The sequence below is a fragment of the Vicia villosa genome, linkage group LG2 (assembly GCF_029867415.1).
Source record: "Vicia villosa cultivar HV-30 ecotype Madison, WI linkage group LG2, Vvil1.0, whole genome shotgun sequence".
NCBI lineage: Eukaryota > Viridiplantae > Streptophyta > Magnoliopsida > Fabales > Fabaceae > Vicia > Vicia villosa.
In genome coordinates, this window is record NC_081181.1 from 128363184 (window position 1) to 128435272 (window position 72089).

At 34.1% G+C, this 72089-nt stretch overlaps 5 protein-coding genes and 1 long non-coding RNA gene across 12 annotated transcripts; 2 read left to right on the top strand and 4 right to left on the bottom strand.

Moving 5' to 3' along the window:
• The first annotated feature begins 3780 nt into the window (after nt 1–3780).
• Nucleotides 3781–9520, top strand: LOC131652057 (beta-galactosidase 3). Its single transcript, XM_058921832.1, has 18 exons — nt 3781–4496; nt 4605–4700; nt 4805–4917; nt 5018–5084; nt 5285–5377; nt 5545–5688; nt 5838–5926; nt 6006–6111; nt 6199–6286; nt 6406–6524; nt 6617–6781; nt 6942–7117; nt 7463–7572; nt 7655–7764; nt 7879–8103; nt 8187–8389; nt 8490–8826; nt 8983–9520. The coding sequence occupies exons 1-18, from the start codon at nt 4329–4331 to the stop codon at nt 9106–9108; spliced, it is 2535 nt and encodes an 844-aa protein (XP_058777815.1). The 5' UTR covers nt 3781–4328; the 3' UTR covers nt 9109–9520.
• A 591-nt stretch (nt 9521–10111) lies between these two features.
• Nucleotides 10112–12173, bottom strand: LOC131652058 (thioredoxin H1). Its single transcript, XM_058921833.1, has 3 exons — nt 11990–12173; nt 10591–10713; nt 10112–10500 (listed from the first exon to the last, which is right to left on the bottom strand). Exons 1-3 carry the CDS (start codon nt 12083–12085, stop codon nt 10357–10359), a joined length of 363 nt encoding a protein of 120 aa, XP_058777816.1. The 5' UTR covers nt 12086–12173; the 3' UTR covers nt 10112–10356.
• A 3014-nt stretch (nt 12174–15187) lies between these two features.
• Nucleotides 15188–17497, bottom strand: LOC131652059 (protein RTE1-HOMOLOG). Of its 2 annotated transcripts, none has more exons than XM_058921835.1 (3): nt 17342–17497; nt 16892–17198; nt 15188–15849 (listed from the first exon to the last, which is right to left on the bottom strand). In XM_058921835.1, the coding sequence occupies exons 2-3, from the start codon at nt 17168–17170 to the stop codon at nt 15427–15429; spliced, it is 702 nt and encodes a 233-aa protein (XP_058777818.1). In that variant the 5' UTR covers nt 17171–17198; nt 17342–17497; the 3' UTR covers nt 15188–15426. The 2 variants fall into 2 exon arrangements, with proteins under 2 accessions (XP_058777818.1, XP_058777817.1); XM_058921834.1 differs by having other exon boundaries at nt 15188–15852.
• Nucleotides 17498–22441: 4944 nt separating this feature from the next.
• Nucleotides 22442–24749, bottom strand: LOC131646768 (protein WALLS ARE THIN 1-like). 2 transcript variants are annotated; one of them, XM_058916733.1, is made up of 6 exons: nt 24432–24749; nt 24273–24335; nt 24060–24176; nt 23551–23959; nt 22941–23092; nt 22442–22849 (listed from the first exon to the last, which is right to left on the bottom strand). In XM_058916733.1, exons 1-6 carry the CDS (start codon nt 24608–24610, stop codon nt 22687–22689), a joined length of 1083 nt encoding a protein of 360 aa, XP_058772716.1. In that variant the 5' UTR covers nt 24611–24749; the 3' UTR covers nt 22442–22686. The 2 variants fall into 2 exon arrangements, with proteins under 2 accessions (XP_058772716.1, XP_058772715.1); XM_058916732.1 differs by having other exon boundaries at nt 24273–24330; nt 24432–24720.
• Nucleotides 24750–30031: 5282 nt separating this feature from the next.
• Nucleotides 30032–38276, top strand: LOC131652060 (uncharacterized). Its single transcript, XM_058921836.1, has 13 exons — nt 30032–30366; nt 30455–30613; nt 30700–30948; nt 31023–31142; nt 31562–31642; nt 32066–32161; nt 32783–32878; nt 33914–33967; nt 34059–34262; nt 36537–36662; nt 36880–36945; nt 37074–37373; nt 37552–38276. The coding sequence occupies exons 1-13, from the start codon at nt 30304–30306 to the stop codon at nt 38026–38028; spliced, it is 2091 nt and encodes a 696-aa protein (XP_058777819.1). The 5' UTR covers nt 30032–30303; the 3' UTR covers nt 38029–38276.
• Nucleotides 38277–63769: 25493 nt separating this feature from the next.
• LOC131646769 (uncharacterized) lies at nt 63770–67151 on the bottom strand. Of its 5 annotated transcripts, none has more exons than XR_009297624.1 (6): nt 66930–67151; nt 66721–66831; nt 65274–66393; nt 65047–65164; nt 64826–64907; nt 63770–64299 (listed from the first exon to the last, which is right to left on the bottom strand). It is a non-coding gene; the product is annotated as an uncharacterized LOC131646769 (long non-coding RNA). The 5 variants fall into 5 exon arrangements; XR_009297625.1 differs by having other exon boundaries at nt 63771–64299; nt 65274–65381; nt 66161–66831; XR_009297627.1 differs by having other exon boundaries at nt 63772–64299; nt 65274–65381.
• Nucleotides 67152–72089: the final 4938 nt, after the last annotated feature.

Below are 72089 nucleotides of genomic sequence, written 5' to 3' on the forward strand. Positions count from 1 at the left end.
TCTTTGAAAAGTGCACGTAGACTTACGCGGGGACGACCGATTCGAAGCACTATAAATCCCCATGTCATCTCTCTACCTTTTACTCTTGCATTTATATTTCGTAGTATATTCCATCCATAAGTTTTTTCATTCGTAAAGTAGTTTATTGTCTATTGCATTGAGTGATTTATTGCTTAAACTTAGGTTTTGTTGGAATTAGAACCTAATCGAGCTTTTGTGGTGATTAAAATCTGATAAACTTGTTGAGTTTAGAACTCACTAACTGAATCATGGCATAATCATCTCTCCTGAATTAAACTAGTGGTATCAATTAAATACCTCGTGTTTCATCATTAATTCAATTTGCAATTGTTGTACATCAATTACGTGTTTACATGTATTAATTTTACTAAAGTATAATTCTCTATATTTTGATTTAAAAACTTTTGCACGCCTGCTCTGATAAACCTCCAATAATTTGTTTCCAAAAAAACGCTTGTCTTCTTTTAAAAAGTCTATTCACCACCCCTTCTAGATCGTGTTTTTACACCATGTTCTCACCCAAATAATTGGCATAAAGAGGTGGTCTTTTGATTAAGTCTAATTGACTCCAAAAGTTTTGAGAATATGGAGGACGATGACGATCCAAAGGGAGCATACATTAGAGCGTCCATTTTCAAATGTGTAAATTATACTTATTAAAAATCAATCATGGATGTACACTTGTTATTAATGGACGAAAATATGTCGTGTATCATCGCCGAGGAACCTTTTATTTCCACAGATGATGATGGAGTTGTAAAACATCCAGAAGATTGGAATGATGATGAAACCAAAAAGGCCTCATATAATTCGAAAGCGAGAAACATACTTATCTCCACTTTAAGCGCATAATTATCCTATGTATATCACATTATGCAAGTGGCAAAGATATGTGGGACGCTCTCCAAACGCTATATGAGAGAACGAATGACATCAAGGATTCTTAAATCAACATGTTTACAGAGGAGTTTGAATTGTTTCGTATGGAACCCAGAGAATATGAGAATTCCATGCAAACTAGATTCCTCCATTTAATCAACAAATTAAACAACTTGGGTAAAACCTATTGCAACAAAGATTATGCTAATTAGATATTAAGATCTATATGCAGGGAGTGGCGATCGAAGGTTACCACAATCAAAGAATCAAACAATTTTGATACTTTGGATATCACAAAACTGTTTGGAAAGTTAGTCGAGCATGAAAATGAACTCAAATGACTCGCCAATAGCGAAGTAAAGTCGAAAAAGAAAGAGAAATTAAAAGAAGAGAAATAGGTGAGTAACTGTTGTTTGATCTGGAGGATGGTGTTGAGACCTCTTCTTTTATTTGAAGTTTTCCCGCATTATTAAGTTTCATTGAAGTTCCAATCCGTAACACTGGAACAAGAATAATTGTTATTTATTTTGCATTTTTAAGTTTTAGTTATTTAATAATATGAAGCACTTTATTTTATTGAGATAATTAAATATGATTAATCTTTGAATTCCGCTTCTATTTCTTATTATGATGTTGTTGATGTATTTTGAGCATGCGTAACACACGTATTTGCGGAATTATCTGTTTATCTTTTATAATAAAGAGTCAGGGTTTTAGGGTGTTACACATTACGCCTCGTGGGATCCTATTTCACAAATAGAATCTATGCCATAGGATTATAGTATTTTTAGGTGTATAACATTTCTTTAGGCAAACAATTTATTTATTTAAATTTTGAATAACCTCAAGAAATTCTTACATTGTGTGTGAATGAGATTGGCATGCGCCCCTTGGACAATCGATAATAGAAGGTCCACAAATGATCGTCTAGTGATCAGTTTTACCTTCGATAGGATATGAATCAACTGACTTTATTTCCCTATATGCTTCTTATATCAACAACGAGTCGTGGGTCTCGACTCCTACATGTTTTCACATCTGGCTTTTTGCTCGGAGTCAGGGGCCAACGTTTCTTCGAATTAGAGTCTCTCCTAATGTCGAGGTAAGTTGGTTGGATTTTTGGGGACACAATCCAACATTTGGTCGAATTACCGACTTTTTTGACGTCAAGGTAAATCGCTTGAATTTTTGGAGTCAGGTTCCATATCAGTCGCCAATGTTGTGTACCGATCGATCTCAAGTTTGCGCCACTATGGCTAAGAGTTATTGTCCGCTTTTGGTGTGAGAAACCTTACAGATTTGTCATTTAGAAAAGGTACCTCGTTAGCCTGAGTTGTTGTGTGTGCCAGTTCGTCAGGCCCGATTGTAAGAGTAAATTCAATCAACATGTCTCCCGTTGTAGCCGATCGACATATTTGTTGTATTTCTGAGGTTTTATTTCTCCACCATTTCGGCTAGTGTGTAGGAGATATACTTCTGTGTTCATCTCGAACTATATTTGATCAATCAAACTTCCATTATAGATTGAGTCTCTCAAGTTGTACGACCCCGTCGCTAGGACAAAGAGGGATTTCAAATTCATGTCATTATTTTGTGTCTTAAATTTGCGATAGCTCTGATCCATGGATTCTTTTAGTTTCTCTTTCAAATAGGGTGAAATCTGGCGATGATGATGATGGAATTGTCTATGTCATAAGGTTTCTTCCTCGATCTTTCTAATTACAATCACCAAAATCGATAGTTGGGTCAAGAAGGTTCAAAAGAAGAGCTATCTAGTACGAGGAAACAAACAAATTTCTTAATTTAGCTACGACTCCATTATGATTTGGCTTTGGATAAAACATGACTTAATTATGGAGTTTCCTGAGATTTTGAAGTCGTTTTCCACAAACGACGCCATTGTTCCGCGCGAGAATAAAAATTGATGTTGATTGATGATGTTGAACTATTGAAGCAATAATGTTGATTTTTAATACGGTGGCAGAGAGTGGACTTTTAAGGTTAGTATTCCAACACCCATATGAGTTATAGAATAAAAAATGAATGAAGTGAAAAATGAAGATTAAAAAATGTCATTTGAATTACGTGTGTCTTAATTATATATACATATATTGAATAATTTTGATTAAACTTTAAATAGTTGAGCTCAATACTTAAATTTCACGTAAATTAAACCTTTGACCAAAACATATCATTTATAAAATACCAATGAGAGTCTTATACTATAAGGTGTTGACGTCATTACACTTTTATCGAGTACAATAATGTTTAGGAAAAATCATATAATTAGAAAAATTATTCTCAATTTTATAACTCTATCACAACAAAAATGACCACTTATTAATTAAAAATAATTTATTATTTCTAAATTTCATTTTATGAACAACCCCACTAACAATACATACACAAATGAGTATTTTGAATAAAATACTTGAAGTTGAACTTTGAATCCAACTAATTTTCAAAAGAATAAAAAACACTTAAAACTCACATATTGACAGACAAATGAGTAGTGGCCAAATTAAAAAACGACAAACTCCCCTTAACTTATGCTTCGCTCTTTGACTCATGAGTGCAAAGTTTAGACAAAAGAAAGCGGCAGGCCTTAGGAGTTTCGTTTTACTCGAAAGGCAAAATAAATTGACAAAAAATAATACAATTTTATTGAATAATCAACATTTATTTAATAATAGTGTATTTTAAAATAATAAAAAAATGTTGGAAAATTGACATTGTGTGGGAATAGAAAACGGGATTAAAGGCTCACCGTTGGTTCACATTATATAAACCATTTTACACCAGAAAGAAGGCAAATTTAATCAGTTTTGTCTATTTTAGGTTCACATGAATGTTCATTGCGTGGGCCATGCCATGGTTGTTACGTTACATTATTCACTCACTCACTCATCAATCTAACCTCTTAAATTTGTAGTAATTAAAATCATAAAAGAGATTCAGTTTCAAGAATTAAAACATATTCTCAAAATTAAAGCCAATCAAATTACACTAATTATCAACATGCTCCCAGACTACTCAATTAGTCTCTTTAAATAAATCAGATGACGTAAATTCGAACTCGCATATCTGTATTTAATGTCGATGCATAATTATGAAGTGAACAGATGACTCCTCAATTAGTGTTCGATATTATTATACAGTTAAAACTAATAACAAATCCGTGTGTTCGCATAGCTGTTACCATTTTAATGACTTTTAATATTACAATAACAAAATAAAATAAATTGTTCAAGTCTGTTACGTTAGAACAAAAAAGAGTGAGTGGAGTTGGAGTGTGTATTGTGTTGTCACCATAAACACAGCCCTTTCACCATTCTCATTCTCACTCATCATAGGATACCCATACACAAACCCTCCTTTTCCTTCTCTCTCTTCCTGCATTTGCCTCTGCCGACACTTCTTAGGAAATTATGGAAACTAACTCAGTTTCCAAATTTCTCTTTCTCTTTACTCTCTCTACATTGTTCTCCTCACTGGTTCACTCTAGTGTAACCTATGACAGAAAAGCCATTATCATCAATGGCCAAAGAAGACTCCTTTTCTCTGGTTCTATACATTATCCCAGAAGTACCCCTGATGTATCTTCCTTCTCTCTTTTTCATTTTTACTTTTTTTTTTCCTTTCTAAATTAAAATAATAATAATAATAAATTCATGAACTTTACTGTTTGTTTCTGAATTTTGCAGATGTGGGAAGATCTGATTTATAAGGCTAAAGAAGGAGGTTTAGATGTAATTGAAACCTATGTCTTCTGGAATGTTCATGAACCTACTCCTGGAAATGTACTTCATTTTCACACTCTCTCTCTCAACTTCTTCATTTTGTTCAATTTTAGTTTTGTTTCAACTTCTGAATACACACACTTGTTGAAATTTATTGAATGCAGTATGATTTTGAAGGAAGAAATGATCTGGTTAGGTTTGTTAAGACAGTGCAGAAAGCAGGACTGTATGCTCATCTTAGAATTGGACCTTATGTTTGTGCAGAATGGAATTTTGGGTACTGTTTATTGTTATTATCCTTAAAATATTGCTGTTTTGGTCTTTTGTGGGTTATGTTTCATTGTTTAATGATTTTTTTTTTACCTTGTCATATGCAGAGGCTTTCCTGTTTGGTTGAAGTATGTTCCAGGCATTAGCTTTAGACAAGACAATGAACCTTTCAAGGTTTCTTTTATATTTTCATATACTTTATTCAAAAACATTTCTTGTTACTATATATATGATATATCAACTAGGAGTACTGAGTTCAAACATGGGTTTAGACCAAAAATATATATAACTAGTGACTACTTGGCAGGAAGTTTGTGAAATTCGTTGTTCTTTTGACTGAAATATTTGTTTTCCTTCAATGAATGGTGTTGCAGAAGGCAATGCAAGGGTTCACTGAGAAGATTGTAGGATTGATGAAGAGTGAGCGTCTCTACGAGTCCCAGGGTGGTCCTATCATCCTCTCTCAGGTTTAACCTCTATTATTAATTGTTAACTTGCTTTTTGTACATTTATAAACTACCAGAATTCCCTTTTATTTTTTAGGAAAGATACTAATTGTGGTTAACTTTTCTTCTGGATCTAGCTTTGTTTGTAACAACAACAGTAATGATAAATAAACTGTATGATGTTTCAGATTGAGAATGAGTATGGGGTACAAAGTAAGTTACTTGGACCTGTTGGCTACAATTATATGAGCTGGGCTGCAAAAATGGCTGTTGAAATGGGAACCGGGGTTCCATGGGTGATGTGCAAGGAAGACGATGCTCCAGATCCAGTGGTAAGTTTTCTCACTCTCTCCCTTAGAGGTTGTTAACATTATGCACTGGTAACATGTAGTCATGTATTAAGTTTTTTCAATATTTTCACTAGAATCTGAATACTCTGGAATGTGGTTGATAAACTAATTTCTTTCCTGTTATGTGACAGATAAACACCTGCAATGGCTTTTACTGTGATAAATTTACTCCCAATAAACCTTACAAGCCTACAATGTGGACAGAGGCTTGGAGTGGCTGGTAATCATTTTTACAGTTACTCCTATATTTTATCATTGTAGAAATGGTCTTGCCTAATGTTTTTGGGTCAAATATGAAGGTTTTCAGAATTCGGTGGTCCAATTCACAAAAGACCTGTTCAGGATTTGGCATTTGCAGTAGCCCGATTCATACAAAAAGGAGGATCTTTTGTAAATTACTACATGGTTGGTTTTCTTATACCGATTTAACAATAATAAAAATTAACAATGCATTGATGCTAACCACTTAAGTAACTTGCCATGTTCGTGTAGTATCATGGAGGAACCAATTTTGGCCGCACAGCTGGAGGCCCTTTTATCACTACCAGCTATGACTATGATGCTCCACTAGATGAATATGGTGGGAGCCGATAATTTATGCAACTGCAGATCATAATAGTTCTTTTTCGTAGTTACTTTTTATGCGTATGAGTCCACAAAATATCGACTCACTACTTTTTGTTACATAAATATTGACAGGTTTGATTAGGCAACCAAAGTATGGTCATCTAAAGGAGCTTCATAAGGCTATCAAAATGTGTGAGCGGGCTTTAGTTTCAACTGACCCGGTTGTTACCTCATTAGGAAACTCCCAACAGGTTTACCTTACTCTCAAATGTTTCTTTTTTTGCTTTAGTTGTCCTGTAAGTTGTTCCTTCATTGACGCTATTGGGCATTCATCCTTTCTCAGGCCTATGTATACTCAACAAAATCTGGAGATTGTGCTGCTTTTCTCTCTAACTATGACTCCAAATCTTCTGCTAGAGTGCTTTTCAACAATATGCACTATAATTTACCTCCTTGGTCTGTCAGTGTCCTCCCGGATTGTAGAAATGCTGTTTTTAATACGGCAAAGGTATGGAACAAAAGTGTCAGATATAAAATCAGCATTGATACTCAAAGATCACAATTATGCTTCCTAGACACAATTTATTCACCTTCAACATCTTCATTTAATGAGATTTAACAACTTTGCATTTTGTAAAACCTCTAATTTCAGATTCTCCTTATATTAGGTTGGAGTGCAAACATCTGAGATGCAAATGTTGCCTACAAATACTCGCATGTTCTCATGGGAGAGTTTCGATGAAGATACTTCTTCTAGTTCTACAAATACAATCACTGCTTCTGGTCTATTGGAACAGATAAATGTAACAAGAGATATAAGTGATTACCTTTGGTATATAACTAGGTAAGATTGATTTTGTAAGTTGTTTACATTTTCTCCTTATGTGTAACTAATTTCCCTAGCTGTTCCTTATTTTCATCCCACATACGTTAACAATGAACATTATTGAATCGTAATGCTTAGCATTTCTCTTGCATCTTTCTAGCATCCTAAAGATCACTTGCTAGTTGCATCAACCATGGAAGCAAATAACTGATATTTCTAGATTCTAGATGCTGTATCGAATATTGACATCTAAAATTGCTCGAATTTGACATTTTGATTGAATCTCTAAGGTTTATGCGGCTAAGAGGAGAATTAATAACCATTTTTGCTGTACTAATTTATTTCATATCGATGTGTCTACAGCGTTGATGTTGCTTCGTCCGAATCCTTTCTCCACGGAGGCAAACTCCCTTCTCTCATTGTTCAGTCCACCGGTCATGCTGTGCATGTTTTTATCAATGGTCGACTTTCTGGTATGTAGTTAGTTTTCTTCTTTAGTAGATCTTGCTTCCATAGAAAAGTGAAAAGGAACATGATATATATGATTTAAAACAGGCTCTGCCTACGGAACAAGGGAGGACAGGAGATTTAGATATATTGGTGATGTAAATCTTCGTGCCGGAACAAACACAATAGCTTTGCTCAGTGTTGCTGTTGGACTTCCAGTAAGTTTTGTTTTCCACCCTTATTTTCAGAAGATCATTCTACTATGGATTTTATTCTTCACCTACTACTTAGTGCTTACTGATATCACTCTTTTCGGTTTTGTGCTGTGAAAGAACGTGGGTGGACATTTCGAGACTTGGAACACAGGAATCCTAGGTCCAGTTGTTATGCATGGACTTGATCAGGGAAAGCTGGACTTGACATGGCAGAAATGGACTTACCAGGTTGGGCTGAAAGGAGAGGCCTTGAATCTTGCATCGCCAGACGGTATCTCATCTGTCGAGTGGATGCAGTCAGCGCTAGTTGTACAAAAAAATCAGCCACTGACATGGCACAAGGTAAAAAAAGTGCCTAAAGTTAACTTAAACAAAAAACATTGGACCTATAAAAGGATGAAGTAACTGACTAGTAAACTTTGCAGACTTTTTTCGATGCTCCAGAAGGAGAAGAGCCATTGGCATTGGACATGGACGGCATGGGCAAAGGTCAAATATGGATTAATGGGATAAGCATTGGAAGATACTGGACTGCTACAGCTGCTGGTAGTTGCAATGACTGCAATTATGCCGGGTCTTATAGACCTCCAAAGTGCCAGATTGGTTGTGGTAAACCAACTCAGCGATGGTAAGTATTGTTATTTGTTAACATTGTAGATTCATGTGATTTACTGCAATACTGTAGTTTATGGTTAAGCGTCCTTACATATGGTTTCTTCATGTTTCAGGTACCATGTACCACGATCATGGTTGAAGCCAAATCATAATCTGTTGGTTGTTTTTGAGGAACTTGGGGGAGACCCTTCAAAAATTTCATTAGTAAAGAGATCAGTGAGCAGTGTATGTGCTGATGTATCAGAGTACCATCCAAATCTTAAGAATTGGCACATTGATAGTTATGGGAAATCAGAAAATTTCCATCCTCCAAAAGTTCACTTGCATTGCAATCCTGGCCAAGCCATCTCTTCCATTAAATTTGCAAGCTTTGGAACTCCTTTGGGAACTTGTGGGAGTTATGAGCAAGGAACTTGTCATTCTTCTGCATCCTATGACATCTTAGAAAAGGTAACTCAACCATCCTCTTCATTTAACAATCAAACCGTGTTACAGAAGTTAAAATTGAGACTAATTTCATTTTTTTCCATTGATGATTTCTTTTTAACAACTATTAACTTGGATGATGACATTGCTAATGCTTATTGTCTTTTCATTTTTATACAGAAATGCATAGGAAAGGCGAGATGCACAGTAACCGTATCAAACAGCAACTTCGGGCATGACCCGTGTCCGAACGTGTTGAAGCGGTTATCAGTTGAAGCTGTTTGTGCTCCGACTATCACCAACTAATAGGCCGATTAGTTAACAAAGCATCGTTTTAAGGGTTATTTTCAATGATTTATTAGCAAGTTGAAAGATTAATAAGAGTAGAATAGGTCAAGTCCCATAGTTTTTTTAGGGCAGTAAGTAGCTTTGTTTTTATATATGTTGTGCCAAAGGCACATGGTTTTTAGTTTTAAGCAGTGTTGGATAGGTGAATCTGAAATCAAGGGTCTAAAAATTGGACCCTTGTGAGTGTGAATTTAGAGGAGTCATAGTTCCCAGCCTATATATATGTTTTAGATGAATATAGGCACTGGTTGCTATGATGTGTTTTCGTTTGTCTTACAGGAGTAAATTAAACTCCAATTTAGGTTTGAAGTTAGGTGCGGATCCTAATGTAACCATGACATTTGTTTGAAGATCATTATTATTCTATGCATTATTCTATGCATTCTGTTTCTTAAATTTTACTGCACCGGCTGGGTGAACCAATTGGACCATGAACTGGACACATATCTGGTGTAGACTTCAAAACCGCTACAGCAAAAACCGGCTAAGAAACTGCAAAACCAGTTGTGAATCGCAATCAATTGGACCATGAACTGGACACTAATCCGGTTTAGACTTCAAAACCAATGTAGCAAAAACCGGCTAAGAAACTGCAAAACTAGTTAAGAGTCGCAGAGTCGCAACCAATTGGACCGCAGACTGGTAACGTATCTGGTTTAGATTTCAAAACCACATTAGCAAAAACTGGCTAAAAAACTGCAAAAACCAGCTAAGAAATGCAACCAATTGTACCATCAACTGGATACATATCCGGTTTAGACTTCAAAACTGCTGCAGCAAAAACCGGCTAAGAAACTGCAAAACCAGTTAAGAATCACAACCAATTGGACCATGAACCGGACACATCCCTAAATGGGATAAACCAGTAAATAACGGAACTTCTGTATCACACTAGTTTGTGGTTTTCTATATGCCCTTGAATTCCTACTTTAAGTCCAAAACAAAAAGTACTAGAAAGATATAAATAAAAACTTTCAATCCAATATAGATTCAAGGAGAAAGAGGAAAGTTCATGTTGTCAATTAGGGAATCCATAGTAATAACATCATCATCCACCATTATTTAAGACCAGAATAAAGCTCAAAGGTGCAACAAAAAGACATAACATCCAATACAAGATACCAACAACAATGAAAACAAAGATAACATCGCAGTAGTTATTATTTAGTCACTGAAGGTGAAGCTGCTACCAACACCACCAACAAATTAAGCATTGGATGAAGCCACATGTCTCTCAATTGTCTGCTGGAGTTCTTCTTTCTTTGCTCCAACCACTTTGCCCAAAATGGTTCCTTCTTTCACAAACACAAATGTTGGCATAGCCTCAACAGCCCAATCTTGAGCAACAGACTGCAATTCAATCAACAGATTATCGTAAGACGTCGACGTAAAACTAATTTACATGGACAATGCATTTTCATTAAACTCTTAATCTGTTACCTTTAATTCATCCACATCCACCTTAAGGAATATGACATTTGTGAACTTCTTAGCTAGCTCAGCAAGGAATGGTGAAATGAAACGGCATGGTCCACACCAAGAAGCAGTAAAGTCCACAACGATCTAACAAAATTAGAACAAGGGTCACCATATTTTCAGAGATGATAGCATAATTTGATGAATATCTGAATCTTATATTTGAAGTTTGCACTAAATTAAATATAGTATGATATACTACTGAGTTACAGTACAACAGACAGAGAAGGTGAATTCATCATGTAGGTCGATAATTACAATCCTTAGATAATAGTAGATATCTTTTCAAACAAACAAAATCATTGCATACCAAAATTATAAAAATAAAAAACATTATCATTATGAAATTGTACAATGCAATATATTGGTACACCAGGTCTACAACACTCACATGCAATTTTATCATCAAGTGGACACTCATTATATCTAGTCAATGATGTTACACAAGAAAAACAAACTAGGTTTTGTTTTTACTCAAAAAACAAACTAGGTTTAGAAGTGCAAAATGTGCAACAACAATCAATGAAGTATTGAAACAAACGCAAACATCAGACATAAGAATGACATCGATACTACTGGGGTTGTGTTTGGAAAAACTGAAAATCATGATGGAAATTCACGGTGGCACAAAAGCTACATATTTAAACTTTTCAAAATCACAGTGAAAAAGACCTTAAACGTGCGGCAGCGGTGACCCACCGTGTTACCAAACATAAACTTAGTGTGTGGTTCTGCAGTGAAAAAATTCAAAATTGATTCTATAAAATTGCAATAACCACCACTAGACAAAGAGGTGGCAATCAAGAAAAAACACCTTTATGACACATTAATGAGGTCCAATAGCAGCATAATAACCAACCGTTCAAAAAAAAAAAAACTATTACAGTAACATTTTTCAAGGAATTCCCTAAAATGATTTAAAGAAAAAACGAATAAAAAAAACACTAAATTTTAAAATGTTTTTATGAAATCAAATTGTGATCCTTTTTCGTTGAAAAAACCGAAACAAACATGAGTAATTGAGTGGTGGCATTTGAAAATTAAGATACATCATCATCATCATAATTCAAAAACAACCAAAAGGGATTTTTTTAACAAAAATAAAACCAAACAAATTCTATAATAATGTTCCAAAACCATATCACAGCATGATAATAATAATTACCAAAGACGATCAAATCAAATCAACGGACAATCTTTGTCACATTAGGATTTTCAAAGCCAGATGCATAATGTACCAAAACAAATTATTTATTACAAACATGTCATATTCAGAAAAAACACAAATAAAAGCCACAAATTGAGATCCATATATTCAAATGGAAAATTAAAAAAAATAAAAACAATTGATATAAATATATACCAGTTTCTTGGATTCATTGCCTCTGTGAAGGACATCGTTCCATGCATCAACGCTGTGACAGCTGATAACTTGTCCCTCTTCTGATGAACCTGCCATTCTCTCTGAATTTTTTTGTTACAGATTTTAATTTTGGTTTTTAAGGAATGAATGTACCTCGTATCAATGTGTTTATATTAGCCGCTGATGACTCTGTCACTGCCTTAAATAAGAAAAACAGGTTAGGAAGGTTTGTAAAAGAGGTTTGGGTTTGTGCTTTTTTACAAGTTTGCCATCGACCATGATAATTTTGCATGCAAGTTTTTGTTAATAAAAAAAATACTTAATAAGTGTATTATTTATCTTTATTCTTTTTTGACAATGATAATAATTCTTCTTATTTTATTCAAAAAAAAAAAAATGTTCTTATGAATATGGAAATTAAGTACAAAATGTGTCGATACATTGAATTCATTCAATATAAAATATTTTCTATTTTGACACAAAAATATAAATTTTTGTATTTTCTATTAAGTCTACAAAAATCTTCTTTTTTACCAAAAATATTGAAATTACTTAAGTTTCTTTTTAGAGATTTTATACTTCTATATTCACCGCTTTATCCCGATACCTCACATATTTCGATAATATTTATATTATTCTTGTTAACATTTTATCAAAAAGTCCATACTAGAAATTTAGTAAAACAGACAAAAAATTCCGTACAAATCAAAATATCGGGTAATGCATATAAAAAATCTGTTATACAGTATATTTCGAAAATTCGATGTGTGGAGTAACATATTAGTTTTTTAAAAGTGAAAAATCTGGTAGTTTAAAATGTAGTAGTTTTTCAAAATCAACCTGCATATTCCGAATTTTTAATGGATCAATAAAAAAATCGATAGTGCAAATTGAAGGGTTGAGATTTTGCCGACACTTTTGTACGGCTGTGAATGCACTGATCATTTTGTATGGTCTATAATGAATCTAAAGTTGTATAAAAAAGGGTCATGTGTTAAGAAAAACATCTTAAAGTGCCTCAGTTTTTGTTTAAGGCAAAAGTGTACTTCAACTGCGTGAAACCTTCTGTAAATTTTCGGTCAGAGAGTGCCACATGTCTCGTCCTTCTGAAATCCAAACTGAATAGCATGTTGTCCGACACCGAGAATAAAAAGGCGAGTAAGATTGAGTTTTGTGCAGACTGAATTGATATTGATGGAAAGGTGAAATACAATCTTATTGAGTTGAAGACCGATGAAGATTTGAAAGTTATGTGGATAACATATCACTGTAGGCTAACTAAAGGATCGATCAAGTTTGATGCGACGATTTTTATATATATCGACAATATAATCAAGATGTTGAAACATCCATAATCAGTTGGTAGTATTTAAGTTTTCTTATTTATTATTGTTTTGTTAAGTTATGTAATCGAATGTCTATGTTAGGTAACTGTTTGTCAAATGCTAAGTTATGTTCATCATGCATTAATGGAAGTGCCAACATATTATCTAATAAAACGTGTTTTGCAATTTTTTGAGTAATATCATACATGATATATAAATAATACAAAAGTGATAATAAGATCTAAATAGGTCTTCCACGGGTTACGAATGTTGCATGCGACGCCAAAGTATAAACCTCATCATCTGGATTCACCAAATCCATGAGGTTATCTATTTGTTAGGGATACTATTTTGGTGGGGTGGGGGAGGGATTGAGGGAGTGAGAAAAACTTTGTGGATCAATTGGGATACTATTTGTTTGAAAAAAAATCTAGGTACGGGGTTAAGAGGTTGAAGGAGTAACATTACTTGATAATTGGTGTTGGAGGATTCTAAATGAGACAAAAAGTTTGTGGTATAGGGCTCTGAGTGCTCAATATGGTAAGGAAGATGGCGATTATGTTTTTGGGGCATCAATGGATCTGTTTGGTGGAGGAATTTGAAAAATATAAAGGAGGGTGTTAGTTTGGTTGATGGAGGGTGAATGCCTGTTAAAATTGATTGGAGAATATGAGATGTATATTCTACTATATTTTAAATAGATTCTTGGTTGAATGATATTCCTTTGAAGGAGAGATTTAGTAAACTGTTTGAATTAGCGGGGAATAAAAGGGCGGCAATAGCAAAAATGAACGATTTAGGGTGGGGGAGAATGGAGAGGCGAGAAAGTGGTGTAGGGGGTTGCTTGCTTGGAAGGAGGAGTTAGTGGGAGAGTATATTGAGCAGTTAACCTCAATTGTTTTGCAGGTGGAAGTAGAGGACAATTGGATGTGTACTTTACATCCCTCTTCTTGCTATACAGTTTTTAGTGCTTATAAATATGTGTCTTAAGTTTACACTAACAACAATCAGGCTAAATTTCCAACTTTTATGTTTGAAGAATGTGCCACTTAAGGTATCTATTTTTGTCTGACGGGTGTTACTGAATCCTATTTCGACCAATGACAATCTGGTTAGGCGGCGAATTCTTGTTACAAATGATCATAGATGCGTGGCAAATGGTGGCATGATTGAAGAGAGAGATAATTTGTTTGTAACATTTGATTTTTTTGTGGGCTATGTATGAACTACTAGTCTTAATTGGTTATGGTTCTCAATGGCATCTCAATGAAAGATTTTAGACCATTGTTTGCAGTTTGGTGGTCTTGGTGGGTTCTCAAAAAATAGTCGGTCGACTTTTAACACTATTTAATTTGCTCTTGTTTGAATTATTTGGAATTGGAAAGAACAAAATAGGTGTACTAATTCCATTTTTAAAACAAAGCAGTTGTAAATGTTATCTGAAAGGATAAAACTTCATTCGTTTTGATGGTTAAAGTAAAAACATGTTTCGCTATTTGCTATTGTTTCAGATTTTTGAATTGTAATCTTGGACTCCTTATTATTTTCAATATATTATACAAAAGTCTATGTAGTGACGTATGGTTGGATCTATCTGTTTTTTTTTTTAATAATTAATAGTGCATACAATACAACCAAAAAATATTAAGTTGACAAAGTTAAAAACAAACTCAATTTTAAAACAAAACAAACGAGAACAAGTCACATTAATGAATGTATATACTCAGCAGCTTCCAAGAGTACAATTTCAACTTTAATTTTCGTCCATTCTTTTTGAAATTCTTCACCATTTGTCTCACGAATATTACTCGTACCATAAGAGTTGGTCATGATGTTCAGCTTTTAAGAGGAAGATACCACATGCTTCATCATCTTGATGAAAAACGGTAAACATTTGGCCCCAAAGAATAGTTCCTTTAGGACCAAGGAACAATCTCTCACAAATGTGAAAGCATTACAGTTTTATACAGAGTAGAACAGGTACTAGTAGGAGAAACAAATAATACAGTCGAATCAGATTCTCGAATCCGAACACAAAAAGTCTAGGGATAAGTTTCACAAGCCTTGAATGTATTGCAATTTTATACAATGTATCCGTGAGAAAAACGGATACTACAACTGAATCAGATTCTTAAAACAATATGTGCCAAGAAGGAACCAACCAATTAGAACCGAGGTGAATAAGAACCAAAATTTTAAGAAAGTGAAGCCTCCCAATGTGACTCCAAGAAAAAATACAACCACAAATGGTAAAATCGTTCGCAGCATAGATGTTTTGTTGACCCACCGTCCGTTGAGTAAAATGAAAATGGCAAGGTTCACCACATTCCATCTGTTGGACAGGTAGCTGAGCCTGTTCAAGTTATGGGCAACAAAGGAGTGGCAGTTGCATGTAAAGAGACTGTAAGATCGGTGTTGGAATTCTTGAGTGCTTTTCAGTAGAGCGTCATCCCAGTTCCTCAACTCGCCTCCGGCTTCGTCCTGCAGGTAGTGTTCCTCACCCTTGTATGCAGACTGGCCTAAAGGGATGCAACACTGCTAGCAATTATTTCAAACATCATTAGAGAAATAATAAACGAGCAGAAAAATTATAGCGGCCAAAACAATCACTTTGTTTTATAAAATCAAAACAAACACACTAACAGTATCATTAAATAGCAGATAATATACAAGACAAAAACCAAGTGTTATCCCACTAAATAGGATCGGTTGCAGAGATCATATGACACCATAATGTACTATAATATAACATATCGTATAAACAACCATTTTGGTCCATGGCATAGATGTGTAAGGTCCTGTCACTATAATCCTTGAATGTATCGAAATTGCAAACACATCCACAAATGTCTCTTTTATTAATCATTTCAGTCCTAATACGTTTTTAGATAGTCAATTTAGCCCTCAAATGTATTTTCGTTCGTCAATTTAGTTACTTACAAAAGAGACACTAGAGATGTATTTTTCATTTCAATATATACAGTGACTATAGTGATTGCGTATCATACAATCAAAAACCTAGACGACTATTTGCTCATTAGAGGCGTTACATATTTCTATCCTATCAAAGAGGAGATATAGTGTAGAAAAATTTGAACAAATTGCTATTTTTCTCCAATACACTACTTAATACCAAGTATTGTCAAATTGCAGCTATAACAACGCTATAGTACGTGTAGCATACCAAAACTCGAACACATTTTTCATGATCTGCAGTTGACATAAAATTCATCACAACATGGTCCAAAAATCAAACCATAAAAGGAAAGGAAGTTACAAATTCTCAAACTGATTCCATGTTTCACAAGAAGCAAGAGTTTTATAATATACACAGTCAGCTTGGACTGACATATTTGAGTACCAAGAAGTCTCAGTGAAACCACTGATAAAACTTACGAAAACAACTTATAACATGTTCGCAAACCGTTTTCAACTCATTTCCATAAGTTCGCTCACAAAAATACACATAGTCTATACGAAAAACAATGATAATCACTTAATTAAATTGTTTATCTAACCAAAGCAAAAATCTGTTATTCTGTGACAAAGAAAGAATAGCCGAATAGAAGAAACCAACCTTATCTTTGGGTATTTGAAGATAGCGAGTAGCAGAGCCGAATGCGAAATTATCAACGCAAACAAAATTAGGACCTGCAAAATCCAAAATGACTCCATCCTCTCTGCAAATTCCAATGTGACCAATGAAAGGAATGAACCAAGAAATGACGGGAAGTGGCGACCACACAATGGAGCACGGAAATCGAGACCTTCTGGGATCAATTTGCATAGTCCGTGAAAAACCAGATTCCATTATATGTTGGTGTTCTGGATCCAAATCTGAGTCTGTTTTCTCCATTGCGAAAATTGGGAGAAAATCACTTTACCTATAGATGAGAATGATTGATTAAACAAAAGTAGAAGGTTATAATTTCTCAAAGCAAGAGAAGAAACCCTAATTTAGATTACAAATTATCGTGAATAAGGGAGAGAGAGAGAGAGAGAGAAGAGAAAGACTCGATGAAGTTACCTGGTGAGGCCGAAGCAGAATGGAAAGTATCTAGTGGATCATTTGTGCTGCTGCGTACAATTTCATGCAAAGATTTGGGATGGGATTTAACTCTGACGATGGTAAAATCTTTGAGCTTTTCAAATATTCTTGTGTGTATTTTATTTTATTTTCTTATTTTGACTATATTCATTTATAATTTTATATGGTTACACTTACACTCCCTTTCTTGTGTTATTTTGTTTGTTTGTGATTTATTTCATGTCTCTCTTCAAATTCACAATGAATTAATAGAGTCAAAGTGAGTGTAAAATATAATGTATTTGTAAGGATTGAGAAATAAACGACAAAGTAGTGATGTTAGATAGAAAATGGTGAAGTGACAATCAATTTTATTGTACTTGTCATCTGGTGTGTTCTTGAAAGATCGAGTTGTGCATATTTTGAACAGATACTTTCGTTATCATAATATATAGAAGTTGATTTAGAAAAAAGACACTGGAATTAGAAAGTAACTAATGCAAGTAAACTATTTTAGTAATGATGAATGTCATAACACAATATTCAACTCGTATAGAACGGAAGACAATGTCTTGTTTTTTATTCTTCTAAGAGATGAAAGAATATTTAAGAAATATACAAAATAAGCATGTAACTACAAAAAAGAAGATGGTAAAATCAAAAGGCTTTGAAATAGAATTTTATAAAGATAATAAAATAAGTGAAGCACGACTGCTCAATGTACTATAGTGGGAAAAACAACAAATTTGCTAACATGCATTACATAAACTAATATGGTATATCAAGCTTTTAACCAAAGTACGAAACAAAATGACATATGATAAAGGAACTCCATCAAAGAAAACATATTTCACATTCACTTTAAAATGATTATTTGTTGCTCAATTATCATAGAGGTAAGCTTTCTTAAAAATATTCACAACACATTTCGATTAAGATAGAAGGTAATTTATAGAAAAGTAAGCAACTCTAATCCTCAAGAAGTAACGAAAAGGCATAAATTCTTTATCTCAAATCTTTTAACTAACTAAAATTTTACGTCCTCGGTTCCTAACATCATCACTTGTAATAATCAGATCATCAATATATAAGAAAAGTATAATGTGACCATTAAAAAGTGTCTTGACAAATAAAGAAGAATCATAAACACTAAAGCAAATTCAAAGAGATGTAATCATATTAGAGAACATTTCAAATCAAGCTCGTGGAGCTTGTTTAGAATCTAGAATCCTACAAGTCTTTCTTTAACTTATACATTTCCCTTGACTATGAGAAACACATAATGGAGATATTATATGAACGTTCTCCAGAAGATCGCAATTTAGAAAAAAGTTTTTAACATTTATTTGGTTTTAATCTTGTATATTCAACTAGATCTAATAGCAAATTATCTTGATTGAAGGTGGTACTAATTGTTGGGTGAGAATATGGACACAAAAAGTTCTTCAAGAGAGATTGAATAGGCCTATCCCCAAGTAAACAATTTCAAAAACATTTTAGGTCCCATAAAACATAATAAGTGATTTTAAGATACAGGGAAGCAAAACACAACACATGAGAGCTTGGAAGCATCTTAATGAATAAATCTTACAAAATTATTATAAGGTATCACTAGAAGCATGATTTGATCTATTGCAAATTAATTACAAGATAACCAAAGTTGTTTTAAACAAAGCGATTTACAAACACTTTTCATATAAATTCATTAAAGACATAATTGGATTCATGATTATTCAACATGTTTGATGCATCGTAGACCTAAGCTTACATATTAAATCGCTATAAGCAAGATTTAATCTAAATGTCATACGAACAATGCACTAATGCAATAGTTTTAGTAATGAATGCTGGAAATTAATGGAGATAATAGAATAGAGAAAAGAAAATATACACAGAGATATATAGTGATTCAACGTTCGTCATTGATTTGCCTAATTCACTCTTCAATGGTGTTAAAATCATCGAGAAATAATGACGATCTTCCACTATTTTGATAAGTTTGATACAAGCATTTTGGGTACAACGAAATATCACACTATAATTTTCTCTGTTGGTGTAGATACTCAAACTAATAACAACAGCAAGATCCCCAAACATCTTGATCAAATAACCTTCTATCCACAATAACCTGCTCCAAGTCTTCGTATGTGGGGATCCGTCTTGATCCCACCGATTTCTTGTTTGAGTGGTTTTCATTAGCCAAACGTTAAATGGACAACTCTCAACTTTATCTATGAACAGTCTTTACACAACTTCACCAAAGTTGAACAACTTCCAAATCTGTCTTACGAACAGTTTGTACTCGACCTTACCAAAGTCTTCAATGGAGTATAATGAAAATCTCCCATTGATGGATACCATAATATCCAAACCGCATTTAAGAACCTATCTTTGCACCTGTTACAAACAACAAACTTCACACAAAAACATTAGATACCCTGATGTACCACTAGTCTTCCTCAAACACTTAATCATTATAGACGAAGGTCCATAATAATGGATAAGAACTAACGCTGAAGATGATGAACAGTGCCAAAGAATCACACACACACACAAAGATTCACAAGATAACTACATGGAATTAGATGGTGGTGAATGAAGAACATACACAAGGTTCCCTTAAGTTTCTAGATAAAATGGGTATTGGATCTTGATGGTTATCATGCGATTGGTCAAGCTTGAATCTTTACAAGATTGATCAAATCTTTTTCTTTGGTTTCTCTCAATAACAAATTACACAAAACAATGTAATCCAAAAAAGAGAGGTAATCCAACATGGATTAACACTCAAGAAGTCATTCTTCAAAAAGAGAAAGAATCAAGGTGCTAGGAATAGACACACTAGAGAAGAAAAGACAAATTGACATTTTTCGTATTAGGGTTTCACTTGAGCTTCCATCATGAGAAAGAATCACAATTCAAAGTACTTTCTCCATGACTCATGTCTGAGTTCTTATTGTTTGTGTAGATGCTTTTATATTGGCTGCACTTTATGGTAAAACATTTCTGAGTGTTATGATGTCTTGACTAATGTCATGACATGCTGTGTGTAGTGTTATGCAAGGTTTGACTGCTTGAGCTAATACAGGTTTTGGTTGGATGTCATGCTCGATGTCATGACATCAGTATCTGACAGCAGTGGCTGTTATGTTTAGCTATTATACTTAACTGTTATGTTTCCTTATTTATCCCAGGCTACAATTTAGAAAACAGTATATTTAGTGCTGTATGTTCTCGCTAAAAGATCTCGTCTACAGCATATGAATTAACACCCTGATGATGTGGAAATTAGGTTAACTTGATTAACCCTAATTTATGTTTGGAAGGCCCAAGACCCAAGTGCTGCCTATAAGAAGAATGTGAATCCTACTTTCAGAGGCAGAGATTTTGGCGTGAAGAATTTTGTGCATTGTGGTTTATTTTCACGTGTGTTTGTGTTAGTGTTTTCTTGTAATCCAAGCAATTGTCACTTTGATGATTGCATTAGAATAGGGTGTTTTTGAGTTGTAATTGGTTGTGTCACTCTAAGCTTTTAAGCACGAGTGTTGTATCTCTTGATTGAAGCTTTTAAGCAAGATCAAGATTTGTTTGGAGTGTGTCTTCAATTTGCTTTTCTTAGTTTTCTATTTGTTATCACGATTGTGATTGAGGGGGAGTGAGTAGGGACTCAGGTCTAGCACTAGATTGAAATTGCATTGGGTTGGTCTTAAGTGAGGGGTTCAAACTGGTAGTTTTGGCTCTAAATTAATACTGCTTATAGTGAATTTCCTCCCTGGCTTGGTAGCCCCCAGAGTAGGTGTTGTTTCACACCGAACTGGGTAAACAATCTCTTGCGTTCCTTACTGTTTTTGTTTACTTTTTGCAAAATTTTATTAACAGTTTTGAAGTGGATGTCATAACATCCGTTACGACATTCATCGTGTGTTACTAGAATTTTCAGTTTGGATAAAAAGAAACAACTATTTAAATCTAAGATGGAAAATTGAATTTGTGAAGCTATGATTCGAGTTAAGTAGTAATCATGATCCGAGTCACATAGTGTTGTGATTCGAGTCAAGTTCCCTTTATGATTCGATTCAAATTAAGCAGGGCATGATTCAAACTTTCATGGAGAGCTATGAACCGAGTCAGGTTCAAAGTATGATTCAAATCAAATCATCCAGAGGCAAAATCCAATTTTCACAATAAACATGATTTGAGTCACACATTATACATGATTCGAATCAAATTACTGGGCACCTTGATTTAAGTGTTTTAACTTGTGATTCAAGAACACTTAATGAAACATTAAAAGTTCATTTGTTAGGCTAAAAAAGAAACACTATCATAAATCAACACTTCTAGTTTATTGAATAGTGAGTGGTCTTGATGGTACAATCTAAATAGCCGAAGTAAACATAATACAACTCAAATGCAAGTGAATTACAAACACATGAATATTTATATAACGAACAAATACAAACACATGAATAATCAATAGCACGTACAATCAAGTTGACAAAAACCTCAAAGGAGAACGACACCTTGCCTACTACCTGAAGTTTATCTCATTCAAAATATAATGCCCCCTTCATTTCCTAAGGCTTGTTCCAATCAACTCCCAAGATTGTGCGTCATGATAACAATGAAAGGAAGGAGAGTGACTATAATAAGACTCGAAATGAAATTAGAAACATATTAACTCATTCACAACAAACTGATAACAAATATTTAAACCCAGAGGCAAAGGGAGGCCGAGAATTCCTAACTAAAACTCAGTAACTTTTTCTTTAATGCAATAAAGAAAAAGTGAAAAACAAACCAATGCTAGCACATCAGATATATTGATCAACTAATAAAAAACCAAGTAAAGGAATGAAATACCATTGCTGCAAATTGCTCATATGCTACTACAAATTAAGTTCAAAGTCGGTATCAAAAAATAATAAACAAATCTAAATATGATGCACTGCTTGCCAGAAACATAACAATCCTTTGCAATCCATGCAAAACCAAAAGGTGATCATGCTGCTCATATCATAGTAATGCAGATGGAAAATGCTGCATCTGGTAACTTCCAGCCAAGAACAAAATAAAACAAGCAAAAGCTACTAAAAGACGTGTGAAATAGCTTTTGTAGGTAGCTTATTATGTAGTACACCATATATATATATATCAATTATCCACCAATTGCTATTCTTTTCTATATGTTCAACTATCTGAATTGCAGTGCATCCGTATCAATTGTTGGCACTTGCAAAAATACACTGCTACATCAAAGAAATGGTGTAATATTTGGTCACCTTAACTTAAGGCTCAAGAAACTATTACAGTTTTACTAGCATATAAAATTGTTCCTCTAAAATCTACGAGTTGTGCACAGAAATCAATGGTTGGATGAGGGAAGAACTGTCAATTTTTTCTTCCACGCGATCCACGCGATTCTCAGGCTCATCAGACTTGGTTTCTTGACTTCTTCCCCATACAACAAGGTATAAACCGGTTATAATTAAGATCGCTCCAATTATCCTGCACCTCAGAACTCAAAACAATAACATATTTTGCTATCATCAAAATGAAATTGAAGTTACATGGAGTATATTAAGATTTAAGAACATACCCTCCCAAGAAGAACTCTTCATCAAAAACAATGGATGCTATCAAAGCTACAAGCAATGTCTGTAAGGGAAGATAAATTGAAGCAAGCACTGGCCCTCCTTTGCTAATAGTCCATATTTGTATTGCTGCTGCCACCCCTGAAATCACCACTCCCTGATACAAACCAGCATATTCTGTCATGATGCATATTGTGGCCATTGCAGCGTGAACTTTTATTGAGAAGAGTTTGAAAAGTAAATTGAGTTTTCAGAAGTAAATTGAGTTTTGGATTCTAAATTTTGAGTTTTGATGAAAATACTAGTAGAAATTTGGGCGAAGTTGTCTGATACAGCTCCTAATGTGGAAGGGCGCGCGATTTCAAATCACGCTATAATTGTGGTCCGATGCGGTTGCCACATCAGCAATATTACGGCCGCGATTGTGCTGATTTTGCGGACCACAATTTAAAACCATGGTTAAAATGAGTTCTGAAGACTTCATCATGTCAAAATAACTAATCATAAACTAAAGATGACTAACTCTGACAAACTAACTAATTCATATTCTGTAACATGAAATAACCCCCATGCTAATGAAAGATCAGATTGAATAATCAAGTTTGGTTTACGAACCGAGTACAAAATACTATAGGCCTCATCAATGGAATTGAGCTGCCAAGCTTTGGGATCCTTCTCAAAAAATGCCGCAATTGTCCCAAACTGCACAATACCAAATAAGCAAGTAAAAGCAGAAACAGTAAGTTGTGCTGAATAATTTTTCAGAACAAATGCTTGCATCACAATCCAACCAGACCAACTCAAACAGTGACCAAAGAGAAAAATGCCACCCAAGCTCATGTTTTTCCCATTGAAATCCTCAAATAGCGACAAGAATTGTCCCTGATGCACTGCTAAAGGTGATTCCGGAGCATAAATTGTTGGTCCTTTGTAAAGGGTAATGATTGAAGCTCCTCCAACAGAAGCAAGTACTCCAAGAACCTTAGCTATACCATTAAGCCTATTTAAGCGCAAGCTCTCATATCTGCACTTTGACATACATAATTGAACAAGTTCATGAATACATAATCAAAAAGTTTTGAAAATTAAGCTCTAGAGGACAAGGGTTATAAGTTATAACTTGCCTTAGTATCACAGCCATAAGAAATGTAAGGGCAGGAACAGAATTTTGCATAGCAGAAGCAAATGTCGGCGATGTATTGTCCAAACCCACAAGGTAAAATCCTTCTTTCATAGTTATTCTGTCAGAATCAAACAGGTATAACATTTCAAGTTACATAAACATGTTTTGTCCAATATAATGATGTATGAAATAGCTTCATGTAAAGAGAATGTACCCAACAAGTCCAAGTAGGAAAAACTGCAACAAACAATAACTGTTTATTGGTGGCCTATCTTTCCTTGCAAAGAGGGAAACATATAAAAAAAACAAGAACAAAAAAGTGAGAAAGTTGAATACTATAATCAAAGGTTGCTATAGAGGTAAAGTAGAATACCTTTCAGTGAAATATGCGAGTGGAGCAAGAAGAATGAAAGCAGTGATGTTTCTATAAACAGGAAAAACAAGCTTGCTGACTCCTGTATTAAGTGCAATTCTGAGAAATATATGATTTCCTGCATGACAGAATTGTAAAAAAGTCAAGGCTGTGTGAAGCTTAGCTCGTTCAGACACCATATTCTTTTGGTGTTGTGTTTTTTTGCAGGATCTACTCAGAGATGTAGTAGATGATGTTGACCAAGAGAAAATGGGGAAAAATATCTGCTGGAAAATAGAGAGATCTTTGTATCTACTAGCTAATTGTGGAAATTGAAATAAATAATAACAAAAAGACAAGGTTGATTTGTTTTTTTTAGCATTTTATATGATTGTGAACTGGTGTATATTGTCTTTATCTGATTGGATCTTAAATTTTTAATATTCTGTGATGTTGTTTGAAATAACACACCTCTTTTATATTTTAAGTTAATTATATGGTTCTTGGTAAATCAAGAGAGAAGGTTGGATTTGTCATCTTGGTTGAGAATTCCAACAAGATCATCCTTTGTATTCGTAAATTTTTATAATTTGTTTTGATTTGATGATCTTTTTTATTTAATTCACTAAGGTGGGAAGCTGCAGGGTAGTATTTCTTTAGCTACACATGTACATTTAGTTTTTAAGATTGATTAATTTTTTTAATTATAACTTTAGTATTCCTATTTTTATTTATTTATTTATTTTTAAATTTTGGTCTTCATTTTAAAATTAGGTTTATAAATTCTTCTATTTCAATTTTTTTCTCGAGATTTTAGTCTCCCATTTTATTTGAGTCTCTTTTTTCACGATGTGACGATTGAATTAATGAGGTGATAGAGGTTAAATATTTTTCCTCTGACATGTGATGCTATTTTTGACCTGATAATCTCTTCGGACTTGTGATGCGACTAACTGCAAATTTGATGTGATTATTACTACTTCGACCCCATCTCAGATGTCAGTCGTAACCCGACCAAACATGCACGAGGTCGTGTTTGTTTTACGAGAAAGAGTCCTCCGCCACTTTCTTTTGTGTTACACAATCCATCTAAAAGTATCGTCCATTTGGTCAAAACATTTGGTTCCTCAGTGGTGGTCCTGGGCACAAAGTTTGCGAACACTTGAACTTTGAGCGCCTTTCTTAATAGGAAATATCAAACTCCGATAATTCTATGATTGACTTTGTAATTCTTCCTACTAAATTTGGCTTAGTATCTTTTTGATAGGACAGTCAGTTCTTACCACTATAGTATGGGCGAGGAAATGATGTCTTAATTTCCCAGCTGTTGTTATTAGTGTCAAGGCAATTTTTTCTATCTTTTGGCAACAGACTTATGGGCCTTGCAGAACCTTCCATATGAAAAAATCGAGTCTTGTGAGGAATCATTTTATCTTACCAAGAGGACTCCCAATGCTTCAGGAGAAACGAAGAGGTAGATTAAAAGAGGTTTGCCTTTTAGTTGTGACAACACTTCTTCACCCTCTGCAAATGCTATGTCGCACTTAGAAGTCCACTTGAATGTGTTCTTATTTCCTTAAGAGTTTGTAAAATGGAAGTGTATGATGTGTTAGGTTTGGAAACAAACCGAGATACGGCCATTAACATGTGGTTTAACTTTTGGATCCCTTTTTTGGTCTGGGGGTGCCATGTTAACTACTTGACATTTGGCTGAGTTTACTTCTATCCCCTTTTCTGTGTGATAATACCCTAAGAACTTCCCAAACCTTACTTTGAAGGTGCCCTTCTTGGGGTTCAACTACATCCTGTGTTTTCCCACTTCCCCAAATATGAATTCTAGGTGGATTGTGTGCTCTTCTTACTTTTTGGATTTGACGATAATGTCATCCATGTTGACCTACAACATATATCCTATCTGGTTTCTAAGGACCTTGTTCATCATTTGTTGGTAAGTTGTCCCAACATTCTTGAGGCCAAAGGGCACGACTTTATAGCAAAATTTTCCTTCGTTTGTCATGAAGGCAATATTTCTACGATTGAAAGGGTCCATTGTTATCTGATTATACTTAGAGTATGTGTCCATAAAAGATGAGTTTGAATCCACATGAGATACAAACAAGCTTATTGATGTTGATAAATGGGTAAGAGTGTTTCAAATAAGCCCTATCTAGATCTTAATAATTGACACATATGTGCCATTTCTTGTTTGCTTCACTAGTACTATGTTAGATATCCATGTTGTGCATCTTGCCTCAGTTGTGAATCCATCATTGAAGAGTTTCTCTACGAACTTCTTCTTGGCTTTGACCTTTTTCTGGTGAGTGTTTTCGTCCGTGGTGAGCCACATAAGGGAGATTATCTCTAAGGGCCCATGTATGACATGATATCTTTGGGTTGAAACCTATTCCTTGTCGACCATAAAAACAAACATGGTTCTATTATAAATATTTTGTCCATGCCCCGCTTACAGGATCAGATAAATGGAACCATATACTGATGGTTTTTGATGGATATCCACTTATGTAGTTGATGATGATGTGTTGAACAAGTGACTTCAAGCACAAGAAGGGGGGTGAATTGCGGTATTTAAAATTCGTGATTAATTTTATATCTTTCTTGATTAAGATCGTATTAGTAATTTTGGTTGATCTTGAGATAGAGAGAGAGAGAGAGGGAAAGAGAGAGATAACTTAGATAGATAAATTCCAAAGAAATAGTAAAACATTGGAAAGTGTCATGGTTTGAAGTGGAGGCGTGCCTCGCTTATACAGTAGTTAGAAAAAAACCTAAAAATGGAAATAATCCATGGGCCAAATTTATAATCTAATTGATTGGCACAAAGCTCCAATCAATTATCCAGCTCATTTACAATCAATTAATAAACATAAATAAGAAATTTTAGTTATAGAGTCGTTGCAACTTATTAATGTGATATCCATATTGTTTAGGTAATGGATTAGTACTCTTCCAATCGATTGACATAATGCTCTAATCGATTAGCTGGCTCAGAAAAGTTTTGCCAATCGATAGGCACAACTTACCAACCAATTGTTTAGTTAAAAAAACTTTGAAAAAGTTTTGATGTCAATTTAACCACTTGGTTTTGGCCTAGAAAATAATTTTCAAGATAAAATAATTTTAAAATATATTTTAGGGGTGTGTGTGAGTTGCCTTAGCACTTTTAAGCTGCTTCCTTACTTTTACAATACTCAGTTCACTCAGACAGACAAACAGACATGACCTGGCAAGCTATCTCACCTTTTTCCAAAACTTCAATACTTTTGCTAGATAGTTTTTGATTATACACAATCTTTGATCTTAAGTCCTTTTGTTGATGAGTCATAAGATGCTTTCTTTGATTATGATATCATCATTGAGGTTGAAAGCTATTGCCAAGCGTTCTCGTCATCAAAATCTCTGATGGATCTTCTGTGGAACTTTTATCTTCATAATCTACAAGCACATAGATCCACATGATGAAGTCTACAACTGGTTCAAGTCTGTACACTTTCATTCGTGCCTTTGGTGGCATAACATTGTCATCTCAATGTGTTTCATCAATGAATGATTCTTCCAACTAAGTATTTATTTTTAGCATTTCTTCATCCTTTTTCCTACAGGTCATGTATTTCTTCCATGTTTGTTTTCTTTTGAGGAGGGCTAGAAAACAAGCCCGCGTTGACGCTAATTCTGTTTCTAACACCACTGTTTGGTCTTCTAGAGAGTGGAATTTGATTTTTAGGCAAATAGTTAAGGAAACTACACTTAAGGTTTCCAATGAAGGGTGATCAAGGATACAATTATAAATTGAGTCACATTATATAATCAGGAATTTTATCCCGATTATTTTTATCTCGTAACAACTTCTAAATGCTACTAAGAGTTCAACTTATCCTAGGGGTCTCGTGATTGTTTCATCGAAACCCTCTAGTCCTCCTCTGTAATATAGTTGCATGGTGGGATGCAAGTTTAGCTTCTGGTATGTCTTAGTGTACATAATAGTGCATAAAGTTTCCTAATCCACCAATATACGTAGAACTTCACGACCAAAAATTATCACACTAATAATAATGGGTATCTGATGATTCAAGACACTATTGACCAATTCTTTGTCGTAGAAAGAGAGTGGGGGCCTTTCATTCGTACGAGTGTTTTTGAACAATTTTCTCCCTTGTGAGAGGAGTTAATAACTATCACCTGGTGTATGTGGACATTGTAAATGGCAAGATTTCAAAGGAGGTCGTTTATTTCCTTTAACAATAGATCTTCCTAAGGGAAGGGAAATGGTATGATGTTTCCTTCCTTGGTGGGTATGTACTCCCACTAGTCAATCGTACACTTGACTAGGAGGCAAATGTTTGTATTTAGAACCAATTTTGTTTCCCTTTTCATGGGGGATTTTTATTTCTTACCCCATGAATTACTTGGACCACCAAAAGATGTCATCTTATTGTGACAAAAAAAGAGAATTTTGTATACAATAACTGCCATAGACGGAACAAATGATCTTATCTAAATCAAAGTATCCTATTATAGAGCTAGATATTAATAAGATGACAATGTCCAATAACGCTTCAGCCTTGAAAGCTTCTTCTCGGTTTGGAGGTGTGGTGGGGGATGCTACTTGCAAAACACCCAAGTCAGTGAATGAATAAAGAAAGAGATAATGTTGTTAGGTTTTCAAAAGTATGTACCTTGGTTTTGCAACTGAGATCTTTTACAAAGCGATCTTACTATGGTATATGACGACCCTCGTCCTTCAGCTCCTATCATAGTTGTCCAAGTCGACATATATTAGTATTTAATACGTCCTGTCATATGACAACTCTGGTTTGGTTTCCTGCCCCAGTTAAGTGTTTTTTTAGGTTATATCCCTGACTACTCTATGGGTCATATAACCTCATACTTTAGCAACATATAAAATCTTCCGAGGAATGAATTAAGTCAAACAATGATTGTGCATGCAAAATACATATTGAAACCTCAAGGTTTGATATTTTTTTTAACTTAGACGAGCGTTGGATAAAAAAGGCTACAAAAAATTGGCTTATACGACATCTTGCAAGCGAAGATGTAGATGTGGGGCCTACACCTTGGCTTAGATATGATTAGGAGATTGTATTTCAATTCTTGGTGTGTGATTCTAAAATTCTATTTGACATGATTTGGATAAGTGCAACCTAGGAGGCATGAATCATACTTTGATGAGACATATCCACAACCTTATAGTGCTAAATTGACATGTCTAAGTTTGACATACTCAAGACCAATTATTTGGAAATGCAAGATGGACTATTGCACATGATCCATAATTTTACCACAGTTAGACCATTTATAAACACAATTTTTTTACACACTTGTCAAAGTTAAACCATGACTAAATTAAAATATTTATACAAAACATCCAAAAATTTAAGCCAATCCTAAATATAATTGATGGAATCTCCTAGTTGTTTAGTCTTATAGGCTTTAAACTCTCTCATTTAGTCTTTAGAAAACTAATTTCTAGTGAAAAATTAGTTTTATAATCAAAATTGTAAATCCTAATTAGTGAAAAAACCAATATCCCAATCATATACCCAAAATCAATTCTAACCTAATAAGTTCAGAATCCAAAATAAGGACTCAATGAACTTTCATAGCAACATTGTCTAATACAACTTTTTTTGTAAAACCAAACAAAAGTTTTGAAGAATGTCCTAAAAACACAAACAAAAACATTTTGAAACAGTCATTTTTACATTGAATTGCCCAATACAACATCTGATAAACGAAACAAGACTCCAGTACAAGAGAAGAAAGACACCACCATCGAGTCAAGCAGTGTAAACTCTGTCTATTGAATGTTGAGCTAACCAAAACAGAAGAAAGAAGCTGAATTGAATTTCGCATCATGAGGAAGCGTGATTTGGCCATTCTCATGCTTTCCGCTTTCGCTATTTTCTTCTCTCTTCAGGTAACCCTTTTCACTCTTTCACTCTAAAACCCTAACCCCATTTATCAAAATCACCCAATTTCAATTCAATTCAATTCAATTCCTTCAGCAAGATGGCGGCGTTTCCTTCAAAGACGCATGGGTTCACCTCACCGATGAATACCCAATCAAATACGAAGCCGAACGCCTCCCTCCTCCCTTAGTCGCCGATCTCAACGGTGACGGCAAAAAAGAAGTTCTCGTAGCTACTCACGATGCCAAAATTCAGGTTTCTCATTTCCCAATTGAGCATCAATGTATGCAATTATGCGTTATAGTTGTAACTGAGTTTTGTATCTATGATGGGTGTATCAGATTTTGGAGCCGCATAGTAGGCGTGTTGATGAAGGATTTAGCGAGGCACGTGTGTTGGCCGAGGTGTCTTTGTTGCCCGATAAAGTGCGTGTCATGTCTGGGAGACGCCCGGTTGCTATGGCCACTGGCTATATTGATCGTCATAAAATCGGGCAACCGCATAAGCAGGTTTTGGTTGTGGTAACGTCGGGTTGGTTTGTAATGTGTTTTGATTCCAACCTACAGAAGTTGTGGGAAAATAATTTGCAGGTACGGTGTTTATGTTGTGCTATATCTTGTTGTATTATGTTTAGTTTACCAATTGTTTTAGTGGTTTTTAACAGGAGGATTTTCCTCATAATGCTCACCATAGAGAGGTTTCGATCTCTGTAAGCAATTATACTCTGAAGCATGGAGATACAGGGTTGATCATCGTTGGTGGGAGGATGGAAATGCAGCCACATGTATGTGTCCCTTTCCTTTTTTTTTCTTCCTGGTTTGTTATTCTTTTTTGCCAAGTACTTGTGCCGGCTTTCTATATGTTAATGGAGAAACCCACAATTTAATATGGATGGTGTTTTTCATCTTTCATAAAAGTGGAAACTCTTAAAATTTTAATAGCGTAAGGTCGTAGCTATCTTTTTTTCTCGGAAGATGAAAGTTCCTCAGTAATTTTATTTGATGAAGTATGATAGTAATGTGTGGGTTTGCTGCTACTTGGGTTTCAGAAATTTCTATTTGTTTTGAGATTCTTCTAATGGTAATGATTTTGGAATTGTTTATCTCTAGTTTATGTTTGGAATTGTTTATCTCTAGTTTGGAATTATTGGTATTATCTTCTAATCTGATTGTGTAGCATATGTTGAATGCTTTCCACTTTCAGATTTTTATGGATCCTTTTGAAGAAATGGGAATGGGAGCCAGATTTGCTGAGCAGCATCGAAGAAGTGCTAGTGAAAAGGAGGTATAGTCATGTACTCATGTTACTAGTGGATGCTAAATTTTATGGCCATTTTATTTTTTACTATCCTGTAGCATGCTAATTTTGGGATAAACTTTTAGGCAATTCTATTTGTTTTATTAACTTCAATTTAATTTCCGGTCTTAAAGGCTGATCTTATTTTAATCTCCTAAACAGTCAATTCAAAATCCCGTTCTTATATAAATAGCTAATATAAAAGTTCACCAAGTATTGGCATGATAAAGCCAATAAATAAACTCTGTAAATTTGGACCTTCATGATCAGGTGGCTAAATAAATGGGAGTCAGTTTCACTCCTTTTGTTTCAATTTTTTACTTTTTCAAAAAATGTATCAGGTGATTTTAGTTTTTTCCCATCTTAAGGTTAAAGACTTTTACATTTTGTTCTGTCTCTTTTCTTTGATAGGCTTCTGAGAACACTGGAACTGTGGATTTGCGCCATTTTGCATTTTATGCATTTGCTGGTCGATCTGGCGTAGAACGATGGAGCAGAAAAAATGAGGTGGTGTTCATTCTTCTTTGGCCTTCAGTGTTTGGGTGTTGTCATCATTCAAATATAAATCAATTTTTGTTTAATTTAAAAATGCAATTTTTTTTGGTTTAAAAAAGAGTTGTCTTTTTTCTATCTGTAAATTCATTAGGCGATTTAGTGAACTTCCTCTATCCTCTTGCCCTATCTTATGTATAACTTTTGCCAGGGGGTGGCAACTTAGTTCTAGACATGAGGTTTTGTTCTGCAACAATCACGAGAGCTCAAGAAGTTATATAGTTAAGCTCACAAGATTCAGAACATAATGAGTTAGATCCTAAATATCAATAATATTAATATATTATACCCTTGAAGATATTGAAGCCCAATTGTAAGCGCCCGCACTTAGATTGATGCACAAATATGTATTGAAAAAAAGAAATTCCATGAAACATATGGAACCACCTCCCAACCAGCATAAACTTTAGTCTTTTATGTCTTTAGCAATGGCAACAGATAAATGTTTTACAACCAACATAGTGGACAAATTTGACTGAATATGTTATTTATGCTAGTCCTACATTTAATTTGTTAAACGATCTTGTGCCGCCTTATCCTTTTTCTAATTGCTGGTAATGTCATTTGATTGTTTAGAACATCGAAGCAGCTTCTTCAGACGCATCACAGTTAATTCCACAGCATAACTACAAACTTGACGTTCATGCTTTGAATAGACGTCAACCTGGAGAGGTACTTAGCTATAGCTGTTCAATTTAATCCTATGATATGTTGGACTGATAGAGTGTGATGAAATGGAGTGGCATGAAATACCATTCATCCTCTGTAAGCAGGGGAGTCATTGCTTTTCTTTTTCATATCTCGATTTTATTCTAATCTGGAAATATACATATTGATTTTAATGTTTTCTGCTTTAGCTCTTTTGTTATATTTAACTAATACTGTACTTTCATATTCATTACTTTTGCCATTCCTTTGCTTTCCTTATTAAAATCCTCTAAACAATTTCCTAATAAAAATAGGCCATAACCTTAATTTGTTTGTTTAAAAATGTTGCAGTGCTTGTTATCAACGCACTCCTAACTTCCTATAGGCTGGAAACCCAATTCCTAGTCGTATCTTTCAGAGTTATCGATAGCGGCCGCTATCTCGGGATATCGGCTCGGAGCAATGACCCTCCGCTATTTGATGTTTAACGGCCGCTATTTGATGTTTAGCGGGTAGCGGGAATAGGGCGCTTCCCAGCTCGAGCGGGTTTGAAAGCCAAAACCCAGATTTACCCTTAAAATAAATAAATCTGGTTTGATTATATATCTGTTTTTCAATACCTATGTTTTTTTTTTTTTAAACTAATAGTCATTTAATAACTCTATTTCTCTTCTTTGTTTGGTTTACATTAAATATATATTTAATAGATTATTCATATAATTAGTCTAAAAAATAGTCAAATAGCGGTTATCCAGCTATCCCATTTTTGGGGTCGGCCACTCCGCTCCGCTATCCGGGATTAATAACTCTGGTATCTTTATGTTATTCACCTTTCTCTTAAAATGATCAACCAATATGGCAATTATTTGTTTGTTAGTACAACAGTACTCATCCAAATCTACATGAGTTACTAATCTACTCCTTCCTTTGTGTGTGGAAATAGCAGCATGTGCACATAGTGGAGTGTTTCATTCAAATTTAATATTTATTGCGCAATCTTTGTCTATGATTATTCATACATACCCAAAAGATAGCTTCCTGTGACATGTGAAGTTATAGTTTGAATGCAGGGAATTCAGAGAATCAATCCTGGGAGTTATGCCACATCACTGGGTACACTATTTTGAGCTGTGATTATCATTTGGTATTAGAGCATAATCTCAAATACTCTAGTTAATTGACATTATATACATGCACTTATCAGGATAGGAGAGAAGATACTTTATTGAAGCTGGCCCACTTCAAGCGGCATAAGAGGAAAACATTGAAAAGAACACCTGGAAAGTCTATTAACTACCCTTTCGACAAGCCTGAGGAAAACCATCCACCAGGGAAGGATTCGACCAAAAAAATTGCGAACATAATCGGGAAAGCAGCAAATTTTGCTGGTTCGGCAAAATCCAAGAAGGTAATTGGAAACCATGTCATGAAACTGCTAGCAATTCATTCAATTGTTGACATAGTTATAACTAGTTTTACAACTGGACAGCTCAAAATTTATTTTTCAAACATGATTTCAGCTAAAGGCTTTTGTTGTCTTCATCCAGTAACAAAGCTTCCTGTTTACTTTCTAACTACTGCATGTCCAATTTTTTGTCACGTGATCTAAATTTTTGTGTTGGTGACATTCTCTACATCTATTGATTTTAACTCATTTTTGTTAAACCTACTTTGAATTTGTGAGGATAACCATTGCTCTACATTTGGTTTATTTTTTTTAAACATGCACTGGTCAGATATTCCTTCTCACTTGTTAAATTTATTCTCAAGTCTGTAGGTACATTTTTTTTATTTCTTCTCTAAATATTTTAACGCTGAATTTAAGGAGCCAGTATATTTTATGCTATAAACATATTGACTTATAATAAACATGCAGTTTTCCCCTTGTTCATATTAATTAGGTAGATAGAAACTGTTAGGATACCTAGTAGTGCTGAGGATGTGTTAGTGCACTCAAGTAATGGGAGGCCCATTATTTGGAGTGTGTATGAATTCAGGGAGAAGAGAGGAGAGAATTAAGGGATTAAGGGGGCTGCCTAGCTGGCAGTTGGCTAGTAGTGGAAGGAATAAATGGAGAGTAGGGTGATAGTATCAGTTGATAGGAACTGGTACCAAACAATGAAATTTAAATTGTTAGAATGAATTCCCTAGAAATTCAAGAGCTTGGTTTCTCCCTCCCAATATCCCAAATAACCTCTTCGAGTTTTCCGGCTAACTCTCTAACCTACGGTTTCCTTATTTTATTCACCACCACAAATAACTACTTTATAACTGCCACTAATTGTTAATATTGAGAACAGTATGTGCTAATAAAATTAGTAACTGGCTGACAGAATAAAAACTACCACATTCAGTTTTGGTTCCTAGTAATTCCGAAGGTCTAACCATACCCCCCTCAGAAGATTCACCTTTGCCTCAAGGTGGCGGTGAAGGATAACATAGGTGTCCACCAGGGTCCCATAACTTGAATTAGAGTGACAGAGCAAGGCAGGAAAAATGATAACTCATGCCTGGATCATACATTCTGTTTTGAGTGGTATGTTTGACCCAAAAACAAAGCATGACAGCAGTAGGCATTAATAGCGCCGACTGGATCTGGCAGCTTTGGTGGCCCCTGTTAATGTCATGTCCATCAAAGTGTATGCCGATACCAATAAATTTGCTGGGGAGAAGGGTTAAAGGCTTGTGTTTTCATTACAATGAACACTATCTTCCGTTGCACCAATGTGCGGATAATCAATTGCGTTTGATTATTTTAGGGGATGATGAGAGGATGGCGGAGGATGGGGATATTGTAGTGGTAGAGGTTGATGAAGAACAAGGAGCTGAAGAAATCAAATGGCAACTCCTAAAACTATGCAGTTCGTGAGTCTCTGTTGGTGATGATTGACAGTGGGGCTACCCACAATTTTATTTGCTCCCGTGGTGGTTGAAGCGTTAAGGTTGCCTTTGGATTCAAAATATACTGTTAGTATGCATTTGGGGGATGGTCATATGGTGCAGGCATTGGCAAATGTGTGGTGTGCTTCTGCATTTTGGCATTTTTGAGGTCTTGCTGGATTCATATGTGTTGGAGTTAGGAGGTCGTCACAGTACCTATTGACGGGATTTGCTTTGTTTCACCTTTCACTGGAAAATGCATTGATTTAATTTGTAAAGTGTTGGTGTAGTCAAGAACAAGTTCTATTTTAATAGATGAAGTGCTTAATGTCTGGGAAGTTTGATCGTTAAACTACCTACTCAACGGGGACATATTTTTGTTTAAATGAATTTTGAGTTCACCCTTCTAATAACTTTAGTGCTTCAAAGGATTAGAAGAATACATTTAAAACAATTTGAAGATTATTTAATTCGTAGGTTAAGGTACTTCATGAAATATGGCATGTTTCAAAGCAATAACTTGGTGGAAACAGTTTTTCCCCCCTTTAAAATTAGTTAAACAGAGTAGTTATCGATTCTTACTGTGTAAAAAACATAACGTCTAAGCTTGTTAAATATACTTAATTGAAGTTTTTTGTCATTAAAGTAATATTTTTGTATCCTCATGTTATTGCTTAACTGGAAAGGGGTTTTATAAAATGGATGGCATTTTGTTGGATTCTGTGAAAGCCTTTTTCTTGTTTTATTGTCAAGGTGGGGGGATTTCACTATTTGTCATAATGTTTTTTCTTTTGGGATGCAGCATGCGCCTTATGTTCCCACCATAACCAACTACACTAAGGTTTGGTGGGTTCCTAATGTTGTCGTGGCTCATCTAAAGGAGGGGATAGAAGCCCTTCATCTGGCATCTGGTCGAACAATATGCAAGGTAAATATAAAGCCACTGATTATATTGAAAATTGATTATTGCTTCACCATGCATATCTAAGTCAATACAAAAAAAAGTATATGGGGGTATAAGTAGTACAACATGATGTTGTTCTCCCAAATATCTGATCCTGTGGTTGTAGATTTGTAGTATTTATACTGGCCTGGTTTCAGCAAGAATCTTATTTAGCTGTGACATTATATTTTGTTTATCTCAGCTTCACCTTCAAGAAGGTGGCCTACATGCTGATATTAATGGCGATGGAGTTCTGGATCATGTGCAGGTTTGCACTTTTTTTTTCCTTCACATTTTCTGATAAACCAACAACCCATATCTTATTAACTTAGCATGATAATTGATAATATAACGGGGGATTTTCTTCTACCTGATGCCTAAAATTTATCTTATCAGGCTGTTGGAGGAAATGGTGCTGAGCAGACTGTAGTTAGTGGGTTCATGGACGTTCTACGTCCTTGTTGGGCTGTTGCAACATCTGGCGTACCAGTACGGGAACAACTCTTCAACGTATCTATTTGTCATTATACCCATTTTAACTTGCTCCAACATGGAGAACTTTATAGAAGCTTCAACCGAGGTTCAGATATGGCTTCTTTGGAGGTAGCAACTCCCATTCTCATTCCTAGAAGTGATGGTCACAGGCATCGGAAGGGAAGCCACGGGGACGTTATCTTCTTGACAAATCGTGGAGAGGTCTGCTATTGTTTTATTTGACTAAATGTGGCTATGTAACATTTGATAGTTTTTATGAGCACCAATCAAAACCAGTTCTTCATTTTTGTTTAGCAAACTGTTCCAAGTCACAACTAATATATTTTGGTGCTGTTTACGAGATATTCTGTACTAACTTTATAAAAAATTCTGTTTGCAGATTACTTCGTACTCTCCTGGTTTGCATGGTCATGATGCTGTTTGGCAGTGGCAACAATCAACTGGTATCACATGGTCAAATCTACCTTCCCCAGCAGGGATGATGGAAGGTGGTTTGGTGATTCCCACTCTAAAGCCTTTTCCCTTGCGATTGCACGACAATCAGGAGATGATCCTTGCAGCTGGAGAACAAGAGGCTGTAGTAATATCACCCGGAGGTAGTATACTGGCTACAATTGAACTACCCGGTCCACCTACACATGTTTTGATCCGTGAGGACTTCTCGAATGATGGGCTCACCGACATTATTCTCGTCACCTCTTCCGGCGTGTACGGCTTTGTCCAGACTCGGCAACCTGGTGCTCTCTTCTTCAGTGTGCTGATTGGTTGTCTCATAGTCGTGATGGGAGTTATTTTTGTCACCCAGCACATGAATTCCATGAAGGGTAAACCTCGTCCACCATCCGGTCCTAGGTGAAATGCAGGACCTGAAATTTATACAAGATGAACTTTGCAGGCGCTTACAATGAAGCAGAAGACAATGCGATGGCGCAACCAATGGAGCATCAAAATTGTTCAAAATGCATAGGATTTAAGGAGATTTTGAGGTGCTGGACTGTCTAGGACGGATGATTGTAAAATTTGTAGACAGAAATGGCAGAATGTCCTTCATGAGGGAAGTTTGATGTTAAAACATATACTATAAGGAAATATACTTTTTGCTTATGTGATCTGGCTGTTGTTTAGAAGCTACACTGTACACAACACACTTGTCAGTTGTCACCCGTTCAGAATTAGCTGATATACTTTATACTATTGATGCATAACAGAATTTCACCTCAGTCTTTTCTCTTCTCTGAAAAGGATTTCATTTAGTTGCACATTCTTGAAAATTTGGTCATCGTCTGATTCACATGGAATTTTCTTTATGTCACACGAGCACCTTCTTGGTCGTTTTCGTACATAAACTTCTTAAAGCAATTGAAAGATGACTCCTCCCTATTCATCAAGTTACAAGGTGTTTGATTTGTACATAATCCACGTTAAGTCTATAGGATCACATCAGGCATTGATTTTCCATTTGAGTCAAGAACTGTTTCATGTCAGCATTTGAGTGATTCAAAAGTTTCATCATATTAATAGTGCATACCCAAATAATGATTGTGATCCTAAAATGGTTAAAACTTGGTCGATTATTGTGATTGGCACAATATGTTGTATTCAAATACTTGGTCGTTTTTTTCATTCTTCAGAGGAAAATACTTGGATTGAAATTTCTGCTAAATCATTTCATGTATATTGAGATATCAATCTGCGCATGCATGTAGCAAAATCACAAAATCACACACATGTCGTGTCATAAAGACATAAAATATCAAAATCTCAAATGTAAATTTTATAATTTCAATGAAAAAATCAGAATTTTAATGACACAATCCTCAAAAACAGTGTCACAGCAAAATCACACACATGTTGTGTCATAAAGACATAAAATATCAAAATCTCAAATCTCAAATGTAAATTTTATAATTTCAACAAAAAAAATCAGAATTTTAATGACACAATCCTCAAAAACAGTGTAAAAAATTTGATGGCTATTTTGTATATACAGTCAAACTATTAGCAAATATTTAAGTAAAAGTATTGATCCCAAGAGATCGTATTAGGAATAATAAATTTCATGCAAGAAATTGTAAAGTAAACATGAATAAAGATAACAAAATAGTTGTTATCATGTAGTCAGAAATAAATAAATCTACTTGAAAGTAAAGACTTTAATAAAGTGGAGTAACATGTTAACAATGATCTATTAAATGAATGATATGTCGTGACATATGAAGGCAGAACATAACTAGTGGTATATGTATGCAACGTCTAAATAAGTATTGATTTATTATGAAACCTTTTCAAATTATCCTTATGACCCTAGCTTTTTATGCCTAAATAAAGTAACTAAGTTAGTGTTGTATACTTACATTTTTACCACATTTGTTCACAAAGTTTATTTGTCAGAAGATTCTTCATTCCTACTTGTTATCTATTCATAAGATGATTAGCCAGTGGAATAAATCTATAACATAAATGCATATGAACAAAAAAAGACCACAATCACTCTTTCATAATATTAAAAAAAATATTTTGTCATTAAATTTTACATTATCTATCACAAGGAATTTAACTCATGTTGAGCAAAGTAAATATAATAGAGAAAAGATCCTAAGTTAAACATTTCTAAATAGGAAAAATGATATGATAAACCCTTTTTCGAAATTGATAGGGGCAAAGATGTGACAGGACTCTGGTTCTTTATTCTTGTTGTAAATTCTCTCTCTAACTTTTCAACCCTTTTTTCGTTTTCTAGTGTTGGTCATTAATAGGAAGATAGTTTCTTTATGGATCCCTCAACCTTCTTGGAAATTTGTGGTAAAATTCCAAAAATGCTTCTATATTTCGGAAGTGCATCTCCGAAGTCACCTTTTTATGAAAAAAAAGGTGGTTTCGGATGTGCACATCCGAAAACACCTTATTTTTTTGAAAAAATGTGATTTCGGAGATGCACTTTCGAAAACACTTTTTGTTCAAGAAAAAAGGTGACTTCGGAGAAGCACTTCCGAATTCACCCCCTTGAAATATTTCGGAGATGCACTTCCGAAATATTGTCTGATGCAGAAAACATAAAACAAACGAACAACGCTTCGATTTATCATAAAGCATCAAAATTACAAAGATTACACAACATTAAATTAAAGTTATATATTGTTAAACACAGATAGTTGAGGATGAGTCAACATTTTGATAACATCGGCTCCCGATCTTTGAAGTTTCGCATCCAACTCGATCGGACCCTTAGAAGAAAATCGGTCGAAAGTTGTCCACAAAACCGCTAAATCTTCGCCGTTCTTGACTTCAAACGGGGTGAATTGGATGTCTCCCTCGTCGTTCAGCGAAGGCGAGTGGTACTCAAGCTTGACAACCTTCTGATTTTCCGGGTTTGACAAGAGAGAGTTAAGCGACGATATCAACTCCGCGAATGGCGTGTCGCGCGAGAACCTAAAGTGGAACGACATCGAGTAACCACTGCTGAAGTAGACAAAATCAAGGTGGGGGTAGGTTTGTGTCATTGCTGTTTGTGGCTTGAGGTTGATGAAAAGGTATGGTGTATTATTTATAAACTTATTGGAGTAATAATGACCCAACAAACCTTATCTTGCTTTCAGTGGATGTTTCAGAAATGCACTTCCGAAAACAGCCCTGAAGCATTAAATTTTCGGAAATGTACTTCCAAATTAAGCAGAGACAGAACAAAAAATTGATTTTTGATGTGTGCAGTTTGTTTTGACAAATTCCACAAATTGAACCAAATCATAACAAGTAATGAGCATAACATAAACAATGACAACGTTAAATATAGGTATATTATATATGTATTGAATTAGTTTGATTTTACATTCTAAACGACAATACATACAAAAAATGACACACATCCGGTCATTACAAACAAAAAATATCCGATAAAACCTAAAATGCGCTGAACCAATCCTCACCGCTTAGTTCTAAAACCGGTAAGTTCTTCAACCGCTCTCTATTTTTCTCACGCTCTTGCTTCATCATTTCTTCAAACTCCGCCGTCCTTTCAATAAAGGATCCGGCCAAGTGTCTGCCTCTTTTGTATGATGTGTCGTCCACTGATAAGAAGTAGCCTGAATAGGACACCCCGGTTTCAAAAAAACTTGCACAAACTGGCGCGATCTTAGATACTAGATACAAATGATGCGGCTAGACGCATCCAAAGGCGTGCGACTATGAAGCGGAAAAAATTCTCCGAAAATCCAAATCTCGTCAAATTGACACACACCCGGTCGTACGCACTTGCTATAAGATGGCTCATATCGGGGAATGACATCCACTTTGAAACCGGGGCGTGACCGCTTCGTGATGGAACAAGGGAATCATGAACTTTTTCATGGTATCATCTGCTTTAAAATACTTACTCATTATCTCTTCTAACTCGTCGGAGATGATAATTTTGGATTCACCCTCCTTTGCCGATTCGAAATCATCAAAACAGAGCTTTTTCCAATGATCGATTACTTCATCCATGCGTATCAGGGAATTCAACTTCATCTTTTAAGAAAGTATACAAGCACATGGAAGCCCGTAAATTTTTCTAATTTTACACCCACATTTTGAACTATCCGGACCCGTAGTTTCCTCCCGCCTCACTTCACGAGATATGTTGTAAATCAAATGCGAGTAGAGATTTTTTCCCTTAAACTGGTGTTCCACAACCGTCTTGCTCCGACCAAACGATGTTTGAATTTCATTATGTTGATTTTGGAGCATTTGGTTCACGGTCTCCCATCCCCTACACAAATCCCCCTTGCTATCACCTAACCATTTCTTCAGCGCCGCATGTGCGGATTCAACTCGGTTAACTGTAGTGCAACCAAGATGTCTTACTCGATCCGTCCAAGCACAAACAACTTTTTCTTTTACTTTGCCAAGGATAGTACTTTCGACGTAATGACAAAAAGTGTTCAATCCGACACACAATGTCCGGAATTGTACCACTTTCTCGGTATACAACTCTTCGAAACGTGCATCTAAAATCTCCCTCCGTGCGGTCATAATCTTTTCCACCACAACACCGGCTTTGATGATGTTTTCGTTGTCATCCTTTATTTCTTTTGTGCTAACCGCGACTTTGAGCTTACTTCTCACATTGCACGTTATGTGATACCGACAAAGTAATGCGGTCGATGTCGGGAAGACGGTAGCGACCACATTCAATAAAGCATTATCTCGGTCGGTAACAATGACACTAGGCATATTCTTTTGATCAACCAACAAAGACTTACATATTCCCAAAGCCCATGTAAAGTTATCTTCTTTCTCACATTTCAAAAAAGCAAATCCAACCGAATATGTCTTGTCTGTGGAGGTCACACTAACAATTTCTAGAAGCGGAAACCTATACTTGTTGGTCTTGTACGTCAAATCCATTACAAGAACTGTTGGAAATATGTTGAACAACTTGATACTTTCGGGATGAGTCCAAAATATGTCACGCACCGTAACTTTGTCCTCACACGTTCGTAAGCTTGAAACGTATTGGTTATCACCAAAAGCTTCAAAAGGTGTTGCATTCTGACCTCGGGCCCATTTTCATGACTTTAAGATTGTACCATTCACTGTATACCTGCTTGATATTTTAAAACACTCTTCGATTTTTTTTGCTTCAAATCGACAAGTATGTTTCTCGACACCACTTTGATTGTCGATAATTCCGAAATAACATCCTTCTCTTTGCGAGACAACCGACACGCAATTGGATGCCCGTATAGCTTACTTTCCAAGGCATGATTATGAACTCCACAAATGACGCTAAAACGCCTCAAATCATCAATCCTACGAGTTACGCGCAACTTAAACAGACACACACACTTTCTCGATCCTGTGTCATCGTATTTTAACCCCGGTTTGTTGGTACATACTTCCCACCCCTCTCGCAATTCAACACAACAAAAGCTTTCCGTCTACTACTTCCATTGTCGGACCTTAATATCACAATGCCAAATCCAAGTTTACTAGCTTCACTTCGGACCCAATCAAACAATTGTTCACGACAAGCGAAACTCATATCATTTGTAAATTGTTGTTGAACATAAAACACATCGTTAATCGAATCTTTAGGCCCGTTATCAACGTTGACCTCTTCCGAAACTTCTAATTCATCGGCGACAATGTTGTCCGTATGCACCATACCTAACATATGCAAAAATACAAAAATGTTGTTAAAGCTATTTTTTTAATTTCTCCCAGACTTTATTTCAGAAGTGCATTTCCGAAATTTGTTATGTGGTTTATTTTGGAAATGTACTTCTGAACTGACGCAATTTTCTTCATCTTCAAATCAGCAACAATTTAGTGGAATAAGAAGATTAAATGAATAATGTTTACTTCAAATTGTAGCTTTCTATGTTCCCTTTAGTATGATCAACCGCTTGAAACTTGATTTGGAGACGGAAAATAGATTGAAAATGATGGAGGTTTTGGAGAAGGTTTATGTTTTGGTTTGGAGGAAAATGATGAAATAGTGAAGGAGGTAAATGTTTATGAAGAATTTTTTTCGGAGATGCATCTCCGAAAAAACACCTGTCAGTTAAAATCCAACGTTTAATTTGAAATTTAAGTGGTTTCGGAGATGCATCTCCGAATTCTGGGAAAATCAGAAAAAAATCAGAGATGCATCTCCGAAACAGGGGTATTTTAGGGTTTTCAGCAAGAATTATCCCTACAGATTGAATCTATAAAAAAATTGTCTAATAGAAAACTCTTCATCTATGTGTTGTCTCTTTCCGTGGGTCTTGGGCCTTGCAAATATATATTGGTTTCAACCCAAAGAATCTTTTTTTCTTGTTTGCTAGTATATGTACCCTAATAGTATATAACTCATGAGAGAAAATATGATGATTGGCATGCCTATGAGGGGCGGCTCTATGGCAACGCGATGCAATTTTTGTAGACTTTTGTCTTCTAACTTTCATCCTTATCTCTTAGAACTTTAAAACTCAGGATCAACCCAAACTAATTTGCTCATGATTCTTCCGCAACATTCCTTTTCTTATAACTTACAACTTAAACTAGCTTTTTCTGACTCAAATACTACAGGGCATTTGCCTTCATTGCCGTCATAATATAACTTGTCATAATATCTATCCGTGCACATCATAAAAAAAGTAAAAGCTAAAAGAATAACACCTAGTATGATAATGTACTAACCAAGATAATATGCTAGAAAATAAAATATCCCAAATTACTTAAACTTATATGAATAATAATTCAACTATTAGGAATTGGATATCTCACAATAAATGAGTTATCATCAATCTAGATGAAGAGGTGTACATGGGTGTTCCTTCTAGATTTGAATACAAATTTTTCTAAAATGTGTGCATGTTAAAAAAGTCTTTGTATGGGAAATCTCATTTATAGATAAAAGATGTACCTCTAGTTATTATACCGATGTGTGCGACAATCTTATGACTTGGAGTTACAAGAAATGGTGAGTGGTAGCAAGAAGTAAGGGAGAAGGCGAGTTTAATGCCATCATATTTCCTTACAATATCTACTAAGTTTTGAAATAAGATAATAAGGATTCACACGAGTATTTGTGGTAATGGGTGAAAGGTGAATCTAAGATACCTTAATTAAGTTTGTTGGTGTAGAAGTATGTCTTAAAACTTTCGAGTGATGAAGATAAAGAAAACAAGTTTTTAGATGTCTAAAAATCATAAAACCGAAGAGCAAAAGAATGTCAATGTAAGATACTCTAAATAATAAAATATAATATAAGATATTTATAATATTCTAAATTAATATAAGACATACTAGTAAGATATTTATATGATTTTTTAATTTAAAATTAACCGGTTATGTTTTGAGTATGTTAAGGATCTGTTGAATTTCATGAGATATACATATATATCTATATTTTTTCTTAATAACCTTCAGAATGTAGTCTGAAAGATAGAGGGAAGAAGTCCAAATCCTATGGAATTTAAGAAACCTTTGTAGGTATATAAGGGGATAGAAAAACACTTCAAAAGACATTATCTTCGTGTGATTCATATATAGAGATTTGGAGAGATTGGGGAACACTTGGGGGTAGAAAATCGAGTTTATTCTTGGGAATTTGAAGAACTATTTTCTTGTAATTCATTTGTAATATTTTGTAACAATTCTTGAAACTATAATGTATCATAAAACTGCTATATTCCCCATAGTAGGTGTTTGATCGAACTAGATAGATAGGTTATTGTGTTTATTTACTTTTATCTTCTTTTGCCTGATTTTGGATTTTCTTTCACTTTTGGCAGGTTAATGTGTTACTGGAGTCTATTTATTTTTCTTTCTATTGTTCTTTGTCCTCGCAGATCAAGAGTGTTTGAAAATTTAAATAATTCTTCTAAAGTGTTTTGAATCATTCTAGCCATTTTTACAATAGTTGTTCAATTATTTTAAACCTAAGCAACCTGGTAGGTGGGAGTCTGAGATCTCTGTCTGACTAATTTGAACTTACTTGGTAAGTGCCGTTGGAGGTTATTATCTCTTAGTGGGTTGTGGATAAATGTCATTTCTTCTAAACATGGATTCCATGTAGTTTCTTATTTGAGGTCTCTTTTGCGCTATAAAATATGAGAGTCTTATAACGGATTCTTTGATGGGCTCTAGAGAAACATTAGGTTTGGTCATCTAACTTATTTTTGGTATGATCCTTGCGTGAGGCCTATTCTGCTTAGATGGAGGTTTCACATAATTTATCTTATTGATTGTCATCAAGACAAAAGAGTGAGTGAGGTGGCAATGCTTGAGGGAGGTTCGACCAGGTGGAATTTTCAGTGAGGAAGATTCTTCTTCGTTTGGGAGCCAGATTTAATGGATAGTTTTTTCAGGTGCTTCGAAGGGTCATTCTTTTGTAAAAGTGATGGTTGGTGGTGGCACTCCCGTGCCTGTTTGTCCGCTTTTTTAATTGAAAATATGCGTGAAAATATAATAGGTATTTTTTTCTCACTTTGAGGGAAAATATCTGTGATTGTTTTTGAGGTGTTTCTAGTTTTTCTTTGTTTTTGTTAGTCAAGTTAGATCTAGGATCTTGTGCAAATTTATATATAACTTTCAAAAAAATAAAGGAAAATAAGAACTCAGAACAAAAAATGACTACCGTTAAAATTGTACTTTAACAACAAAGCAACAATTATCATAATTCATAATCCAGATCAACATAATAACAACAAGTATATTGAGACTGACCAACACTTCATAAATAAGAAGTTAGATGTTGGGACTTAATGCCTACCCTTTGTAACTTCTAGTTAATAAAGTGTAGATATTCTAACTCAGAGTTTGGTTCAATCCATCTTTGAATATCTAGACAACAAGGTGGGCATGATAGGTATCCACCAACTTGAGGGAAAATGAGGGAGGGGTTGGAATATTTATTTAAAAATTATTTTTTATTTTCTTTTATTACTATTCTTCTTAGGGTGTGTTTGTTTCAAGGTTAGAAAAAATATTTCCAGAAATAGGACTATGGGAATTCAATATTCCTATGTTTGACTCAAGTTTAAAATAATTATTCAAAGAAATTTTTTATTCCAAAGAATCTTATTTATACATGATTCTTTTATTTTTATTCCAAAAAAAAAAGGGTGAGAATAAGTTCAATCAACTATAACTTCCCACTACAAATCACATTTATTTATTTTTTATTTATTTTAAATTAAACAAATTTACAATTATTTCTGGAAAACCTCAATTTAAACCAAACACATAAGTGAGAATAATAATCCTTAAAACAATAATTATGAGAGTATTATTTCAAGGAATATAATTTAAAACCTTGAAACAAACACACCCTTAGTTTAGTTTAAGAATATAATTAGGTTGGAATCTCTCTATAAATATGAAAAAATGTTGAAGAATAAAATTACAAGAGCTTTTACCTATTTTCTCTAATAAAAACGACGGATTCTCTAATAATTGATGCTGGAAATATTTCATAAACTACTAACTTCTCCATACACAAGTATATTTATACTCTTTGATGATAATTTTTAATATCCAAATAAATAAATATGAAATTAGTTTTATCTCTCACACGCGTGCTTATAAGTAACAACTTAGCACAAATGTTGCTTATAAAAAGAAATTACTTCTAAAAAGTAGATTGAAACATCAACAGGTTAGCACAAATGTTAACACAATCTAATGAGTATTTAACACTAAGATCTTTCTTTTTCAATTAATGTTAATTATTACTTTATATAAAACATTCTTAATTATTTTGTAAAATTCAAAACAATTAGATTGCAAATAATAAATTGCTTGTTTGGTGGAACCTCAATTTTACATCAGAATTATTCTTCACCGTGATATGAATTCTTAAAAACAACAACACTTACACCAAAAGAGAAAGTAAAAACATATTATTTATGTAATTTAATATCAATACCAATAATATGATAACTTTTTCATAATAGTAATTATGTACTTTTTATGAAGAAAATTCATCCAATATATAAAGACAGTGATATCCCTAAAACACTTTATTTTCATAATAATAATTATGCATTTTTTATCAAGAAAATCCATACAATATATAAAAGCAATATATGGCTAAAACACTTTATTAAAATATTTATCTAATAGTATTTATTCTTTTGTTAAATGAGAGGTTAGAAATCTTCTAACGGTATAAAATTTGGTTTCAAAGTTATGTTGATAAATTCATTATTTTAGAAAGTTTCTATTAAATAACTTTGAAGGAAATCAAGTGAGATAAATTATTTTTATTAATTTTTAATGATAATTTGATTCACTTAATTTTTGGTGATACAATATCAGTATCATTGGAGTACTAAATATATTTGTAACATATTTATTTTATACCAATTAAGTTATCGGTAAGTAACTGAAATTGTGATTGATATACTTTTAATTATGGGTGGTTAAAAAGTCTTTTATATATTATAAAATTAGATAATTTTCTCAAATCTAATAATTTAAAAATACATAAATGTTAATAATAATATTAATAATATTATCACTAAATATATTAGTTGTGTTAATTATGATATTATTTGCACTCATATTAATAATAGTATCACTAAATGTATATTACTTGTGTTAATCGTGATATTATTTTTGACTCATAGCAGTTGTTGCCGTAGATGAGGCATAAAACAACCCAGTAAAATATGCATTTTGGTCTTGTAATTTTTAAAAATTAAAAATCAGTTTTTAAAAACTAAGTCATGTTATCACATATCATACGCTAACACACCAAAGATATAGAGACATATGAGACACTTATTCAACTCATTTTCATAATTAACTTTCTTGGTTCATTCCTACATACAACTCCAGAAACCGACTTTTGTACCAACCATCTAAATCTCAAGATTTCTCTCCATTCGAGTAGGTGCATCATTTCAGAATATCTTCATTCCAACATATCATTTCTTTGTTGTTATCAACCGTTAGAATGCATGATTGTTCCTATGGACAATAGAAGATGAATGAGAAAAAAGTAACCAAAAATAAGCAAATCCATAAATTTGATTAATTTTAATATCATATCATTGCCACTTATTGTGAAGACAGCAGCTGATGTGGAAGCTTGTGGGTTAGGAAAAAAATATTACTTTTCTTATATAATAAATATATTTATCAGAGGTCATGGGTTCACCACCCTCTAACTATAAAAATTTATTAATTTAACAACTAATTACTAATAACTTTTAATATAAAACAATTTTATAAACTTAAAAAATAATTTATATATTTTTCTTGCAATGTTTTAATCTATTTCATCATTATTAATATATTTTTAAAAAATAAAAATAATTCTATCTGTTTATTCACTAGTCACTACAATTATATTATTTAACTCAATATAATACAAGTTTTGTATTTTATTCTTCAAATTATTAAGTTATATCATTAAATTAGGAGTAAAAAAAGATATAAAAAGAAATATAAAATAAAATAATTGAAATTTTTGACTATGATGATTTGTTGCATAGAATCTGAGTCGTTCAATGTAAATTTTTCTCCATTAATAAATTAAGCAAGATTTAATATTTTTGAAAATATTGAAAAAAAGAGAAAGGAAATATGAAACACAATTATTGAAAATATTAAGTATGATGATTTGTTGTATAGCGTCTGAATCGTTTGAATGTAGAATTTTTCCATTCATAAATAATAAAGATTTAACATTTTTAAAAATATTGGAAAAAAATAAAAGAAAATATAAAACAAAATTATTGATTTTTTTTTTGCATTTATTTCACATTTTAAAAATTAAATAACATACCTTATTTATCATCCGGCTCGTGCGTAGAGGCATGCGCACTGGCCAAGCAAGATTGTTCCGCCTGAGAATCGAACTCGGTATTCTCCGAATACGTCCTTGAACGGGGCTCCTTGCCAAAAGGAGCTCAACCGCTTGATTTTGTTCTCTCTCTTTTATTCTCTTCATCTTATCGTCTCAATTACAATGTTTATTAAACAAAAATTAAAATATATCTAATCAAATATTATTTAAAAAATTCATCAATATCACACGGATGGCACATGTATCAATTTAGTTAATAAATCTTATCTCATTTTTATACTTAGTACTCAAGATTTGCCCTGCATTACTTAAATTCCTTGTACATATAAATAGGTGTACAACACACACAAATATATATATATATATATATATATATATATATATATATATATATATATATATATATATATATATATATATATATATATATATATATATATATATATATATATATATATGGAGCATATCAAGTGAGAGCATTTATAAATGAGAGATGAGAGAAAAAAATATCAATCATTGGATTTATCAAGAGAGAGAAATTAATAGCCTCATTAATATATTAACATTCTCTCTCTTGATGAATCCAATGGTTAATATTTCTTCCTCTCATCTCTCATTTAAAAATGCTCTCACTTGATATGCTCCCTATAAATATATATATATATATATATATATATATATATATATATATATATATATATATATATATATATATATATATATATATATATATAACATTCTCTCTCTTGATGAATCCAATGGTTAATATTTCTTCCTCTCATCTCTCATTTAAAAATGCTCTCACTTGATATGCTCCCTATATATATATATATATATATATATATATATATATATATATATATATATATATATATATATATATATATATATATATATATATATATATATATATATATATATATATATATAGTTAGTGCATATCATATGAGAATGTCATATTTATATTAGAATGTGAGAATGAATCTAAACCATTGAATTTTAAAATAAATGGTAGAAATTATGTGTGAATATTTTTTTCTCTCTCCTACATCATTTATTTTAATAATGGAGGAAAGAGAAAAAAAGATTCACACATAATCTCCACAATTTATTTTAAAATCCAATGGTTCAGATTCATTCTCACATTTTTATATAAATATAGCATTCTCATATGATATACCATATCTTAATCATCTGAAAGAATTAAACTTTTAATTCGATATACAACCTACTGGATAGAATCAAAACCTCAAGTTTAATAAGATTTTTTTGAATATGAATGTCATACAAAATGTTAGAATTAAATCAAGAGTATTCTGGAATTTGGAAGTAATGACTAGAAGAGTATAGAAACTACTAGCTAGATATTTTAAGTTTCTTCTTAATTAAGTCAGTTTGCTTAAGAGATAAGATATAATTTATTTACTTAGCCTAGAAGAATCAAGCTGTAGTACAACTAGAAATTTCACACTGTCACCGCCATTAACTTACTTAGATGTTAAGTCTTGTAGCCTATATAAATGTATTCACCCATGATGAAAGAGATATCAGTTTCAAGAGAATAGAAAGAATTACAATACCTCTTCCTCTTGCCTCTCTTGTGTAAATTAATTTTTGAGTGTAAATTAATTTTTTAGTCTCATTTGATATTAAATTGGTATAAGCGTAAGTTAGGTCTTGTTAATCTAATTGGTATAAGAGCAGGTTAAGTCTTGTTAATGTGAGTGTAAAATTTTTTTTAGTGTAAGAAACAAAAGAGTTTTTATTGTGTTAAAAAAATATTGTGAGTATTTTTTTGAGAGATATGACAAACAATTACAATTTTGTTTGGTCTGGTCTAAAATTAACTGCAGAGTTAGATTTTAGTTATTAGGAATTGTTGATGACAACACATTTAAAAGCTCACAATGTTTCGAGCTTTGTGGGTCTCAGTTTACAACAAGGAGTCGATGAAGTCGCTCGAACAAGGGATCAATTGGCACTTTCACAAATTCATCAAGGAACGTAGTACTCAATATTTGACAAAATAGCAAATGCCAAAACTGCTAAAGAAGCGTGAGACATATTGAAGTTGTCACATAATGGAGTAGAGAAGGCTCAGAAGTCCAAATTACAATCGTTGCGTAGAGAATATGAAAGGTACAAAATATCAAATTCAGAAACGGTAGAATAATATTTTTCTCGTGTGATAAATCTCGTCAACAAGATGAGAGTATATGGAGAAGATATTTCAGATAGAAAAGTGGTCAAAAAAATTCTACGTACAATGCCTATGAAGTTTGATCATGTGGTGACTACAATAATTGAGTCACGCGACACAGATACTTTGTCTGTTGCAGAGTTAAAGGGAAACATTGAAAGTCATGTCAACATAATATTAAAAAAGACAGAGAAAGTAGTAAAAGAAGAAGCTCTAAAGAGTCAGGTAAATTTCAACAATACTTCTGAGTGAATTCATATTGTAAAAGAAAGAGGTCAAAATAATATTTACAAAGGAAGAGAAAATTATAGAGGCAGAGGCCGAGGAAATTATGGAGGAAGAGGACGTGACAAGTTTAACCAATGGAGAGACAATAATTTCAATCTATTCAATCAAGGAAGAAGTGGAAATAATTTTGGATACAACAATCGTGGTCGAGGAAACAATTTCAGATTCAACAACCGTGGTCGAGGAAGAGGTAGCTATAATCAAGAAAGGACGAGTTATACTTGTTATCACTGTGAAAAGTTTGGACACAAAGCAGCTGATTGCAGATACAAACATCAGGCAAATGTGGCAGAAAGTTCGTATCAAAATACCGGTGAGTACTTTGAAAATCCCCAAAATTTATTTTTGGCCAGTAATACATTTTCTAAAGAAGAGAATATTTGGTATTTGGATACTGGGTATAGTAATCATATGTGTGGATAAAAGGAATTATTTTCTTCTTTGTATGAAACGGTAAAATCTACCGTGAAGTTTGAAAACAATTCAAATATTCCGATTTTTGGGAAAGGCCGAATTTCTATCAGGTTGAAAGATGGAACTCAAAAATTTATTTGTGACGTTTTCTATGCTCCTGGTCTTCATCATAATCTCTTGAGTATGGGTCAATTGTCGGAGAAAGCTTACAACATGCAAATTCACAATGGCAGATTTATCACAAAGGTAAGAATGACACTAAACCGCTTATTTTCTTTAAAAATTCAACATGAAAAATTTCCTTGCTTGAGTTCTATTATTCCAAATGATGATTGGTTGTGGCACATAAGATTTGGTCACTTTCATTTTCTGGCCACAAAGAAGAAGGCAGTCACAACCTTTTCATCAAGTCAATCATAAATGTCATACAACTTGTTCCCGAACGAGACGAAAAGAATGAAAAGAAAGTTATGAATCATGATCAAAAAAGAAACAATATCCCGCTAAGTCAAAAGAAAAAGAAGCTTTTAAGCAAAAGACTTAGGCAAAAATTAGGGCATATCCCGCTGGACAACGGAAACCAAAATCAAAAGAAAATCTTTGTCCAGGCAAAAGTTAGGGAAAGTAAAAAACAAAGCAAAAGAAAAATCCTCCAAGGGACAAGTTGTTGTGACCATCAACAAAAGAATCAAAGGGTGGCTGCCACCTCCGCCAAAGCCATAAAGGATCCTCATCCATCACAATCCTTCCTGAAAAGTGAATACTCGTGTCGAACTAGCTGAACGTAGGACTGGAGAACATCACGAAGAAGGGGTGGGTTAAGTAGAACTTGAGCCTTTATCCTTTGTTTCTCAAACCGTGAACCCGGCCACGTTACAACCCTCAAAAGTCCTAATTGAAGCAGGGTTCGTTCCGAAAGCATACAAACTGTAAAATCATGTCAAACTGACTCCTAATGTTGCTGTGTCATTTGTGTTCGTATCAGTACAACATTTTGACAAATAAAACTTTTCTTTGAGATTAACATGTGCATTGCATTCTCATTATCCTTTTCAAAACAGAGTTGTCTCTAACTTGAAAGTAAGTACTTGATACCAAGGATAGTTCAACATTGAAATTCCATCGAATAATCTTACAAAGGCAAAGGTTGGTCATCCACCGAGCAAATATCTTAAACATCCATTTGGTGGAAGAGTTCCTTTCAATATGGGGCATCCATTCCATGATCGACACTGGGGCAGTCCATCGCAAATCTCCATGATTCAAGCATTATCAAAGTTCTATCTCAAGAGATCATACAAGCTGGGGCAAGCTAGTAACAATTCATCTCTTCATCTTCAATCAAGTGCCAGATATCGAGACAAGTGTCGAGGAGTCAAGCCAAACACCTCACCTTCACAAGTTCTATCCTTCAAGAAAATACCTTTCCACAAAGGCATTCTCCATCCATCCCTTGTATCTTGGAAACAATCATTCCACTCATAATCATACAATTATCATGCATATCATTGCATTCTCATTATCATTTTTCCCATATGATCCAATCATCAATAAAGCAGGGGCATCCACCCTACCTTGATTCTCAAGCAGAGTTTCAGAACTCCATCCAATCTATTCCCCACACAAAGCAGAAACCCTGAACAATCCATCGGTACACTGCATATAGAAATCATTGCATCGCATCTTCAGAAGTGCATAGAATAAATCAAACATTCGCATATGAAGCATGAGCCAAGTTACTCATCAGATGAGGTCCCTACAAACAATCAATTGATATTCCGCTGGATCATTCAGAGTTACCATTGTGGTGTCATCTCCCATAGTCAATCATATTCATTTTTCTTCAACCCAGAGTTGATGTTCTCGTGTTCAACCCAGAGTTGATTTCCTTTCATCTTCTAACCCCGAGTTAATTATCTTTTCCATTCAACCCAGAGTTGAAGGTTATCTTGTACTCAATCCAGAATTGATTCTTTTTCCCACTCAACCCAGAGTTGATGGTTATCTTTTACCTTTCCCTCTCAACCCAGAGTTGACGGTCATCCTTTATTCGATCCAGAATTGACTTCTTTCTTTCCCACTCAACCCAGAGTTGACGGTTATCTTTTATCTTTCCCATTCGACCCAGAGTTGACGGTTATCCTTATTTCAACCCAGAGTTGATCCTTTCATTTTCCCACTCAACCCAGAGTTGACGGTCATCCTTTGTCTCTTCCCACTCAACCCAGAGTTGACGGTTATCCTTTGTTCAATCCAGAATTGATTATCCTTTCCCACTCAACTCAGAGTTGACGGTTATCCTTTGTCTCTTTCCCACTCAACCCAGAGTTGACGGTTATCTTTTATCTTTTCCCACTCAACCCAGAGTTGACGGTTATCATTTGTTCAATCCAGAATTGACTATCTCTCTTTCCCACTCAACCCAGAGTTGACGGTTATCTTTTCTTTTATTCAACCCAGAGTTGACGGTTATCTTTTATCTTTTCCCATTCAACCCAGAGTTGACGGTTATCATTTGTTCAATCCAGAATTGACTATCTCTCTTTCCCACTCAACCTAGAGTTGACGGTTATCTTTTCTTTTATTCAACCCAAAGTTGATCTTTCCCTTTTCCCACTCTACCCAGAGTTGACAGTTGTCTTTTCTCTTTCCCACTCAACCCAGAGTTGACGGTTATCATTTACCTTTCCCCTCTCAACCCAGAGTTGACGGTTATCTTCTTTCTTTCCCACTCAACCCAGAGTTGACGATTATTTTCTTTCTTTCCCACTCAACCCAGAGTTGACGGTTATTCCTAATTATTCATCTTTCCTCTTTCAACCCAAAGTTGAATTACCTTATCTCAACCCAGAGTTGATGTCCATCTCTTATTTTCAACCCAAAGTTGATGTTCTTACTTTCTGTTCCCAACCCAGAGTTAATATTTACCTCTTATTCAACCCCGAGTTGACTTCCCTTTATTCTTCGACCCAGAGTCGACCCACTTTTCCTTTTCAACCCAGAGTTGATGTTTATTTCATTTCTGACTCAGTTAATTTGATCAATCCAGAATTGATACATTCTTCCTCGGTGGAGTTGACACCATTTCTTCCTCAGTGGATCCTATCTCATCTTTCTTCAGGCAAATTTTCAGGTTCTCTTGGTATTTAATCTTCTTCTACCTTGAATGTTCGAAAGGCTAGCGCCAATCTCACCATCAGGTTAAAGATGATTAAATAGGGGCAGCTGTTGCACCCCAAAATTTGCCCATCCAATTTTTATTTCTAACTAGCTTAGTGTTTCATAATCATTCGCATATTAGGTCATCTAACAGCATGCATTATTAATCAATGGCATTAGGATCAAGGACGTTGAAGAGCTAGGGTTTATTATACTTCAAGGGAGATTCAAGTTTGTTTCTTTTACTAACCATGGTTGATGAGGTTAGGGTTTTAATACTTTCTTCATCAAATTAACAAATTTCTATATGAAGGCTTCATTGAGACGATTTTGGCTTTTCTCCGGTTAACTGAGGTTTGGATTACAAGACATGGTGGCATGGTATTCTTTATCTCTATCCCCTCCAAGCGGTCAATTCAAGATTATCTCGGTTAATTTACAAGACTTTTATCACTAAACACTTGGAAACGGAAAGTCGAAGTGGGCGGATTTAAGGTACAAGCATACAATAGTTAGTCTCAAAGGTTTATTACCATTCCATTCAAATATTCATCATCCAAATTCTATTTAAAGCAACACTTATATATTCGTTCAAGAATATTCTTACATCACATTTATTATATGTCCCACCTTACATCATTCAAAAGTTCTTATAAGTCACATTGTCCATATCATTCTATCTCAAAATCCATCACAAGCCATTACGAGTTATTCTCGATTTAACAAAAAATAACCATTCTCTAGTCCATTACAATGTCATTACAAAAGAGGAGCATTTCATTATAATTCTAAATTATGGACAACGTGTACACCTTCAAATGTCAATACAAATTTCAAATGTCTATAGACTCATTGCAAATCCCTTACATATATCCATTACAAGAGTTCATATCATATTTCAATCATCCCATTACATCAAAGTCTATATACTTTAAATATATATTACAAGCCAAAGTATAAAAGAGCTACATTCAAAAATATTGCTTTTCCTAAACCTACTTTACACTCTTCATCTTTCTCTTCAATACACATCATCAATCTTCTTCTTCACTCTTATTTCCTCACCATAATTGCAACCAATTGAGCCATAAATCCCGATGACCGCACCTGCATACATCAAGAAAAACCATACAATTCAGTTCAATGCATCATCATATTAGAGTTTGGCAGCAAAATCAGTTCAGAGGAAAAAACAGTCCATATACAAATCTACCATGTTCAATCCTACAAAAAAGCCAGCTGCTGCACCGGTTAACAACCATGTAAAACCATTCCAAACAAATCTACACAAAGCCTAAGCTACAGCCCATATCATAGTTCATGCCATAAGTCCTCCTACAGCAGCCAAAGACATTCAATAGAAAACCAAAACAGAATCCATACTTGTTCACAGCTAACCAACTAGCAGCCAACTACTTTACTAATAGGAATTAGTTACTTGCCTTGTAAAATCCCTAAGCCTAACATGTAATAGAACCATCCCAATTTTCCCTCTTAATACCAACTGTCAAAACTAACAGTTTCCCTAACTTCTCATAACTGATCCCAACAGATTATAACAGAATTCTAACCCCTAACTTCCTAACCGATTCAGTTACAAACTCCTAACTACCAAAAATCAGTTACAGCCCATAACAACCTAACAGAACTATCTAACAGAAAATCAAAAGAGATAGCTAACCTTTGAGCCTCTATATAATCTTCAACCACCACTTTGTTCAGTTTCTTCACTTCCCTCTCCATAATTCTCTTCACCTCATCTTCAATTCTCCACAGATCTTCTTCAACCATTCTTCGATTCATTCATCATACTCATGCTTTTCCTCTCATCACCATAATCTTCACAAAGAGCTCCTCACGAAGCTTCCTCAGAGCAATCATCAAGCTCTGAATGAAGCTGAGCTGAACCACTCCATTCACCCTGCTTCATCCTCAACCTCGCCATAAGATCTTCAACCTCTACTCAATCTTGAAGCTTCGAACTCCATCTTCGTCTTCAACATACGTCTGCAGAAATCATTGAGCCTCCATCATCATTGCTTCAATACTCAAAACTCGGAATTCGGGAAGAAGAATAGAAGAAGAGGAGACGGAGATAGCGTAAGCAGAAAATAAGAGATGTACCTGAATTGAAGTTCCCTACGCGTTTATTTCGCCAGTTATATCACCGCGATCTGCACCTCAGGTAAGATTCATGAGCCTTCATCTCTTCATATTCTTCGCCCGTTTCTTGTTAGCATCGCCTAGAGTAGACGCCCCTGAGTCTTTCCCCTAAGGTCTTCTGGCCTATAATTTCGTTTTCATCATCTAATTCGGTTTTGAAGATTGTTTAGGGTTTCGATTTTAAGGAAAATCTGCAGAAATTGGCGTGAGATTGTGATAGAGGGTGGGGAGAGAACCAGGTCGATGTATTTGTTTCAGGTTTTGGTCAAGCTCCGCCGCCTCCGGCGCGGCGGAGCGATTTCCGGCGTTGGTTTGTGAAACGAGAGTGAAAGAACGAGAGAGTTGGGCACAAGAAAGGCGAAGCGTCACACGACATTAACCCTAATCCTCTTCTACTTCGTTTTTGTTAATTTTATTTAATCTTTTTTTAGTTATTTCTGAATAAAAGTTAAATGAATTGAAACAATAACAAATAAACAACCATTGGGCCGAATTGCTAGATTCACCCCCTTTTGGCCCATTGCTCCTGTTTGGAAATCTGTAACAAAAATCTATGTTTGGGCCATGCTTTGGCCCTGCGCCCCTTAGCTATTCAGACCATCTGTTTTCAATTCACACCCATGGCCCTTTATAAATTAATAGAATTTAGGTTTTTGCTTAGATTTTTCCCATTTTGTCTTAACTTCGATATAACCTTTTGACATTAAAAATGTGCATAAAAATATTAGTTTTAGGCTATTTGTTTTAGTCTTTTAATTGATTTGTAATTCATTTCCTTTCCATATAAAATCAATAATAAATAGTCCTTTTAATCAATGTTGTGCTATGTCTTGACTTGTTATTTCATGCTTATGTGTGATTTTGTACCATTGTACCATTCTCAATTTTTGCTTCTAATGTGACTTTATTTTCATGTCTCTTTAATTCCTAACTTTAGGTAGAAACCATGATAACATTAGGATCTAGAAATTCCCATTTTAACACTTAGGCTAGTTATTCATACTAGGCTAGTTTCCCATTTCTTTTTCTTTTCAACTTTAAAACATTAATAAAGGACGACGCGAATCATGCTAATGCCTTTTTTTTTAGTGTGAAAGAAATGATTGGGGCGTAGGCCCCGATGTATGTTCTTTCCCACTTAGCGGAAGAGAAATGATTGAGGCGTAGGCCTCGGTGTATTTCTTAACCGTTATTTAGAGAAACGATTGTGGCGTAGGCCTCGATGTGCATTCTCTAAATATTCAAAAATTGTATTTCATTTAGAGAAACGATTGTGGCGTAGGCCTCGATGTGCATTCTCTAAATATTCAAAAACTGTATTTCATTTAGAGAAACGATTGTGGCGTAGGCCTCGATGTGCATTCTCTAAATATTCAAAAAAACTCCTTTTTATGGCATGATTCAAGTCACAAATTAATTTCCCTTAAAAGACACCCAACCAAAAACATTTCAAAATATCTAATAAAGGCCCAGACCTAAACAAAGTAAGGAAATGATGCGAAGCCTTGTAGTGGGTTTTCGTCCATCATGGAATTACACCTAAAAGACACAAACCAATTTTCTCTCTTCTCTCTCTTGCCTCCGAGGCATTCTTTCTCTTGCCTTCAGGGCATTCTTTCTCCTAATCGGACACGTTATTTCCGCTCCATTCCCAGCTTAAGACTCCAGAGGTCGAGCAGCGGAGTGTGAATGTAACTGTTCAACTAAAAAACACAAAAACAAACAAAAACTAAAGAGCCGAACTACGGCGCTCTGATTCCTGAAAAGGATACGTAGGCATTAGGTCGCGGGGCCTAAGCGAGCACAACTATTTATAAACCTTATTTTCCCCGTGTTTCTTATTCTTTCATTTGCATGCATTCCCTTTTCATTAAGCTATATATTTACACACCCTTTAGATAGCAACAAACATAGGTGGATACCATCGAGTACGATGGGCGTGAGGGGTGCTAGCACCTTCCCCTTGCGTAACCGACTCCCGTACCTTATCTCTGGTCGAAAGACCTCGTTCTTATTCACCTTAGGTTTTCTGATATTCCTTTCCCTCTTTGGGATAAATATATTGGTGGCGACTCTATCCATTTTTCGCGAGCGTGCGACAAATATGTTTTTGGATTTCCTGTTGTGAATATTCCAAATGGAGTATGTAAGACTTGTCAAATTGGAAAGAAGCATAGAGATTCATTTCCAACTGGAATGTCTTGGCGAGCGAAGAAGCTACTGGAGATAATTCATTCAGATTTGTGTTCAGTGGAAATACCAACACCTAGTGGCTGTAAGTACTTTATTACTTTTATTGGTGATTTCAATACAAAGACTTGGGTGTATTTTTTGAAACAAAAATCAGAAGCATGTGAAGCCTTCAAGACATTTAAGGCATTTGTAGAAAAACAAAGTGGTAGTAGAATCAAAGCATTGAGAACAGGCAGAGGACAAGAATACCTTGCTGGTACAAGTTTCTTTGAGCAACATGGAATTGAGCATCAATTAACAACAAGGTATACACCTCAACAGAATGGAGTTGCTGAAAGAAAGAATAGAACAATTATGGATATGGTAAGATGCATGCTGAAGGCCAAACAAATGCCTAAGGAATTTTGGGTAGAAGGTGTTGCTACTTCAATTTATATTTTAAACAGGTGTCCAACAAGAAGTGTTCAAGAAAAGACTCCCGAAGAAGCTTGGAGTGGAAGAAGACCTTTAATCAGACACCTTAGAGTTTTTGGATATACTGTCTATGCCCATGTACCAGATCAATTGAGAAAGAAGTTAGGTGACAAAGGAGAAAGATGCATCTTTGTTGGTTACAGTTCAAACTCAAAGTCCTATAAGCTTTACAATCCAGAGACAAAGAAGGTGGTTATTAGTCGAGATGTAACTTTTGATGAAGGAGAGATGTGAGATTGGTCCTCAAAGTCACAAAAGGATCCAATAGTGACTCCAAATGATTACAAAGAGGAGTTTGAATATAATTCAACACCTAATGAACCAGAAACATCCAGCAGATAATAAACAACACCTGATGAGCAAGAAACATCCAACAGACAACAAAGGCCGCGTAGATTACCATCCAGATTGTAAGATTGTGTTTTGAGTAATGACAATGACCCATCTGATGATGAGATTATCAACCATGCTTTATTTGCAGATTGTGAGCCATTTACTTTTGAAGAAGCAGCTGATGATGAAAATTGGAGAAAAGCCATGAATAAAGAAATAATTGCAATAGAGAAGAATAAAACATGGGAGCTGACAGAGTTACCAGCAGACAAGAAAGCTATAGGAGTGAAGTGGGTGTACAAGACAAAGTACAAATCAAGTGGTGAGATTGATTTCTATAAAGCAAGGTTGGTGGCAAAAGGATACAAGCAAAAACCAGGTATTGATTACTTTAAGGTATTTTCTCCTGTTGCAAGGTTAGATAGAATTAGAATGCTTATTTTGATATCAGCTCAAAATAGTTGGAAAATACATCAAATGGATGTTAAGTCTGCATTGGAAATCTGGAAGAAGAAGTGTATGTTAAGCAGCCTGCATGATATGTAGTAAAAGGAAAGGAAGATAAAGTCTATAGATTGAAGAAAGTATTATATGGCTTGAAGCAGGCGCCAAGAGCTTGGTATAACAAGATTGATTCTTATTTTGTGAAGAATGGTTTTCATAGATGTCTTCACGAGCACACGTTATATATCAAAATACATTGATCTTGGAGATGTCCTTATTGTGTGCCTATATGTTGATGATTTGATTTTCACTGGAAATAATTCAGAGATGATTACAAAATTCAGGGAGGCTATGATTCGACATGTTGAAATGAAATATTTGGACCTAATGTCCTATTTCTTTGGAATTGAGGTCATCCAACAAGATGATATAATTTTCATTTCTCAAAAGAAGTGTGCAAGTGATATTCTGAAGAAGTTCAAGATGGAGCATTCAAAGCCAATTTACACACCCGTTGAAGAAAAGTTGAAGTTGACAAGAGAAAATGATGGAAAGAGGATATACTCAACCCAATATAAAAGTTTGATTGGAAGCTTAAGATATATGACTGCGATAAGACCAGATATAGTATATGGAGTTGGATTGCTCAGCATATTCATGGAAGAACCATCTGTTAGCCATTTGCAAGGAGCTAAGAGGATTCTTCGATATATCAAATGTACACTGACTGATGGAATTTTTTATGCTAGTAATAATGATGTGGTACTTGTTGGATACACAGATAGTGATTGAGTTAGAGATATAGAAACAAGAAAAAGCATGTCAGGGTACGCATTTTATTTGGGCACATGGGCAAATTCATGGTGTTCGAAGAAACAAGCCGTTGTTTCACTTTCTACTGCTGAAGCTGAATATATTGCAACAACCAGTTGTGCTACTCCAACAGTATGGATGAGGAGAATTTTGAAAGTGATATATAAAAAGCAGAATAGTCCTACAAAGATATATTGCGACAACAAGTCGACAATTGCACTGAGTAAGAATCCGGTTTATCATGGACGTTCCAAGCATATTGATATTCGATTTCACAAGGTAAGAGAGTTGATAGCAGAGAAAAAAGTGGTGATCGAGTACTGTCCCACTAAAGAACAAATTGCAGACATATTTATGAAACCTATAAAGATTGAGCTATTTTACAAATTGAAGAAAATATTTTGGAAGTAATGACTAGAAGAGTATAGAAACTACTAGCTAGATATTTTAAGTTTCTTCTTAATTAAGTTATTGCTAGAGATAAGATATAATTTATTTAGAAGAATTTTGTTGTAGTACAGCTAGAAATTTCAATCTGTCACCGCCATTAACCTTCTTAGACGTTAAGTCTTGTATTCACCTATGATGCAAAGAGAATAAGAGATATCAGTTTTAAGAAAATAGAAAGAATTACAATACCACTTCCCCTTATCTCTCTTGTGTAGATTAATTTTTGAGTCCCATTTGATATCAAAAAATCATCACCCATCAAGATAAATTGAACTCATAATCAGATATACAATCCACCAGGTGGAATCAAAACTCTGGTGGAACCAGATTCTCTTTAGTGTGAGTATCCTCACGAGTCATTGTCTATTAGGAGTAATCAAACCCCTAATCCAATGCAAAACCCACTGGATAGAGATACACCTATCTAAGATTTCCATGCAACACTTACCTCATATTCCATCTTATCATCATATCATATATACATATAGGATTTAATTCATAAGGTTTCATTCACTTATTCCCAGACCTAAGCATATGATGCATACTTGGTTCACACAACTTCTTACTCTTAATCATGCATGTTATGCTTTCTCTCAAGACTTCTCTCCTTATTTTCATCTAGGCTCACCTTTGATCTTAATTATCCATCTTTGGCAATTTCTTGAGCACTTTGATTTATAGAAACCTTAATCCTTTCCTCTATATTAATTACTTTATTAACCTAAAAAATCAAAACATTTGTACACAATATATTCTTTAAAAATCCTTAATTATCTTGTGCACATGCATTTGTCTCAAAACAATCTCAAAATTCTGCTTTTTATCAGTAAGACATCAACTTTGACTAATTAATTAAAATATCAAAAGGAATTAGATTCCAGTAAACAAATATTTGTTGAAAAACTTAAAATGTATAACTTATTACTAATTCAATTTTTGTTGAAAGTGCCGTAACAAGTACATTTTCATGGAAACAGATACAAGGTCACTAAACAAAATAGAGTAACAAAATTATGGTAAACTTATACTTTGTTTTTCGTCTATAAGCTTTCAATGTAACATATCAAATTCATTACTAGAAATACTCAATTTTCCTGCGGATTTACCTGCGGATTTAAGCTAAAAATCCGCAAGAAACCCATTTCCTGCGGTGTTTGGTCCCCAGCTAAAGGTAACTGTAAATCCGCAGGTAAAGTCGCAGGAAATATAATCCGCAGGTAAATCCGCAGGAAATATATTCCGGAGGTAATTCCGCAGCTAATAAGTTTTGAATTTAAAAAAAAAATTATTTAATTTTAATTGATGAAATAAGACCAATTTATCTTAATTAAGATCTAAATAAATAACTTAATCTAATTTAAAAGTTAATAATAAGCATAAATTAACCAAATTAATAATTACAAGAGAGAAAAATAAATGAATGGAATGCAAGTTGCGAGAAAATATCACGTATGAACCATGAACCACCAATAATAATAATTTCTAATTAATGGTGACCTTTAACTTAAATGGTGACTTTTCAAAACAAACATTAATAACATTATACTTTCTGGCATAAAAAAAATGCTTAGCAGCACATCCAAATGCTCAAATGTGATTTTGACTTCACATAACGATGGTTGAATGTGCATCCTGTGTGAATGTCGACCTTACGATCAGCCCTCAAATGTGCAACGAGGAAGTTAATATCACCTGCAGCGGGGCATTCTGATCCGGCATAAGGACATGTGTAGTGTCTAAAATTGCACGCCGTCTCATGCTTAAGCTTGCTGTAGTATGGAAAGATTTCAGGACATCAAAGAGAGTAGTACTTGCATGGTAACTCAAGTGATTCAGCAACCTTCTCTAGTGCCAGAGACCTGATATCTCCTAGATCTTGTCTACAAGTCGGACATCGATTGTGCACCCTTGTGGCACTGCAATAAAGCTATTTAAATTTAATGGGGAAACTCGCAAATCATAAGATACTCAGTCTATAAACTGATCCTAGAAAATATAAACTAAGATACTCAAATATAATATCCATCCAAGATACCAATTAGAGATTTTATTATATTCTAACACCTCTCCTCAATTTAAAGTTTACTATGCTTTAAACCAATTAAGTATGTCAGAACGATCAACCAATAAGATTCAGCAAACCACCAAAGAATCAACGAGAGAAATCATAAAATAGCATCAAGTGTCCTTCATGAGTGACAAGCAAAGATGTGAATATAAAATATAAAATAGCATCACACAATATCATAATGGGGGGAATTTTAATACTTCTGTTAATACTGGAGTACTATATGGTAAACTCTGGACATATGCATAGATTTTTAGGGGAAAATACAAAGCAATTATTTGCATCATTATTATTTTATTTTAATGAAGGTATCATTATTATTTTGACAATGAAAACATTCCATCAATGAGCACTCAATTAAATATTTATGTTACCTCCATGTCATTCAAAGTCAGTAATTTCTTTTAGCTGTTCTTAAACTCTAGCCTTTTTATGAACCAGCTCAGCATAAATCTCCTGCTATATGAAAGATAGAAAAAGCATTAAAAGTGGATGTTGTATATACTCTAAATATGTAATGTGACTCTTCCAATCCCAAATAAACTATTCATGTAAGTCGATAGTAATAAGCTGGGCCTACTGTGCTTCCCCTCACCTACTTAGAAACCTGGGAATCATAGTCCCTATAGTTCACACTTGACAAACAAGGACTAGAAGTAACCACAATAGCCAAGGCTTCCTCTTCTTTTTTTGATTTGAGATCCAGCATATCTCTGTTTGCAGGTCAAGAAAATCAACCAATGAATCAGAACTAATTGAATAATAACCAATAATATCATTGATTGAAATGAATCATTAAAAGACGGATGAAATTAGCCATACCGTTTACTGCTTCCTAAGACTTTTTAGCCCCGCTGCTACTACTCATATCATGTTGATTTTTGAAGCTCTGATGAGTCATCCTCAGTACCCCAAAAACCGAGGATTTAACTATATTTAGATCAAACTTTAGTGAGCATTTTAACCTTGAACTGAAATCTTCACCCCCTAATGAAATAGGAGGCTGAACGATACAAGAATTAATTTGCTGCAATGCACACTCACAGAAAAAGGTTGTTTGAGGACATCAATAGGGACAAGGTTGGAACAAAATGTTCATTGGATTATAATTCAACATGAAAACATAAGCTGGTCTTATTACGTGGCACGTGGCAGCCACTATTCTAGTATTAATTAACTACTACTAGAATTCGTGCAGCACACAAAGAAGTGTATCCATAATAACTGATCCAAGATTGGATAAGTAAATTTATATGTATATTCCAGTAGCATCACAAAAGAGGACCATAAGGGAGGATGAACATAACCCAAAAATATCATAAAATAGTAATAAATTTATGAATTTACTTCAAATGATGGCCCCTAACATCATTATTGGATTCAAAATAGGCCCTTTTACAAAGTGCGGGCAATTTATGAAAGAAACATCACACTGTCAATTAAGAAAGAAGACGAGGAGTCTATTAGGCAATGACTTAGCTCCCCTGTACTCCTGACAGAGGCTTCGACTGACCAGAGCACAAACTTACTCTGATACTCGCCACTGCCAATGAAGCAGTTCTGAGAAAAACTTCACACCGCTTCCTCTCATAAAACCATTTCCAGCATGAAGTAATTTGAGAACATGTGACAATTCAATTCTAATTGTTATCAAGCTATTGCAGCTGTTTTCAGGTTGCATATAACTCAAAAGTATAGAAACAACATACCTTCTCTCTTCCATTCTCTCAAAATACTTTGCTAAGGCTAGAGTTCTACTTGTTGAAATCCCCTAAAAATATATTCACCCCCTCTCCCATGAAAGGTCAGCTCAGGAGCATTTCTCATTGTTTTCAGGCAACTTAGCATCCCTTTTTAAAGACTTTTATGCGGCATGCAACTTTTCTATGTGGTGGGAATAATCTTCAATGTTTATCATTTCCTTGGTGTATGAAGGCACTAACTTGAAAATTTGAAATGAAAGCAAAGCAACAAATTTATTAATGTCCATTTAGACTATAATGATTGGAAAATTAATTAGAATTTCCACTAACATGTTCTATCGATTGGAAAAGGGCTCAATAGCACGATAATTACTCCTACAAATTGTATTCCAATGAACAATAATTACTTCTCATCGGCAATAGTACGAAATGGTAATAACGACAATAATTCTATGCTAATATGCAAACCAACATCAATAGCAACTAAGAAACACAACAGCAACAAATCAAAAGTAAAATAAAAGCAAAAAGAGGAAAAAATTCCAGTGAGGCATTTTATCGAATACCTTGTGAGCAAGATCGAAAGCTGCATTTTCTTCTCCTCGTCGCTTCAACCGTAAGCATTCCTCCATTCTCAGCTTTATGATATCGTATGCTTGCTGTAACTTTAACTCAAACTGAAATTTATATTGAAATTGAATCACAATTAGTTGTAGCCTAACCCGTAATGGAGTAAAAACCGTAAAAATGCAAAGAATCACGAATCAAAACTAACCTGCTCTGAGTTGAAATTTCAAGCACAAATAGATTCTGAACCCCCAACGCGAATCAAATTCTGAGTCGATAACAATTCGAATCAGTTCTGAAATCCAAATCCGACCAATTCGAGACCAAGAGAATCTGCGTCGTAGTTGTTGTGTAAGAATTGAGAGGGAGAGAGCATGAGTTTGAGAGAGTGTCGCAAAAAAGAGAAACCGAGAAAGCTTGAAACAATGCCCGTGAGAAAAAGCTCGAGAGTGTCGCAAATTATATTATACTCCTATATAACTATATTTCTCATTGTTCTATCATAATAAAATATATTTAAATGATTGTATCTTAATTTGTTTCCTATTAATTGCAAAAATTAATTTTTACATTCTATAACATAAATACATATATAAAAAATTTTATATTTTTAATTTTAGTAAAAACAATTTAAAAAATAACATTAAAATTAAAATTAAAAACTAATTAGAAAACACTATAAAAGTAATGAATAAAAAAAATAAAGATTAAAAATTTCAATCTAATTTTACAAATATCAATGATTATAAAATATATAAAATTATGTTTTAAATGAGACTTAAAAAAAATACACTTATAGTGTAAATTAATTTTACACTATCCTTACATATTTAAAAAACTTCAAATTTTGACTCATAACTAAAACAAACATCACAAGTATAATTATAACTTCTTTTTTTTAAAATATTGTAACATTATTATTTACAAACCCATTACAAAAGCTATATGTCATTTGTCTAAAATAAAATATTTTATATGTCTATTCATGCTACTATTACAAAAGTGAACCAAAAGCAAAATCTAAGTTATTGGGTGAAAATTAAGTGTGAATTTTAAATCAAAAAATAATTTTTGATAAAATTTAAAGAAAACTTATTATTATTTTTAGAAAATATTTAAATCTATTAAGCTTTTTTGAAAAAGAATAATAAAATCTATTAGGCTTTTTTTTTGCAAAAAAAAAAGTTTTTATGTTACAAGACAAATATTTTATATTATTTTTTAAATTACAAAAAAAAAAACTACAAAATAAATTGCAGCAAAATCCGCAGAAAGCTTTCCTGCGGATTTTGTATTATAGTTTGGTTTTACTTGAAATAAAATTCCGCAGCAAAATCCGCAGAAAAAGTTTCTGCGAACTTACCTGCGGATTTTGTATTGTAATGAGATGTTTTGGTTGAATTATATATTCCGTAGTAAAATTCGCAGGTATACCTGCGGAGTTTCCTACTAATTCTTAATCTGCAGGAAACTTATTTAATTTATTAATAACCCAGGAATACATCGTGTATTTCTATATGTGATTCAACATATATTAAAAAAACAATTGAGTGTAGTTTCAAAGCTTAAATAATCTTTTAGTACATGTAATTTAGCGTGTTTTTTATTTTCATCCCTGTATATATATTTTTTTTAGATAAAGCCCTTAAATATTAAATTTCTTTTGGATTTAGTCCCTAAAATCAAAATCTGTAGAAAAATCTACAGGTTTCCTGCGAATTTTCCTGCAAATTTTAACTTTAGGACTAAAATCAAAAAGATTTTAACATTGAGGGATCATTCCAAAAAAAAAATAAGGGGACGAAAATCAAAAACACGCTAACTTACATGGATCAACCGACTATTTAAGCCTAATTTCAAATACAACACATATCAACTTAATATAAGAAATATACATGAAGATGGATTTCTTGAATCTAAGTGTCAAGTTCCACGTGTCATCTCTTTTTGGCTTGAGTTTCGTAGCTATCATGTAAATGATGTTCCAAACCCTGTCAAAGGACATATAATCATCTAAGGATCATCTTTGAAACATGGCACCAATTCCTTTCGTGGCTTCTCAATATCCAACTTATACTTAGTTCTAGCCTTGAATCCTCATACGGGTGTAGTCAGCCTTATCCTTCATCTATGCCCTAAGTTAGCACTTACCATGTTTGCTATAATTTGTTCATTCTAGAAATGATTCATAGTATTACTTAGTCTTTTATTCTAAATCATTCTAAATCGTGAATGAAGTCACTTTTTTAAAAATGTTTCAAGCACTCTTTTAATTATCTTAGAGTTTGTAAAACAAAAATACTAAGGATAATTCAGCCTCTCAATCAAGATTGCACACGACTGGTGAAAAAAAGAGTGTTTGAAATAATGAAGAGGATGTATGGTTTGAATGAATGATTTTTTAAATTCTGAATAATGTATTTATGGGTCATGTATGTGTTGCTTCACAAGCTTGCAACTCTTGATGAAACAACACAATTTAAGTATAAGTTTACAATGGTTCACCTATAGTTAACTACCTTATGCACTACTTCATGAAATGTTGCATATTTTGAATTCTAAATTCAAACTTTCAGCAACAACCAAAAAATCAGGAGCAATACTGCGGCGGTATGCCGGTCAAAGGCTGACCGCCAGAGCGCCATCGGCGGCGCCTCATTAACATCGTGATCGCACGACTTTACGTGTCTATTAATCTGATGACTCCAAGTGCACAGTCGTGTCGTGTAGTTTTAAAAGATATCGAATCTACAGGGACTATGAATCGACCTACCGTTATCTAAGGTTACTATGTAAAGCTAAGGCTAAGGATACTTTGGTTGTTTCTAAAGGGAAAATTAAAATCTTAATTCTAAGAATATAATAATAAACGGATATCAGTATGTATTTCGTCTAACTTAGGTGATCCGAAGTTCCATTGGCTATGGTTCTCATTTAATTGATAATCTCTATTAACTATGTCATTTAAAAGTCCTCCTCTCAAACTCTCGCTCTGTTGATTTAGACTACAATCCTAACTCATAATGTACGCTCTCGCCATCCCATTAGATTTAGAAAAGCTTTTTGAAAACATCACAGTTGATAAAATGCTCATTTCATGAAAAGGTTATTTACTTAAATCTCCTAGTCTCAAACTCTCCCTCTGTTGACTCGGATCATGCTAGTATTCTCTAACGAACGCTCTCGCTGTCTCGCGCTGGGTTTAAAAACATTTTTTGAAAATAAATAAATTCTAATTAGTTTTAATACGTTCTCGCTGTCCTTAAAACTAATGTTCTATGTCTACTATCCAGTTAAAGATCTCAAACTCTCGCTCTATTGATTTTAACCTTTATCAGTTCTAAAATCTCAAACTCTCGCTCTATTGATTTTATAACTTTAGCATATTTAATTAGACACAAAACCAGAAACGAGTGATATTTAATAAAATATATTTAAGCCAACTTATTTCGGATCCCTACGGTTAAATTACTTTACATACCGATATTTTAATTAAATTAGCCAGAAATATTGATACGGTTAAACATGCATAAATAAATTTGGTTCATAATATTAGGCATATTACTCGGCATATAATATATCATGCAATATTAATAATTAAAGCGGTAAATAGAAACCTGAATAATATAAATCTGAATTAAATTAAGCTTGAAATCTTCGAGTGCTTGAACTTCCACCACAGGTCGGTTGGATCGTTCTTCAGAAATTATTCGGTGAAAATAATAAAAACAAGGAATTAAAGCTAAATCTAACGTAAGGTTAGATCTATTGAAGGTTCACAACAATTTCCGGTGTAGAAATTGTTATGAGAAAATAACAAAGGAATTAACTTGCAATGAAAATACTGAAAACAGAAAATAAAAATGGCAGAAACAAGGAGACGGGCGTCTCCACTTGTGATATGGCAAGGGGAGTGGGAGACGGACGTCTCCACTCTTTTACTTGGTCTTCTCTCTTCAATTCAACTTGGGCCTTCAAGTTACAAGCCCAAGACGGGCGTCTTCACTTGTTGGGTCAAAGGGATACAGACGTCTCCTCTTCTTCATGGTGGGAGCTTCAGCTCCCTCGTGGGCTAGGCTTCCACAGAATTGGTCCATCTTATTTGCACCCTTCATACTTTGATTCATTTTATTTGCACCTCTTTGCCTCTTTTCTTCTTTCTTTGGTCTTTTTGAGTTGATTCTTCTATATTTCTTTTTCTTTTGATAAATAGTTCTCAAAATGAAAATAAAACCTGAAACATAGAGAATACCAGCATAATACTAAAATAAAGTAACCTAATTAAATGAAAATGCTAATAATATTTATGGAAATTAAGCTAAATATATGATATAAATTCGTGTTATCAAACTCCCCCATACTTGAACCTTTGCTTGTCCTCAAGCAAATAATCAGATTAAAACAGGTGGACAATGAAAATTAAATGCAGGTTCGCCACATTGTTCGAGTTGTACTTGGCCACGGAGTGTTTTTGTTGGAAACCTATGCTGTTGAGGGGAAGATGTTAGAACATAGTTTGGTTCTAATCTTATCTTAGTATTTTGATGATAACAATTAAATATATTTTGTATAAGTAAATATGATACTCTAATTATATATCTCTTATTTCAGAAGAAGTTCTAACATATGCTGAAGATCAAGCAAAACAAGTACCATCAGAACTTTGACTACATACAAAGCTGAAATGAACAATATAAAAGTCACGTTGAAGTCCAAAGAAGTTCTAATGAATAAACTTCTTAAAGCACCAACCGCTGAAGCATAATTCTGATAGACGTTATATCTACAAAGTCAGAAAGAAGTTTTCTTGAAGAAATACAAGATAAAATACTCTGATAGAAGAAAGATTACCGTTGGAGACATAATGATTATTAACGGCTAAAAGCAGATTTAGTAACAAGTGAAGAAGTGCTAGATTAGCACGTGTGTAGAGATGTCAGACATAATGTTTTGATATCTTACTGACTGGTTGGGAAATTACTTCTCTCAACTAGTGTGTGCAGATTCCACTGGACAACTAACATGTGGTTGCGTGTTTTTTCTGTTGCATCTCTGATTGTGGAACCGCTGGTGTGTATTCTCTACAAGGCTGAGAATTGTTTGGGTGTTTGATTTATTTCAGACACTGGTTTGATAAGTTATTTTAGCCAAAATAAGCCAAAAAGGGAGATTGTTAATTCTCTGTATTTTGATTCGCATTATGTTTGGTAAAACTAACCTATGGGAACATGTTAAATAAGAAGTTCCACTCAACTAAAGAAGACATGTTGAAGGAAGATGTCTTATGTAAGTGTTATTCGACATCGCGTCTATTATGATACAGTTGGATCAATTGAAGTTAGTTCATGTACAGGTGCAAAATATTTTT

What these genes read in the sequence shown, in the direction of transcription:
- LOC131652057 (XM_058921832.1), top strand. Translation starts at nt 4,329, where the DNA reads ATGGAAACTAACTCAGTTTCCAAATTTCTCTTTCTCTTTACTCTCTCT. An exon ending in AAGACAATGAACCTTTCAAG is followed by an intron (nt 5,085 to 5,284) that starts GTTTCTTTTATA and finishes ATGGTGTTGCAG; the next exon opens with AAGGCAATGCAAGGGTTCAC. An exon ending in GGTAAACCAACTCAGCGATG is followed by an intron (nt 8,390 to 8,489) that starts GTAAGTATTGTT and finishes TTCATGTTTCAG; the next exon opens with GTACCATGTACCACGATCAT.
- LOC131652058 (XM_058921833.1), bottom strand. Translation starts at nt 12,085, where the DNA reads ATGGCAGGTTCATCAGAAGAGGGACAAGTTATCAGCTGTCACAGCGTT. An exon ending in GCAATGAATCCAAGAAACTG is followed by an intron (nt 10,714 to 11,989) that starts GTATATATTTAT and finishes TAATTTTGTTAG; the next exon opens with ATCGTTGTGGACTTTACTGC. An exon ending in TGGATGTGGATGAATTAAAG is followed by an intron (nt 10,501 to 10,590) that starts GTAACAGATTAA and finishes ATTGAATTGCAG; the next exon opens with TCTGTTGCTCAAGATTGGGC.
- LOC131652059 (XM_058921834.1), bottom strand. Translation starts at nt 17,170, where the DNA reads ATGGAGAAAACAGACTCAGATTTGGATCCAGAACACCAACATATAATG. An exon ending in TTCAAATACCCAAAGATAAG is followed by an intron (nt 15,853 to 16,891) that starts GTTGGTTTCTTC and finishes AATAATTGCTAG; the next exon opens with CAGTGTTGCATCCCTTTAGG.
- LOC131646768 (XM_058916733.1), bottom strand. Translation starts at nt 24,610, where the DNA reads ATGGTGTCTGAACGAGCTAAGCTTCACACAGCCTTGACTTTTTTACAA. An exon ending in CTCGCATATTTCACTGAAAG is followed by an intron (nt 24,336 to 24,431) that starts GTATTCTACTTT and finishes CCTCTTTGCAAG; the next exon opens with GAAAGATAGGCCACCAATAA. An exon ending in CTTATGGCTGTGATACTAAG is followed by an intron (nt 23,960 to 24,059) that starts GCAAGTTATAAC and finishes GTCAAAGTGCAG; the next exon opens with ATATGAGAGCTTGCGCTTAA.
- LOC131652060 (XM_058921836.1), top strand. Translation starts at nt 30,304, where the DNA reads ATGAGGAAGCGTGATTTGGCCATTCTCATGCTTTCCGCTTTCGCTATT. An exon ending in GGATGGAAATGCAGCCACAT is followed by an intron (nt 31,143 to 31,561) that starts GTATGTGTCCCT and finishes TTCCACTTTCAG; the next exon opens with ATTTTTATGGATCCTTTTGA. An exon ending in TCTTGACAAATCGTGGAGAG is followed by an intron (nt 37,374 to 37,551) that starts GTCTGCTATTGT and finishes TTCTGTTTGCAG; the next exon opens with ATTACTTCGTACTCTCCTGG.